General features: G+C 51.1%; 3 protein-coding genes and 1 pseudogene across 6 annotated transcripts; 1 reads left to right on the top strand and 3 right to left on the bottom strand.

Moving 5' to 3' along the window:
* Nucleotides 1-1092: 1092 nt before the first annotated feature.
* Nucleotides 1093-16626, bottom strand: LOC308578308 (U4/U6 small nuclear ribonucleoprotein Prp4-like). 3 transcript variants are annotated; one of them, XM_081178570.1, is made up of 14 exons: nt 16576-16626; nt 14998-15175; nt 9734-9920; nt 9544-9631; nt 9275-9354; nt 8954-9047; nt 8414-8508; nt 7889-7947; nt 6914-7037; nt 4660-4749; nt 3940-4062; nt 2647-2754; nt 2123-2241; nt 1093-1706 (listed from the first exon to the last, which is right to left on the bottom strand). In XM_081178570.1, the coding sequence occupies exons 1-14, from the start codon at nt 16597-16599 to the stop codon at nt 1513-1515; spliced, it is 1563 nt and encodes a 520-aa protein (XP_081034696.1). In that variant the 5' UTR covers nt 16600-16626; the 3' UTR covers nt 1093-1512. The 3 variants fall into 3 exon arrangements, with proteins under 3 accessions (XP_081034696.1, XP_081034695.1, XP_081034697.1); XM_081178569.1 differs by having other exon boundaries at nt 16567-16623; XM_081178571.1 differs by lacking the exon at nt 16576-16626 and adding an exon at nt 16368-16545.
* Nucleotides 16627-16788: 162 nt separating this feature from the next.
* On the top strand, nt 16789-18976 carry LOC308578346 (anaphase-promoting complex subunit CDC26-like). The gene is made up of 2 exons (XM_081178613.1): nt 16789-17028; nt 18545-18976. The coding sequence occupies exons 1-2, from the start codon at nt 16948-16950 to the stop codon at nt 18689-18691; spliced, it is 228 nt and encodes a 75-aa protein (XP_081034739.1). The 5' UTR covers nt 16789-16947; the 3' UTR covers nt 18692-18976.
* Nucleotides 18977-23135: 4159 nt separating this feature from the next.
* On the bottom strand, nt 23136-23898 carry LOC308577998 (barrier-to-autointegration factor pseudogene; annotated as a pseudogene). Its single transcript has one exon. The product of its transcript is annotated as a barrier-to-autointegration factor pseudogene (transcript).
* An 18672-nt stretch (nt 23899-42570) lies between these two features.
* On the bottom strand, nt 42571-49003 carry LOC308578129 (carboxy-terminal kinesin 2-like; the record flags this gene model as incomplete). The annotated part of the gene is made up of 13 exons (XM_081178396.1): nt 42571-42612; nt 42754-42871; nt 43063-43136; nt 43467-43606; nt 43789-43927; nt 45100-45267; nt 45675-45848; nt 46298-46414; nt 47066-47197; nt 47277-47423; nt 48241-48439; nt 48531-48747; nt 48853-49003. Coding segments are annotated over 13 exons (1818 nt in total), but the record flags the coding sequence as incomplete, so codon positions are not given.
* Nucleotides 49004-69960: the final 20957 nt, after the last annotated feature.

Below are 69960 nucleotides of genomic sequence, written 5' to 3' on the forward strand. Positions count from 1 at the left end.
CCACACTTTGAATTGTGCTCAGAAACGTACTGGGAGCCAGTGCAGATCCTCCGGAACCCGTGTTATATGGTCGCAGCGGCTGCTCCCAGTCACCAGTGTAGCTGCCACATTCTGGATTAGTTGTGGTTTCCAAGTCACCTTCAAAGTTAGCTCCATGAACATCATGTGGCAGTAGTGCAAGTGGGAGATAACCAGAACATGTACCACTCTGGCAAGACAGTGCATAGGAAGGTAGGGTTGCAGCTGGTGTACCAAATGGAACTAGTAGACAACTGCTCTGGATACAAAATTGACCTGCATCTCCATGGACAGCTGTGCATCTAAAATGACCCTCAGATTGTGACCTGGTCCTTCAGAGGCACAGTTACTCCATTCAGGACCAGGGAATTTCCCACACCGGCCCTCCTCCGTCCCCCAATACTTCTGTCTTGTCGGGATTCCACCTCAATATATTGACTGCCATCCATCGCCCAATTGTCTCCAGACACCCACACAGGACGTTCACCGCCTTCACTGGTTCTGATTTATATGAGAGGTAGAGCTGGGTATCCTCATACTGATGAACACCCAGCTCCAACCCCCAGATTATCTCTGTCCACGGCTTCATATAAATTATTCTGGGCAACCTTCTGAGCTCCACATGCCAGTGGTAGGTGGGGTGAGGCAAAAATGAGTAGGGCAGCTAATGTAAATGTTACCTCTGTGCAGCAGGCCAGTTTCCATATCCACACACGCCCTTCCATATCCTTCATCTAGGCAAGCAAGAAGTATTATCAGAGTGAAAGAACGCATTCCTGCCAGGCAAAAACTCTCAGGGAGGATGTGAAACATGGTTTGTGGAGGGTTGTGGCCAGGGGAGAGTCCTGAGGGCCAGGCAGGGAAGCCTGGAGGGCCACATCTGGCTTAGGGGGCCTGTGGTTTCACCATTCCTGGGCTAATGATCCTTAAGGTCCCTACCAACTTTATGATTCTATGAATGCAGGAGTGATAATAGGAAAGCTGAGCACTGATGGGTGGGGCAGGGGAGGCACCCCATCACCAGAGGCTGTTTGGCTCAAGAAATGTGTCAAAAACGCAACCCACACAGGCGTCACCATTTTCAAGCAGCCACTCTGCTTTAATGTTAGGGTGTCGTTTTTCAAGAAAAGTCTCTGTCCGAGTGAGAAGAAGCTGTGACCCCACTCCAAAATAACAACCAGAACAACCCACCCTACCATCTCTGTTAGCACCCTGGGTATTCCTAAAGGTTGGTAGTGCTGGATCAATGCAAGCCAATTCCACAGGGAAGGGAGAGGAGAGTACACAACTAAAGCAAAATGCAATAGGAAAGGCATTCTCAAACTCAGCTTGGCCTGACCAGAGGGTGTGTGCATGTGTTAGGAGGAGGCAGTATCCCAGAAGTGCATCAAACCATGCCCTGATCTGCAGCGGAGGCCCAGGGAGTCACAGCAGGCTGCCTTCCTTGGCTGCGGGAGCTGGGCAGGGCCAATCCGGCAGAAATGCTCCTTCCGCCTACTCTGCCATCCAAAGCTTGAAAGTCCTGTCATAAGAGCATGTGGCGATCAGCTGCCCGTCCAGGGAGATGTCCAAGCCCATGACTTTGCCCTCGTGTCCTGCCAAGGTTTTCAGCGGGGATGAGCCTGGGTGCGTCCAGACCTTGGCTGTGTTGTCGTAAGATCCAGTAAGCAGGAAGTTGCCATGATTTGCTGGGTGGCGGAAAGAGAAAAATAACAGGAAGTGGGGAGGAGGACTAAGGAGGTAATATAGAGATTTACCACTTACAGCAGGGGTGAGGAACTACAACTCCCATCGTCCATGACCATTAGCTATGCTGGCTGGGGCTGATGGGAGTCCAACAACTTCCAGAGTGCTACCAGTTTCCCCAAAACCTTACCCAAAAGCCAACCATAAGCAGGGAACGGGGGATGCAGGAAGAGGGAGGGTGAGTGACAGAGCATACAGGCTATTCTCAAGAGCCAGTGTATTTGGGGAGGGTGGGGAGCGGTATATATCCAAGTCTTGGGAATCTATGTTGCACATGGAAACCACAGACAAGGTACTTTTCAACCCATTATATATCCTCAGTTTCTGGGAAAAGGCATTAGCAGCTACAGAGACTTACGTTCAAACTTCACTCTGGTCACCAGGTTCTGATGGGCAGGGATGGTGTAGATGCACTTTCTCTGGCGGAGATCCCACACTTTACAGGTGTTGTCGCCGCTTTCAGTGGCAATGTGGTACCTATGAGAAGTACGGAAGAGGAGGAATTCGGGTTTGCGTGCAAGGGGGTTGTTCCCAGTTTCAGCCCTATTCATAATCCTACATGATTATGAAAAAGCTTTAATAAAATATATTGGAGGAGGGGGGAAGGCTATGTACCCATCATACATTTAAAGCACACGGCTTCTGCCAAAGAATCCTGGGAACTGTAGTTTACTAAGGGCATAGGGAATTATAAGCTCTGTGAGGGGGAAACTAAAATTCCCAGGGTGATTTGGGGTGGGAAATGTGCTTTGAATGTATAGTGTGCATGCAGACCAAATTAGTTCCATTAATTTCAATTAATCTACTCCAAGCAGAAGTTAGTTGTCTGTGTGTCAATATTAAGACCTGCACCCCAAGAGGGGAAGGCAAATTGGTTCTTACCCGTTAGGGGAAAAGTTGATCCCATAGATCTCCTTGAGATGACCCTCCAAAAACATGATACAACGCCCTGTGCGCAGATCCCACACGCGGCCAAATGCATCAAGGCCACTGAAAGGAAGAGAAAAACGTCAAACAATCTCTTTCTCACACAACCCCCTTCCCATGCTTCCACTCTGAATAAGAGGCATCACTTAAAGCCATCTTTGGATCTTCTTTCCTCTTTAGTTGTCACCTAGGCTGGATGCCTCTTAACATCACTAAACAGGAGCCAAAGGAGCTTCTGCGAACCACAGTTGTTAAATTGGAGCAAAGCCTTTCTGCAATGCAGCTCGGATTGCCTCCCATGTTACTACCACCTCCTGTCTGCAGTTCCAAGGTTTTGCAAGCAGGACCCAGATCTGACCTACCTGGCAAATCACATGTAGGAAAGTCTAATTAGCACACTTTGTTTGCATAGATTTAGAATATTTATTATGCACTTAAATCAAAAAGTTATCTAAGAGGAGTACAAAAACTGAACGTGAAACATAGCTAAAATCTACAGAACAATTAAAAAGCAAATATACCTAAAAGCCATTGGCATTATAAACACGCATAAAAATAAGTAGAACTTTAAAAACAAAGTAACTAAATTATGCACTTGGGTAGGCTTTTCAAGCCAAAAAAAAAAAAAAAGGATTCAGCAGGTGCCTAAAACTATATAGCTTGCTTAATGTCAATAGGCAGGGAGTTCCAAAGCATAGTTACATGACAATGAAGGATCGACTCAATTACAAACAAGCTAAAGCAAGAGCTGCCCAGATCAGAATTTGCAAATTAAGAACAATGATGGGGCAAATCTTAATATTGCCCTAAAAAGTTGAAACTTTTATTTTAATGAGCAGTATAAACTCAGGAATACAGTCAAGCTATTAGGAACAAAGGAAGTTTCCTAGAAATGAGTCAGAACATTGGTCCATCTAATTCAGTAGTGTCTACACTGACTGGCAGCTGCTCTCCAGGATTATAGATAGGAAGATAACCATTGGGGATTGAAGCTGTGACTTTCTCCACGCAGAGCAGACGCTCTTATCGAAGCTATGGCCCCTCCCTCATTAGAATTTCCACCCTGTGACTTTTTAGCTCCAGGAGTGAAGACTTGAGTGGGATCTTCTGAAGGTAGAATCCCAACCAGTTCTCTCTCTTTTCTGGCATTTTAGAACTAGCAAGAATGAGCATCATTACTGACTGGCTGATACTTGCTCAGTGACACCCCCAGGGAGGGTTAGGACTTGCACATGCATGTAGATTTACCCAGTGGCAGAAAGGGAGCCGTCAACATGGAAGGTGATGTCGTAAACTCCTTTGCTGTGCCCCTCCTGGTGCAAGATTTCCTCCTGAGCCTCCAGGTCCCACAGGCGCCAAGAGTGGTCATAGCTGCAGGGGGGGAGGTGGAGAAGAGACAAAGACTCAAGTGAATATCTCACAAGGCCCCAACAGGTCCCCCCCCCCCCGAAGTTCAAGCAGGTGGCTGGATTGTCTATCCTGATCTCCACTACAAGCTAAGACCATGGAATTAATCTAATCTGCCCCTGGCCCCCACAAACTTAGACGATCAGCCAACTGATACAGGGATATGTGTAGCATTTAGGACACATAATTCAATTCTCTGCTCAGTATTGGGATCTTCAACTGCAGCTTCCTCCCATTCTGACCTCTCACTTTCCAGTCTTGTGTAATGAGTGCTGGGCTGAGTGGAAAGAAGTAACATATCACAAGGGGATGACAACAACTGTTTTTCTATCGAGGGCAGAATTATTTCGAAGGTAACCCATGGTGGTGGCATTGCCAGTGGTGGTGAGACTACTAACAATGGAAGGAACTCTCTTTTCTTCCTTTTCTTTCTGCTGCTCTCTGCTCTTCCTCTTTCTCCATCACATCATTTCCCTATTTATTCACCTCCTTGCTACCCACAAGAAATTAGACCAGGTGCCATGTGTGGCCCTTTGGGCAGCACCCCCTCCTCTGACTTACCAGGTGGTGCCCAGAAACCTGCCAGAGGGATGCCATGCCACCCGGGCTACTCTCGCTGTGTGTCCCTCGATGTCAGCCACTGGTTCATCACTGAAAGAAACACAACATCTCACGGCAAATTCTTGATGATGCTGACTGTCCCATAAGAGAGACTAAAATAAAGAGGGAGCAATACAGAATAGGAGAAAGGGAAAGGTGCGATGGGTGGATCCAGCTGGCTGGCTGGAGGACAGAGGGGGGGGGGTGTGTACAGAAACTAATCTGCTGTGTGAAGGTAAAATTTACAGTAGTTACTCCACCCACCACTGGTAAGTGACCCCCCTGAAGGGTGCCCAGAAGAGAAAAATGTTTCAGTTGTTATTGAAAGATTCACAGACTAGCTTGGCTTTATCCAATGACTTTATTAACAGCTTAGTCATAGTATACTACTGTATAAGATTTGTACACTGCTTGCTGCCTTTCAAGCCTAAAATATGTTGTGACGGGGCTTTGCAAAACTAGTTCACAAGTAAACAAACAATGCTGTCTCTGACTGGCTGCAAAAATACACAGGCAGCTTGGGATGCTTCATGTAGGCTACTCCCCATTGTTCCCAGGGCTGCAAAGTACAAATATTAAAGTAATCAAAGGGCATTCGAAACAGAAGGGAAAACCCTGCCTGCCCAAGCAGAGCAGTTGTGGCTCAGTGGTAGACACACTCTGCAGGCAAAAGAATCCCAGATTCAATCCCTGGTGTCTCCAAGTACGGCTGGGAAATCCTCCCACCTGAAACTGTGGAGAGCCACTGCCTGTTAGAGCAGACAACAGTGGCCTTGAGAGGCAATTAGTCTGGCTTGCTATAAAGCAGCTTCCTATGGGGTTGTATTCAATTCAGTTCATTTCAGAGTAGACCCAGTGAAATTAATGCATGTCCATGCATTTCAATGGGTCTACAACCCTGTGTTCCAAAAGAAAGCAACTGGATAGTGAACCAGTAACCTCATTGGCAGGAGGAAGTCCTAATACTTCCTCAAGTATAAGAGCTACTAGACCAGCTCCACTTACTGTAGCTGCTCTCTTCAGTTTGATTGAGCCCCCTTGTTGCTGGAATGATCCAGTCCTGTACACGCAACCCTGACTTTCTTAAACAAAAGGTGAAGGAACTCAGGGAACTCCAGAAGGAAGCCTAGCCCAGTGGGGTTTGAATTTGACATCAATATAACAAGCCACAGAATGGCCCCAGAACAACATGTTTTAAAGCTCTTCTACTTGTTCCTTTTGCGGCCGTGTCTTTACCTGCCCCATGTTATACAAGATGTCAGGGGTGGGGCAGGTGTGGCTTGGCAAAAATGGCCCCATGGGCCATATCAGGTTCCCTGCCAGGCCCAGTCAGGCCCATGGGCCACAGGTCCCTTACTGTTGCATAAGAGGGTCTCGAGTTCAACAGGTGGGAAAAAATCTATCACTAAATATGAGTTTGAGCAAAAGATTCCTGCATTGCAGGGGGTTGGATTCAATGACCCTTGTGGTCCCTTCCAACTTGACAATTCTATGATTCTATGATTCTATGACCTCACAGGCACCCAAGACTGAGAGAAGGAGTGCGAATTTACCACCACTGATGCTTCGGCCCACAGCAACAGTATCTGACAGAAATAAACCTCTTCCCTGAGGCCCAATTAAAGAATCTGCTCTCTCTCTGTTTCCTTGGATAACGCACTGACAGAATCAACTGCCTTCCCCAAGAGTCACAGTGCCTTGACTGTTGGAACAAATGCAGCCTATCTGGGGACATAGCAAGACAAGAGGTGTAAAAAGTAAGACAAGTATGACATGGGGGAGAAGTGGGAACCCCCCACCTCACAGTTTGGGCCAGGGGGCACAACCAATAAGCCAAGCAAACTCGTGTCTCTATAAAGGTTTAGAAACAGTAACACAGAAAAGAAGCCTCATTATAAGGAGAGAGGAGCACTGCTGGATCAGGCCCCCAAAAGCACCCACAGCAAAATAACTCTGGGAACTATAGTTCACCCTCACAGGACTATAATTCCCAGCACTTGTAACAAACTACAGCTCCCAGGATTCTTTGGGGGGAGCCATGTGCTTTAAAAGTATGGTGTGGTCATGCCCCTGCCTCAATCACTTGTGTTAGTGTTTTGTTTGTTGCAGAAGGAGGTTAAGCAGGAAGCCATTCTTTAATATTTTTCTCTACCACCCGCAGCAGCCAATAAAATAAGGAAGGGAAGGCAACTGATTTTCCTGGGCCCAGGCGTACCTTTCAAGACTCCAGAGTTTGACAGAGCCATCTGCTGCGCATGAAGCCAGGTTGACGTCCTTCTTGTCCAGGAAGATGGTTGCCTTTGGGTGAAAGACAATGGCTCCAACGTTGGTGTTGTGCCCTTGGGAACAGACGAGACAGACAGACAGTTTGAGAGCCAGCCAATTTTAAGCTTGCTTCCTCTGTCTGAGTCTGGGCCTCTTCCTATTGCTCCGAAGAGACTCTTTGACTGGGAATCACTCCAAATTTAGTTTTTGTGCTAAAGCCGGGGTGGGGAACCTTGGCCCTGTAAGCCAAATGTGGCTCTCAAGGCCTTCCACTTTGGTCCTTGGCACTCTCCCCACACTAATTCACTCTTTCCCCTCAGGCCACACACTTCACTCTCCCTGCTTCACGCCCTTCTTGAGTGTCTTCTGCTGCATGCCAATAGTGGGAGGGGCCAAAAGCAAAAGAAGGTGGAGCAACAAATGCAGCTTTTCCCTTTGTATAGTAGGCTACCTGCCTTCACACTCCCATTTCTAGTCTCCTTCCAGGCCTGATCAGAATTCAAGGCCACATTCCACCCAAGTAAAAACACTAAAGGAGGGTGCCAAGCAGGGTTGGTGCAGTTTGAAGAGAGCCCCAAGGGCCAGAGAGGCTGTGAGGGCCACATGTGGCCCACGGGTCTGACGTTCCCATGCTCTGAATTAGTCAGCAGCTAAGCAGTGGACCTATAGGATATGACTCCCAACACTGATTATTAGAGTCAAGGCTGTCTTCCAGAAAGGAATGCCATCTCACCCAAGCCCAAGGGGGACAAACAAATAAAGGAAGAAGTTTGCACAGCACCACTCTCAAAATTCATAGCCTCCCACCCATGTAGCCTTATGCTCCTAATCAGCCATATACTGTAATTGCTCCAGTCATTTGAGGGAAGATAAGAGAAAAGCAGGCTGCTTTGGCAATGGGTGCGGTGGGAGTCAGATACTATACCTCGCAAAGTGCAGATGAGATTACAATCCGGCACTGACCACAGTTTACAGAGGCCACTCCTGGGAGAGAAAAGGCAGAAGGAAAACTGACTGGCATTTTATTTTATCTTAAAATGTTTTCTATCCCTTGTCTTTCTGTTTTACAAACAAAACCAATCAAACAAAAGCAATCAAGGAAGCTAAGAGAGTAAAAAAAAAACCAAACACATATAAAAACCAAGCAAAATTCAGTTGCAAGATAACAAGTCTAAAAACAAAACAGAAGATAGCAAGTCTAAAAACAACCTTCAACAAAATGATAAAATGCACCCACAGAACTATCACATTCTAAAAACTACTCCCACAATAGCCTTCCAGAACTTGCTAATTACAGGGCGTTGGACAAGATGACTTTCGGGATCCTTTCCAGCTCTACAATTTTATGATTTTATGACTGCTCCCAACAGCTCAGGCAGCCTCTCCTGTGCACTATAGGAGAACTTAGCAGGATTGGGAGGGACATAATGAAAAGCAGAACAAAGTTTACCAGCAAGCTGTAGCCAGGAGCTTGGAGTTGGGGCTGAAGTTGCAATAGGAGATAGGGCGGTCGTCTCCAATTTGGCTGCAGAAATTATTCAAAGACTGAAAGAAAAACAACAAAAAAAGATAATATTTTGCCACCAGAGGAAATGAAGGGCTCAATAAAATGAGATGGCGCTGAGATGGTAAAGAAAAGAGATGACGTTTCCTGCCCAGGCTGCTCCCCCACCTCACCCCCAGTAGTGTTTCCTACTGAGCTGAATTGTGGGACCCATTTAGTGCAATGTTATGTGCTCTGAACTGGCAGCTGAATTCCAAGCAACCAGCAGAGATCTTTCCTTGTCCAGGAGATGGAGATGCCAGGGAGTCAACCTGGGATCATCCACATGCAAAGCATTTGATCTACCATTGAATTATGCTGAGGAGGAGCAGAGGCACAGAAGCCTTCTGCAAGCTCATTTGAACCTCAGCATCTCGGGGGCCTTCTGGGCTGCAGCAGCCCAGTGCCCAGAACTTTTAAGTCATAGCAGAGATGGGTCCCACTTACCCTTAGAGATTTGTGCAGCTCCTGTTTCTGGGAAGTCCGTGTGGCCTCAGGGACCTCCTTGAGCAGCCGGGCTTCCTCCAATCGATTCATTGCCCTGTGAAGGGAACAAAAATTAATGCAACCAGGTCTTGCCCATATTCAACCCTTGCAGAGGCCTACAAGTTGTAATGGTGACAATTCTTCTGCCACGTGCCATCTGTCTTTTGAGGTGGGTTTGAAATCCCCCATTTCTCAACCATCACCACCACTCTAGTTAGGGACAATAGATATACAAGGCCTCATCAATGTTTGCGTTAGCATTTCTCAATCCCAGCCCCTTACCGAGGGAGGGAGTAGTTGGCGATCCACAGTCTGGCCGTCTTCAAGGTATTTGGTCCTTCGTGGTACCAGGTTTGCTGATACTAAGAGAAATGAAACATTAAAGGGGTGGGTATCTCTTGTGAGACTTGGGTACTATAGTGGGCACACATTTATAGCTAAGGGGAAAGGTCGGAGCTCAGTGGGAAAGTGTGAGCTCCCAGGGTTTGTGAAGACTCCCATTTGAAACCCCAGAGCTGCTGTCACTCATAACACACTTTAAAATTTATTACCTCCTCTTTTGATTTCTTGGACTTCTCATCTTCTTTTTGGGTCTTCTTCAATGCGTCTGTGCCAACCACAGACAGAATGTTACGTAGCCTGTTGAGAAATAAAGTGAAGATTAACTTGCCTTTGTTTATATGAGTCACATCAATGAACTGGAAAAGGAAGTGAGAGCAAGTCAATTTCATCCTCTCTCACCTCTCCCTCCTTTCTGCAGGGCCCTCTCCAAAAAGTGTGATGGGCTTCCCGAGGGCTCGTAAGCAGGCCTTGACCTCAGAGTCATCTGTGGAAACATTGATTTGCCTGGCACGCTTCCGGCGCTCAAACTCTGCCAGGACCTCTGCCTGGCGCTCGCTGATGTGCTCTTCCAAGTCAAAAACTTCACCTGATCATAGTAGAAAGCCAAAGGTTATAGGAAATACAACCCCAACAGGACCCTACAAAGCCTCAACACTTGACCCTCACTTCAAAAGTTTGCTTCATTCCAATGAAGCCACATTCAAAGAGCAACAATATGTGGTATATGCTGTGTCACCTCTCTCTGCTCCTTGAGTGTCCAGGTCAAAGCTTATGTTATCAGTGAGGCCTGTGGCTTAAGACTTTGACGGCTGCTGTTGCTGCTTGTGTGAGTGCTGGGAAGACCGCTCCCTCTCCTGCCAACTCCATCTGGCCTAGGGGGCGGGGCCTGCACTACCATTACAGTTTAGAGGACTGAGCAGCTACCGGCAGCAATGGACAAAATAGTTTTAAATGTTTTAATTGCTTTTAATTTGCAGCACCTTAAATGGGGGTTGTTGTTTTTTATAATATTATATTATTTCATTATCTGCAGCAAATGTTAAAGATGTTTATATATATTTTAAGTTGTTTTAAAGGTGTTTTTATTGTTTACTTTGTTGTACCACCGTGAATGGTGGTTTTTATCTATGTATTTTTGTTTGTTCCGTCTTGTTTTGGTTTTGGGGTTGGACATTTGAGTGGGGTGGGGACTGGTTTTGTTTGGGCATAATTGTTTTGGTTGTTTTGTTTTCTATTTTGTAAATGGAGGTTAGTATGAGGCTTGGGATTGCTACCGTGGAGGGGCGAGGGAGGTATGGCGGTGGGGGCAGATGTTATAGGCGAAGGGGATCGAGATACGGATATGCTCGTACCCCTTCCAATCTGCGCCCCATCCCGAGAGACAAGGGTAGGGTGAGCAAGGATTACTCACCTCCTTCACTGGTGTTGTGCAATGCCAGGTCTATAGGCAACAAAACCACTACCCTGCGAGATTTCTTTACCTCGCAGGGAGTCGACCTGGCTTGTGTGACGGAGACCTGGGTGCGCGAAGGGGTAACTGTTACCTTACGAGAGATTGCACCCCCGGGTTTCTCCGTCCTCCACCAGTCACGGACTGTGGGCCGCGGGGGAGGGGTGGCAGTATTAATCCGGGAAGATTGTTCTTTCAGGGCTCTACCACCGCCATCGATCCCCGGCATTGAATGTGTTGGTCTAGTGTGGGGCTCCGAGGAGAGCTTGGCTGTCTGGCTGGTGTACCGGCTACCTAACGCACCAGCAGCCACCCTGTCAGGCCTGCTGGAGGCGGTGGCCGGCTGGGCCTTGGAGTTCCCTAACCTATTGGTATTGGGAGACTTCAACTTCCATGCTGATGCCACTCCCTCCTCACTGGCTCTGGACCTGGTGTCTTCCATGGCGACAGTAGGGCTCTCCCAGTTTGTTTCGGGCCCCACACATCAAGCAGGCCACACGCTGGATTTGATCTTTGGCGCCGGTATAGATGTGATCATGTCTCCTTCGATGAAGGTGCCATGGTCTGATCACTATGCTCTGAAAGCCAGGATTGACTTTCCACCCCCACCCTGCTTAGGTGGCGAGCCGATTTGGGCTCGCCCGCAGAGGCTGATGGACCCGGATAGATTCCGTCAAGCCTTGCGGGACCTTGCTCCCCCGGCGACTCATTGACTGAGCTTGTTGAGGGCTGGAATACCCAGCTCCTGGCAGCCATCAATGAGATCACACCTAAGCGCCCTCTGCGACCCCGCAGAAACCGGGCTCCCTGGTTTACCGAGGAGCTTCGGAAAATGAAGCGGGACCTCAGACGGCTAGAGCGAGTATGGCGGGGTGCCCGTGACGGAGCCTCAAGAACATCTTATAGGGCTTTTATGAAAACCTATGAGATGGCAGTGAAGGCCGCTAAGAAGTCTTACTTCTCGGCCTCCATTGCATCCGCTAGCTCTCGCCCGGCGCAATTATTTAGTATAATTCGGTCTCTTAACGTCCCTTGAAGGACAGCCAAATTTAAATAACAATCTGACACACAGCTGTGAGGCATTTGCGAGCTTTTTTGCGGAGAAGGTCCTGTTGCTCCGCCATGACCTCCCTGCCAATTTGGATACAATAAAGGAACTGGAGGCCCCTCGACTGTGCTCGGGTCCAGTATTGGACCACTTTGACCGGATATCTCCAGCCGATGTGGACAGATTCCTCCAAGCTGGAAAGCCCACCACCTGTCCTCTTGACCCGTGCCCGTCATGGCTGATTAGAGCGTGTCCAGACGAGGTGCGGGGCCCCCTGGGGGATATCATCAATTTGTCCCAGGGGAACAAATTATTCCCAGGGGAACTGAAGGAGGCGGTGGTGCGTCCGCTCTTAAAGAAAACATCATTAGATCCCTCAGATCTATCCAATTACCGCCCAGTCTCGAATCTTCCATTCCTGGGTAAGGTGATTGAGAGAGCGGTTGCTGAACAGCTTGGTAGGTTTCTGGATGAAACATCTGCTCTGGATCCATTCCAGTCCGGCTTCCGGGCTGGTCATGGGACCGAGACGGCTCTGGTCGTCCTAACAGATGATCTCCACAGGCAGCTGGATCGAGGCAGGTCGGGGCTGCTGATTCTTCTAGATCTGTCAGCAGCCTTTGACATGGTCGATCACGAACTCCTGGACCACCGCCTTGCCGACGTGGGGATCCAGGGCACAGTCCTTCAATGGCTGCGCTCGTTTCTCTCTGGTCGGGGACAGAGGGTGGCGCTTGGGGGGGAATTGTCATCACGCCACTCCTTGGTGTGTGGAGTGCCTCAGGGTGCAATTCTCTCCCCGATGCTTTTTAACATCTTTATGCGCCCCCTCGCCCAGCTTGTCCGGAGTTTTGGGCTGGGTTGCCATCAGTATGCTGATGACACCCAACTCTATCTGTTGATGGATGGCCATCCTGACTCGGCCCCAGACACACTGACCAGATGTCTGGAAGCTGTGGCTGGATGGTTACGTGGGAGCCGGTTGAAGTTAAATCCTTCGAAGACAGAGGTCCTCTGGCTGGGGCGGGACGATATGGGATCGAGGGGGCAACTCCCATCTCTTGCGGGGGTGCAATTAGTGCCAGCACCGTCCGTTAAGAGTTTGGGTGTAATCTTCGATACCTCCCTCTCTATGGAGGCGCAGATTACAGCTATAACAAAGGCGGCATTTTTTCATCTCCGCCAAGCTAAGCAGTTGGCACCTTATCTCTCTCGTCCTGACCTAGCCACTGTGATCCATGCGACGGTCACCTCCAGACTGGATTATTGTAACTCGCTCTACGTGGGGCTGCCCTTGAGACTGACCCAGAAACTCCAGCGGGTGCAGAATGCCGCGGCGAGACTCCTTATGGGGTCTTCGCTGCGAGAGCACATTCATCCGGTACTATACCAGCTGCACTGGCTCCCGGTGGAGTACAGGATCAGGTTTAAGGTGCTGGTTTTAACCTTTAAAGCCCTATACGGCCTAGGACCCTCGTACCTACGGGACCGCCTCTCCTGGTATGCCCCACAGAGAAACCTACGGTCTGCAAATAATAACATCCTCAAGGTCCCAGGCCTCAGAGAGGTTAGGCTGGCCTCAACTAGAGCCAGGGCCTTCTCGGCTGCGGCTCCAAACTGGTGGAACGCTCTGTCCCAAGAGACTAGGGCCCTGCGGGACCTGACATCTTTCCGCAGGGCCTGCAAGACAGAGTTGTTCCGCCAGGCCTTTGGTCAGGGCACAGCCTGACTCCCTCCTCTGGCAACCTGCACAGAATTTTGCTTAATTGGTTGCCATCAATTCGATTTAATTAATTTTCATAATGAAATATTTTTAGATTGTGTGACTATTTGACTGATTATTTGATTGTTGTTAGCCGCCCTGAGACCGGCTTCGGCTGGGGAGGGTGGGATATAAATAAAATTTATTATTATTATTATCCCTCTTTTCAGCCAAAACTGGCTCCCCAAATGGCTTAAAATCAACATTCATACAAAGGCAAAATGTAATTAATGTTTTGCTGGGGGGGGGGGGTAAGAGAGCACAATCTCTTATGGCCACTGGAAGTACACATTTTTATATCCAGAGGGAACAAATAGGATCTGCAGATGCGCAGGAGCTAGCCAACAAGCATTTGTTCCCCTGAAACGAAACCTACCCACATTGATCTGCTGCCACCTGTGACACTCCTTCTCATCTAGTGTTTTGCTTTTTGCTACCCCTATCTAGATTTAAATTATAAAGACCTCAGGGCAGGGATTTGTCTCTTGCTTGCTTTCTCCTGTAAAGAACTACAGTGGTACCTCATGTTGCGAACCGTCCCCCTTACAAATTCTTCGGGTTACGCGCTCCACTAACCCGAAAGTAGATGCCCCTCATTGTGAACTTTGTCCCGGGATGCGAGCAGAAACCACGCTCCGGTGGTGCGGCAGCAGCGGGAGGTGCCATTAGCGGAAGCGCACTTCATGTTACGAGCGGTTTCCGGTTACGAACGGACCTCTGGAACGGGTTAGGTTTGTAACTGGAGGTACCACTGTATGTATAACTGATAGCATCCCTGGGATAAAGATAGCCTGGTCACATTTATCCATGGGCTGATTACTATAACGCACTGTACTTGGGGCTGCCTTTGAAGATTGCTTGGAAACTACAGTTAAAGCAAATAAATGGGACTGGTCATATGGAACCTATTTTGCCTGTCCTAAAGAGATACACTGGATTAAAGTTCATTGCCAAGCTCAAGCCAAAGTGCAGATTTTGACCTACAAAGCCCCAAATGGGTTGGGGCCAGGCTAGTTGAAAGATTACCTGTTCCCACATGAACCCACCCAAACATTAAGATATATTCTAGGTCCTACCACCCTTGGAAGTATGGTGGACAATGACACAGGCTTCTTAGTTGTGGCATTCTGTCAGCACCAAGTGAATGTCTTCTTTGTTTGCATGTGGTTTTATGTCAGCATCTCGTTTAATCTCATTATGCTGTGTAATGCTTTAGTGTGATTTGTTTTAAAGGACTTCCTGATTTAATTGTAATTTTAGTATTGAACTGAGAACTTCTCTGAGAGCATTTGCTGAAAATGGCCTGCTTGCAAGCATTCTAAACAAATTATCAGCCCCACTAAGCAGTTCTTCCCTCCATCCTTTTCCTTCCATCTCCCAGTCAGCTCACTACCATCTCTTACCACTGGTGATATTGATGTTGCCAGCCTCAATAGCTGCTTTGACTGCATCCTTGCCCATCAACCCAGACTCCCCTTTGAGGAGACGCTCTTGCTCTTTCTCCTCTAAGCTCCCATAGAAAATTGGGGCTTTCTTGGCTGGAGGAGCATCCCCTTGATCTGAAGCCTTTGTTTTTGAACCCTGCAAGAAGGAAACTCAGCAGTAGCCTACATGGAGAAGGAAGAGAGCAAATTTGGATTTTCCCCCACCTGCTGTCATGGGCTGGCTTGATGCAGAGAACTGGGGAAGAAGGCTCAGAGCCAGGGGGGCAGCGATGCATGGTCAGAGGGAGAAGAGGCAACAGGCTTTAGTGAGCAGGAAGAGACATGGGGCAGAGAGCAGTCCAGACTGAGGCAGAAGAGGAGGCTGGAGAGGAATGGAGCCAAAAGGCAGTAACCAGCTCCCCTCCCCCTATACTCCTGACTCATGACATCTGCGCACATCTGACAGCCCCCACCCCATCAAACAGTACATGAGACAATTTTGTTTTGAATCCCAGCATACTGTTAATCATTAAGGCTAAAACCCTAAGCCCACCTCTGTGGGAGTCAGCACTACTGAACTCAATAGGACTTTCTTGTGAGTTGACATTGTTAAGGATTATACTGTTTGGTAATATATTTATTACAGTGACTAACATAAAATATTCCACAGGAACAGTCCTGTTAGTCCATGAGTATCATGGTACAGTGGTACCTCAGGTTACAGACGCTTCAGGTTACAGACGCTTCAGGTTACAGACTCCGCTAACCCAGACCTAGTACCTCGGGTTAAGAACTTTGCTTCAGGGTGAGAACAGAAATCACACGGCGGGAGCAGGAGGCCCTATTAGCTAAAGTGGTACCTCAGGTTAAGAACAGTTTCAGGTTAAGAACGGACCTCCAGAACGAATTAAGTTCTTAACCCAAGGTACCACTGTACTTTAAAAGCAAAGGAAATCCATGTCTTGCTCTGAGTAGGCCCAATAAAACTAATGGGCTTGAATTGGTTATGTTTATTCATTTCAGTGGGTCTGCTCCGTGTAGAGATAGCACTGGATACAATCCTAACATATATATATATATATTTATTCTGGCATAAACTTTCATGGACTACAAGTCCACTCTAATAGGTGGTTTTGAAACAACAACGTTTGTTAGTCTTTAAGGTGGCAAAGAATGCCTTGTTGTTTTAATGCAGCAGAAATATTAGAACTCTTAAAGCATAACATTTTGCCTTTTGTGGCAGAAGCTGAAGCGTTGAGTTGCACCCAACTCAGCTCAACTGAAAGAGGAGAGCCACTGAAATTAACAGCCGCAAGCGAGTCATATTCATTAATTCAAATGAGTCCAACCTTGAATTGAGCTTTAGTTGGATACAATCCGTTACGCTCTAAAAACTTTTACTACCGACGTGAGGTTACGTTAGTCACTGCAGTAAATAAGTAGACACTGGTGTCTTTCAAACAGATTTTTCATTTTATCATTTCTATGAAAAGATACACGTTTTTTAAACAAAGAAACCACATTCTATCCCAGTTTCAAACCCCCTGCCTTATTCACCGCGGCGATCCGCGACGCAGCCATGGCGCTTTCCCGACCCCTGCTCTCAGACCGGGGCTCTGTAGTGGGGGAATCACACGCAACGGGCTCCCCACAAACACTTCCGGCACAGCGGCTTCCCCCGCCCTTGCAGAGCGCCACAGCCAATGATGCCTTTCCATTCCATCCCGGAGAGTGGGCCGCTCTAGCTTCCCTGGAGCTCCATGGTTATGCGGAGCGAGAGCTTCCGGGTTGCTGGCTGGCGACGTGGGGCGTGGTGGGATCGAGCCTCTGGCGTCGGCGTCTGAACTAGAGGTGCAGGTGAAGAAAAGAGCGGGGAGCTGCTGCGCACGTGCGAGAGAGCCGCAGTGTGGGGAAAGGTCTGCTTGCAAGATGCTGCGGCGGAAACCGACGCGGCTTGAGTTGAAGCTGGACGACATCGAGGAGTTCGACGGCGCCCGCAAGGAACTCGAGGTGGGTGAGTCAGCGGCGTAGCGTGAGTTGTCAGCACCCGGGGCAAGGCACGTAATTTGCGCCCCCCTAACCCCTAACCTGCGAGTTGCTGCTGGCGCTGCTGCCCAAACGACGCCGCTTGCCCGGAGGAGGAGGGGGGCAGAGAGGCGAGGAAAATGCAACGGTCCAGCAGCGGCAGCAGCACCGGCGGAGGCGGGGCTGTGAGGAGGGGCTGCCTGGCGCGTCCTCCGCGGCGAGCACTGAGAGCCGCTGCCTGCCGGGCGCCTTCAGCCCGGGCGCGCGCACAGCTCGTCGGTTCCGCGAGACATGCGGCTCCGCTACAGCCTGCGCCCGAGGCTCTTCGGCGACTCCGGAGGCAGCGAGCGCGCCCCCCCCAGATGTTGCGCCCGGTGCGGCCTGCCCCCCTTGCACCCCCCACGCTATGCCACTGGGGTGAGTGGTTGGTTGGTTGGTTGGTTGCGGGACGGCAAGGCGCTCCTTGCCCACCTTTCTTCGGTGTTGGTGTTGTTGTTTGCGCACTCTGCACATGCTTAGAGATTCTCTTGGCCTTGCTTTCTCTTTTCTTTTTTAAAAACCTGTTTCTCCTCACAAGGGGAGTAGCCATCCTGTTTGTTATTGAGCTGCAAGGCCCGGTCTTCTCTCTCCCACTCAGGAGGGTACCGAGTATAGTAAACAGGCGGTGAGGTAGAGCCACCCGCTGGAGTTGGGCGCAGTCCCCCCCCCACTGTTCTTACTTGGGTGGAACATGCACAAACAAGCTTATAAAATTATGCACAGTACGGAGAAAGAACACTGGCTCCTCAGGGCTGCCATTTGCTTGTTTTAATAAAAGGTTGTTGGCTGGGGAAAAGGTCGCAGCTCAGTGTCAAAGGGTTTTCTTTGCATTGAGAAGGTCCCAGGTTCAATTGTGAGTATCCCCAAGTAAGTTTGGAAGAGGCTTCCTGCCTGAAACCGTGGAGAAGTGCTGCCAAACAGGGTGGACAATACTGAGCTAAGTGGATCCAATGGTCTGACTCTGTAAAAGGCAGCTTCCTGTGTTTTGTTCCATGACCATAAGCTCAGCTGTAAAGCATTTCCTTTGCATGCAGAAGCTCCCAAGTTCAGTCTCCCAGGTAGGGCTGGGAGACTCCCTGCCTGAAATCCTGCAATATTGTTGTTAGTTAGAGTAGACAATACTGAACAAGATGAAACAATGGTCCAATTTGGTATAAAATGGCTATTTGTATTCCTGTGCAAGAAGGTGTGTTTGTGCGTACACAGTAGCAGATCTAAATGCCAAATTATGCTTGAGGTTGCCTCCATGTTAGCCCCCTGCACTCACGAGTAAAGGTGTTTGGCCCCTTTCTGTGGCAGAATTTTTTGACAGCTTGCAATGTCTTAAATCTGAAAGCAAAGAATCAGATTCATTACAGCTATATTTGAAAAAGAAAACATGTCATGGCATGGGCGGAGGAGGTACATATGTGATTGTCCTGGAGAAGTTTTCTTTAATTATGCTTTAATTATGTTTCCACAGAGTCGTAGGAAGCGCGAGGAGGTGGACATGGTGGGAGCCAGCGATGCTGAGTGTGCGCTGGGACTCAGCACTGATCATAAGAGCCGGGAGCAGATGATACATGACCGGATTGGCTACAAACCCCAGCCCAAACCAAACAATTGTTAATCTCAGTTTGGGAACTTTGAGTTCTAGAGCCCAAAGGGTGGACAGTGGGAGTGCCTGGTACCTGTGAGCTTTGGAAGAAAGCAGGAATTTGTTTCAAGAGCCCAACAAACTCTGTTTAGAAATAGCAGAAGAGACTGAGCTGCTCTCCTCTAGGTTTTAAATGGAGTTCCTCCTCCAAGCAGAGCAAGTCTTGCTTTCCCTACAAAGATGGGATCTTCCTTACTTGATGGTTTCTTTTGTGCAACCTTGCTAGGCTGCTGTGCTTAATAAAATATTTGTTTTTAACTTTGCATGCTTCATTGTATAAACATAGATGGACATTTTTACTTGTGAAAGAGACCTTGAGCCTTGCTGATGGGTGCAGCAACAGAAGTGAAATTGAGCATTTTTTACTTTTTACTTTGAGGTGGTTGTAGAGTGGGTTTATTTACAACTGAGAGGCCCTAGATTATTAGTGGAAGAGCAGAGACTGGATATGCAGAAGGTCCCAGGCTGAACTGCTGACATCACCAGTTAAAAATGCTTCTGAGTTGCCAGCCTGGGAAATGACCATTTGCTGCCTGTATCCCTGGAGTAGACAAGGAGTGCGGAAGCTGTGGCCCTCCAGACAGTGCTGAATCATAGCTCTCATCCTCCCTGACCACTGAAATAGGGTGGCTGAGGTTGATAGGAATTAGGAGTTCACCATTGTCTGGTGGACAGTGGCAGAATTTCGCCTACTTTAGAGTGGACTGTACTGAGTTAAGTGGACGAAAAGTCTGACTTCGAAGCAAAATGGATTTGGGGGGCAACCACACTATATTCCTCATCTTTCTCACACGAAGATGAGTTGACCACGGTTATGATCAATATGGTTTTATTTTCGGGGTGAAACAAGGTACCAAGATCTACTTGTTACAGAGATGCTCCAAAGGTGCAGGAGATGTTACTTAGTGTTTGAGGATTCCCCCTCCCCTTTTGTCTTGGGAAGAAGGCATTCTGTCTAAAGCTGCTGCATACTGACAAATTAATCTTCCTGCAAAACAGTATGCCACAAGAGGCTGCCTTACAAGTCCATGGGTTGCAATAAAACATCTGCTCCTGCCTTTTGTGCTTGAATTCTGTGTGATCCATTCATAAGCAATGGGCTGTAGCCAATGCTAGTCCTACTCAGAGTAGATACACTGAAATTAATGAACGAGACTAACTTGGGTCCATTACTTTATTTGGGTTTACTGATTAGAACAAGCGTTAGCTGGTAATGGTTTTCTGCAAAGAATTCTGGGAGCTGCCGTTTGTTAAGGGTGCTGAGAGGAGTCGTTTTAGTTAACACAGCTGATTTTTGGTTCTTGCCAATAAACTGAGTAGCATAAAAATTATAGCGGGGATCAAATACTGGAGAGAACTCACAAAAATACAGTGGTGCCTCGCAAGACGAAATTAATTCGTTCCGCGAGTTTTTTCGTCTAGCGAATTTTTCGTCTTGCGAAGCACGAACTCCCATAGGAATGCATTGAAATTCAATTAATGCGTTCCTATGGTCAAAAAAAGTCCAAACAAAGCCAAATTTGGTACAACAAGAGTTTATTAAGTGCTCTTTAAAGTCACACATACTGTAAAGAGCATTTCAAAAATTGAAGGAACAAGTAAGTTTCTAAACATGACAGAAAAACATTTAAAAATCAACAAAGTGTACAGTACATTTTCTAAGACTCTGGGGGACCACTCGAAGAAGGTTCCTCTTCCACTCTTTGCTTCTTGCTGAAGAACCTGCCCATGGTCTGCTGCTTCATCCGCCTTTTCAGCACCTCCCTGAAAGGCGACATGACCCTCGTATCAAAAGTGTTCGCGAGGTCATGTGCCACGTGCTTGTCAGGGTGGTGCCGCTGTGCAAAAGCCTGCACATCCTTCCACTTCAGGCAAATGTCCCTCAGTTCTTTGGAGGACGGCCATTCCTCAGTTGCTTCCTCCTCTTCCAGCGAGGCCTGCTCCTGCGCAGCCTCTGCCTGCAGTTCGACCAGCTCCTGGGTGGTCAGCTCGTGGTCGTGCTCCTCCACCAGCTCGCTGATGTCCTCCTCTGTGACCTCCAGGGCCCATGGTCCTCCCCAAGGCAACAATGTCCTGCACCACTGTTGACTCTGGTGCATCAGAGTCACTTGGTGCCACGCAGTCCGGCCACAGGCTGCGCCAAGCGCAATTCAAATTTCTCTGGCTGATCCCATTCCAGGCCGTGGTGATCATCTTCAAGCAGGTGACGATGTCAAAGTGGTCCTTCCAGAATTCCCGCAGGGTGATGGTGGTGCAATCAGTCACCTCGAAGCATCGCCTGAAAAGCTCCTTGGTGTAGAGTTTTTTGAAATTGGCGATGACCTGCTGATCCATCAGCTGGAGCAGTGGCGTGGTGTTAGGCGGCAGGAACATGATGCTGATGAAGCTGAACTCCTCCAACAAGTCCTCCTCAAGGCCTTTAGGATGAGCAGGAGCATTGTCCATCAGAAGCAAAGCCTTCAGCAGCAGGTCGTTGTCCAGCAGGTACTGTTTGACAGCAGGGCCAAAAGCAAGATTGACCCAGTCCACAAACAGCACACGTGTGACCCAAGCCTTACTGTTGGATCGCCACATGACACTCAGCTGCTCCTTGTCGACCTTGTGTTTCTTGAAGGCCCGTGGGTTCTCCGAGTGGTACACCAGCAGGGGCTTGATCTTCAGGTCGCTGCTTGCGTTGGCACAGAAGAGCAGGGTCAGACGGTCCTTCATGGGCTTGTGGCCAGGCAACGTGGCCTCCTCCTGTGTGATGAAAGTCCTTTTGGGCATCCTCTTCCAAAACAGCCCGGTCTCGTCACAGTTGAAGACCTGCTGTGGAACGTAGCCCTCCGTCGTCACAACCTCCAGGAACTCCGCTGCAAAGTCTTCAGCCGCAGAAACATCAGAACTTGCAGCCTCTCCATGCCTGACCACGCTGTGGATTCCAGATCTTGTCTTGAACCGGTCAAACCAGCCTCTGCTTGCCTTGAAGACTTCTGGCTCGCCTGAGGTTCCTGGCTGTTCCCGGACGAGGTCTGCGTGCAAGGCCTTGGCCTTCTCACAAATGATGGCCTCAGTCACTGTGTCCCCTACACGCTGCTTCTCTTCTAACCAGATGAGCAGCAACTTCTCCACCTCCTCCAGAACAGCTGGGCGGTTCTTCACGATCCTGGTGACTCCCTTGGCTGCATCAGTCGCAAGGATCTTCTCCCTCACCTTCAGGATGGTCCCGATGGTCGATGGATTCCTCCCGTACTCCCTGGCGAGGTCTGTCACACGCATTCCACCGCCGTGCTTCCGGATGATCTCCTTCTTCATTTCCAGCGTAACCTTCGCCTTCTTCCCCTCGCCGGCCTCTGCAGCAGCAGTCTTCTTGGGTCCCATGGCAGCACAGCTCCTACCTTCGCAAACCCCCAAAAATAAATAAATCAGTGCTTCAATTCCAAAAAATTCAAAAGCACCCAGCCACCCACCACACAGAAATTCAAACCCAGAACCAGGTCCTTGAATTCCAAACACCCCAACCCAAAATCCAACCCCCCCCCCCAAGTTTTAAAACTTTAACTTACCGATTGGCTGCAAAAGAAGTTTTGGAAAAGCTTCAAAAATCACCAAAGTCTTCAAAAACCTCAACTGTTCCCCCAGCCCCTCCCCAACTGTTGCAACCCCCTCCCCAACTGTTGCAACCCCCTCCCCAACTGTTGCAACCCCCTCCCCAACTGTTCCCCCAGGCCCTCCCCAACTGTTGCAAACCCCTCCCCAACTGTTCCTCCAGCCACCCACCACACAGAAATTCAAACCCAGAATTTTTTTTTAAAAAAACACAGCAGAGTGGCCCAATGGTCACAGAAAATCATAAAAATGCAGAAAAAACCACACAAGCTTCCAAATTATTGCAAACCCCTCCTCAACTGTTCCCCCAGCCACCCACCACACAGAAATTCAAACCCAGTTTTTTTTAAAAAAAAAACCAGCAGAGTGGCCCAATGGTCACAAAAAATGCAGGAAAAAAACACACAAGCTTCCAGATTCTTACAAACCCCTCCCCAACACCAAGTCCTTGATTTCCAAACACCCCAACCCAAAATCCAAAACCCCCCAAAAAAGTTTTAAAAGTTTAACTTACCAAATGGCTGCAAAAGAAGTTTTGGGAAAGCTTCAAAAAGCAGCAAAGTCTTCAAAAACTTCAAAAAATACTACCACACCACGTGCTATGAGTTGCTCCTCGAAGTCAAGTCGCAACTGCACCTCTTCAAGCAATGCACCCTGGGTATTAACGGTTTTAAGAAAAAGGAAACAAACTTGCAATACGTTTTCGTCTTGTGAAGCAAGCCCATAGAGAAATTCGTCTTGCGAAGCAGCTCAAAAACCGCAAAACCCTTTCGTCTAGCGAGTTTTTCGTCTTGCGAGGCATTCGTCTTGCGGGGCACCACTGTAATAATCCTAATAACATCTTTTGTCTTCAGAATTGACGGGTAAATCTCAGTCTAACTGGAGCTCAAACAAAGGTAGTAGGGGAACTTCCATTATTGTTAGCAGGCAGGTCTGGTTCTGGAGTTGGGTGGCCTAACAGTGAGGGGGGGGTGCTATTAAAGCCACGTAAAAAACAACGACCTACTTGATGTTTAGAACATTTGATGTTTCTCAATCCTCTCCCTGGAGGAAAAAAGATTCAGTTACATTAAAAGGCAGCCGTGGCTTCCCCCCACCCTGCCCCAGTGTTGGGAGCAATAGCCCTCAGCAGCTTGTGTAGATGTTGGAAGGTTTATAAGAAGTAGGTGCTGAGAGAGATGGGGAGAAACAATCTCTATTCAACTACAAAAGCCCTCACAGCATCCACCAGGCTTTGGCCAACAATCACAAGAAAGCATCACACCATTCCTTCAGGCAGCCATAACAGTCTCTGGATTGCTTGGCGTTGGCACCGCATGTGTCCTTCAGCCACTCGCGGAAGAGGTCCTTCAGCACTAAGAACTGTCCCAGAACCACGTACGCCTTGTCAAAGCCTTTGTCTTCCAGCTTCCTGCCAAGTACATCTCCAATGCCAGCTAAAGTACCAAGAGACTTGTCCCCCATGGGCTCAGCCATGAAGTCCTGATGCTTCTGACTGGTGGTCATGTTGCCTGCAGCTCTGCCTGCTCTCTCGCCTCAACCACTGCTCCCATCAAAGGGTGCTGAGAGTTGTTAGAAGACCCACTAGTCTCTTCACAGAGCTACAATTCCCAGAGTTCCCTGTGAAGAGGGATTGATAAACTGCTCTGGGAGCAGAAAAGGGGTTCTCAGCTGTAATGGGTATGGGGTTGCTCATGCGTAAGTTGCTGCCTCTCCTGGTTATGTTGCCTTGTTAAACTTTTCTGTCTGCATAGCCCTTCAATTCGTGGCTGCCTCAGTCGCTAGCAGAATCCGTCAGTGGGCGTTTCTTAAATCTTTTCCAACATAAAAGTTGTTTGACACCCAGTCTCCTCCTACTCTCTCTGCGCGGAAGTCTTCTGTGCAGGGTGGGCGTGGGTAGCGGAGGACCCGTGCTCTCCCCGCTGGTGTCCGGTGAAGAGTCCTGGAGCCCTCTCGCCGATTCCCCCATCAGCCCCTCTATATCCCTGGTGTTGCGCTGATTTGCTTCCCCATCTGCGGAGCTGCATCTCTCCCTGCTGGGCCCTTCTCCAGCATCATTTAAGAGCCTTCCCTCCGCCTCTAGCTCCGATGTCAGTTCCCTGACATCAGCCCTCTTAGCAAATCAGTTCCCAGGATTCTTTGAGGGAAGCCATGACTATTTAAAACAATAGTGTTTTAAGTGTGTTTTGTGAATGTGGCCAGTATACAGGTGAAACTCGGAAAATTAGAATATTGTGGAGAAGTTCATTTATTTCAGGAATTCAGCTTAAAAGGTGAGAGCTGGACCATAAAGAAGGCTGATCGCTGAAGAATGGATGCTTTTGAATTCTGGTGCTGGAGGAGACTCTTGAGAGTCCCATGGACTGCAAGAGGATCCAACCTCTCCATTCTGAAGGAAATCAGCCCTGAGTGCTCACTGGAAGGACAGATCCTGAAGCTGAGGCTCCAATACTTTGGCCACCTCATGAGAAGAGAGGACTCCCTGGAAAAGACCCTGATGTTGGGAAAGATGGAGAGCACAAGGAGAAGGGGACGACAGAGAACGAGATGGTTGGACAGTGTTCTCGAAGCTACCAGCATGAGTTTGACCAAACTGCGGGAGGCAGTGGAGGACAGAAGTGCCTGGCGTGCTCTGGTCCAGGGGGTCACGAAGAGTCGGACACGACTAAATGACTAAACAACAACAATATATGAGATAGACTCATGACATGCAAAGCAAGATATGTCAAGCCTTTATTAGTTATCATTGTGATGATTAGAATATTAAATGAAATCAGCAAAATAAGGACTGCAAATAGAGCAAATCTCTTTTCTGATAAGAACAGCTTTTGCATCTCATTTGGAAACCAAGGACCCAGAGTCTGGAGGAAGAACGGGGAGGGACACAATGCCAGATGCTTGAAGTCCAGTGTGAAGTTTCCACAGTCTGTGTTGATTTGGGGAGCCATGTCATCAGCTGGTGTTGGTCCACTGTGCTTCATTAAGTCCAGGGTCAATGCAGCCGTCTACCAGGAGATTTTGGAGCACTTCATTCTTCATGGGGATGCTGACTTCATTTTCCAGCAGGAATTGGCACCTGCCCACACTGCCAAAAATACCAAAACCTGGTTCAATGCCCATGGGATTACTGTGCTTGATTGGCCAGCTAATTCGCCTGACCTGAACCCCATAGAGAATCTATGGGGCACTGCCAAGAGACAGATGAGAGACATAAGACCGAGCAATGCAGAAGAGCTGAAGGCTGCTATTGAAGCATCCTGGTCTTTCATAACACCTCAGCAGTGCCACAGGCTGATAGGCAGTAATTGATGCAAAAGGGGCCCAAACCAAGTACTAAGTACATATGCATGCTTCTACTTCTCAGAGGTCCAATATGGCTCTATTTGCAGTCCTTGTTTTTCTGATTTTATTTAATATTCTAATTTCCTGAGATTGTTAATTTGGGGTTTTCATCAGCTGTACGCCATGATCATCACAATTATAACAAATAAAGGCTTGACATATCTCGCTTTGCATGTCATGAGTCTATCTCATATATTAGTTTCACCTTTTAAGTTGAATTACTGAAATAAATGAACTTTCCCACGATATTCTAATTTCCGAGTTTCACCTGTATATAAGGAGGCAGCATCAAAATCTGTCTCCTGCATGTGGTTCTGAAAAATGTTTTGACACCGAAATGCATGAAAGATGCTGGCCTAAAAAAAAAAAAGAAGACACTAGCTTCATGGTACTGTTAGGTGCCATGCAGGGTGCTTTGAAACATTTCACACACATCCACAATTTCTATAAAATACATTCTGCTTTATTAGTTACATACACAGACTGTTCATCTGTACTTATATAATGTTATCAGATGCGCAATCTCAAACTGGATTTAATGAACATCTGCCATAGAATACTTTGCTAGAAGAGAGAGACAAGTCTGAAAATATATTGAAAGGCACCATTGTTTATTGGGCACAGTGGGGTATACAGCACCAGCAACACAATTCTTTAGCAAGTAAAATGAGGCCCCAACTGCACCATGTGTTTAAAGCAATATCACATTGCTTTAAGCAGTCATGATTTCCCCAAAGAATTTTGGGAACTTCAATTTGTTATGGGTGCCGCAGTTGTTAGGAAACCCCTAGTCCTCTGATAGCTACAATTCCCTGAGTGGTTTAACAGTCAATCCTTTTACCATGGGAACTTTGGGAATTGTAACTCTGTGAGGGGAAAAGGGAGTTTCCTAGCAATTCTCAGTACTCTTAACTGAGGTTCACAGGATTCTTTGAGAAGCCATGACTGTTCAAAGGGGGCAACTGGCAAGTTGAAGGCTCAGAGGTGGGAGGAAGCTGGAGGCCTCAAGTACACCCAGACCTTTATTGCAACTTCTCATGAGAACATTGTGGATCTTCACTCTCAAGAGGTACCACACTTCCACCAAAGGCACCCCACTCACAGAACATGCCAAGCAGTACTTGCCTGGGCAAACATGGGTTTGTGGGCTGATGGGAGGGAAGCAAGCAGAGAAACAGAAGCAGGCAGAAGAAAAAGGCTGGAATGTGGCTGCCGCCAAGCATGTATTGCTGAAAACACATGTTAAATGCACATAAGATGCAAATTGCCTGTTTTGCTTTGCTTCCGGTTATACATAAGATAATAATAATAATAATAATAATAAATTTTATTTATATCCTGCCCTCCCCAGCTGAAGCCGGGCTCAGGGCGGCTAACAACACTAAAATAGTGCAACATTATCAAAAACATCATAAGAATTAATTAAAATCAAAAATGATGGCAACCATAAACTAAAGTATTGTAAAGATTGCCAAAGGAGGGAGTCAGGCTGTGCCCTGGCCAAAGGCCTGGTGGAACAGCTCTGTCTTGCAGGCCCTGCGGAAAGATGTCAAGTCCTGCAGGGCCCTTGTCTCTTGTGACAGAGCGTTCCACCAGGTTGGAGCCGCAGCCGAAAAAGCCCTGGCTCTAGTTGAGGCCAGCCTAACCTCTCTGTGGCCTGGGACCTTCAAGATGTTTTTATTTGAGGACCGTAAGTTCCTCTGTGGGGCATACCAGGAGAGGCGGTCCCGTAGATACGAGGGTCCTAGGCCGTGTAGGGCTTTGAAGGTTAAAACCAGCACCTTAAACCTGATCCTGTACTCCACCGGGAGCCAGTGCAGCTGGTATAGCACCGGATGAATGTGATCCCGCAGCGAAGACCCCGTAAGGAGTCTCGCCGCGGCATTCTGCACCCGCTGGAGTTTCTGGGTCAGTCTCAGGGGCAGCCCCACGTAGAGCGAGTTACAATAATCCAGTCTGGAGGTGACCGTCGCGTGGATCACAGTGGCTAGGTCAGGGCGAGAGAGGTAAGGAGCCAACTGCTTAGCTTGGCGGAGATGAAAAAATGCCGCCTTTGTTATAGCTGCAATCTGAGCCTCCATGGAGAGGGAGGTATCGAAGATTACACCCAAACTCTTAACGGACGGTGCTGGCACTAATTGCACCCCCGCAAGAGATGGGAGTTGCCCCCTCAATCCCATATCGTCCCGTCCCAGCCAGAGGACCTCTGTCTTCGAAGGATTTAACTTCAACCGGCTCCCACGTAACCATCCAGCCACAGCTTCCAAGCATCTGATCAGTGTGTCTGGGGCCGAGTCAGGATGGCCATCCATCAACAGATAGAGTTGGGTGTCGTCAGCATACTGATGGCAGCCCAGCCCAAAACTCCGGACAAGCTGGGCGAGGGGGCGCATAAAGATGTTAAAAAGCATCGGGGAGAGAATTGCACCCTGAGGCACTCCACACACCAAGGAGTGGCGGGATGACAGTTCCCCCCCAAGCGCCACCCTCTGTCCCCGACCAGAGAGAAACGAGCGCAGCCATTGAAGGACTGTGCCCTGGATCCCCACATCGGCGAGGCGGTGGTCCAGAAGTTCGTGATCGACCATGTCGAAAGCTGCTGACAGATCTAGAAGAATCAGCAGCCCCGACCAGCCTCGATCCAGCTGTCTACGAAGATCATCTGTTAGGGCGACCAGAGCCGTCTCGGTCCCATGACCAGCGCGGAAGCCGGACTGGAATGGATCCAGAGCCGATGTTTCATCCAGAAACCTACCAAGCTGTTCAGCAACCGCTCTCTCAATCACCTTACCCAGGAATGGAAGATTCGAAACTGGGCGGTAATTGGATAGATCTAAGGGATCTAATGATGTTTTCTTTAAGAGCGGACGCACCACTGCCTCCTTCAGTTCCCCTGGGAATGTCCCGGTGCCAAGGGACAAATTGATGATATCCCCCAGGGGGGCCCGCACCTCGTCTGGACACGCTCTAATCAGCCAAGACGGCCACGGGTCGAGAGGACAAGTGGTGGGCTTTCCAGCTCGGAGGAGTCTGTCCACATCGGCTGGGGATATCCGGTCAAAGTGGTCCAATACTGGACCCGAGGACAGTCGAGGGGCCTCCAGTTCCTTTATTGTATCCAAATTGGCAGGGAGGTCATGGCGGAGCGACAGGACCTTCTCCGCAAAAAAGCTCGCAAATGCCTCACAGCTGTGTGTCGAATTGTTATTTAAATTTGGCTGTCCTTTGAGGGACGTTAAAGACCGAATTATACTAAATAATTGTGCCGGGCGAGAGCTAGCGGATGCAATGGAGGCCGAGAAGTAAGACTTCTTAGCGGCCTTCACTGCCATCTCGTAGGTTTTCATAAAAATCCTATAAGATGTTCTTGAGGCTCCGTCACGGGCACCCCGCCATACTCTAGCCGTCTGAGGTCCCGCTTCATTTTCTGGAGCTCCTCAGTAAACCAGGGAGCCCGGTTTCTGCGGGGTCGCAGAGGGCGCTTAGGTGCGATCTCATTGATGGCTGCCAGGAGCTGGGTATTCCAGCCCTCAACAAGCTCAGTCAATGAGTCGCCAGGGGGAGAAAGGTCCCGCAAGGCTTGACGGAATCTATCCGGGTCCATCAGCCTCCACGGGCGAGCCCAAATCGGCGCACCACCTAAGCAGGGTGGGGGTGGAACGTCAATCCTGGCTTTCAGAGCGTAGTGATCAGACCATGGCACCTTCATCGAAGGAAACATGATCACATCTATACCGACGCCAAAGATCAGATCCAGCGTGTGGCCTGCTTGATGTGTGGGGCCCGAAACAAACTGGGAGAGCCCTAGTGTCGCCATGGAAGACACCAGGTCCAGAGCCTGTGAGGAGGGAGTGGCATCGGCATGGATGTTGAAGTCCCCCAATACCAATAGGTTGGGGAACTCCAAGGTCCAGCCGGCCACCGCCTCCAGCAGGCCTGACAGGGTGGCTGCTGGTGCGCTAGGTGGCCGGTACACCAGCCAGACAGCCAAGCTCACCTTGGAGCCCCACACTAGGCCAACACATTCAATGCCGGGGATCGATGGCGGTGGTAGAGCCCTGAAAGAACAATCTTCCCGGATTAATAGTGCCACCCCTCCCCCGCGGCCCACAGTCCGTGACTGGTGGAGGACGGAGAAACCCGGGGGCGCCATCTCTCGTAAGGTAACAGTATCCCCTTCGCGCACCCAGGTCTCCGTCACACAAGCCAGGTCGACCCCCTGCGAGATGATGAAATCTCGTGGTTTTGTTGCCTATAGACCTGGCATTGCACAACACCAGTGACGGAGGTGAGTAATCCTTGCTCACCCTACCCTCGTCTCTCGGGATGGGGCGCAGATTGGAAGGGGTACGAGCATATCCGTATCTCGATCCCCTTCGCCTATGACATCTGCCCCCACCGCCATACCTCCCTCGCCCCTCCACGGTAGCAATCCCAGGCCTCATACTCTAAGCCAAGATCTAAGCCAAGATTAGCCACACTAGAAGAGACTGGTTTCCTCCCATCTATATAAAATGAAAGTTTAAGTCTCCTAAAGCTGAGAGCACACCGATACTAGTTAGGGCAGAGGTGGGGAAATCTGTGGCCTTGCAGATGTTGGGACTCCAGCTCCCATCAGTCCTAAGCACCACGGCCCCTGGTCAGAAATGATGGGAACTTTTGTGCAGCAGTACCTGGTGGGCCCAAAGGTTCCCCATCCCTGTACTCTAGTATGAGCATCTTGCCTGTAAAGGGATGATTCAGAGGTTGGAAGCTGCTTGCACCTAGCTCAGTTACCTGCCATCTACTATAGACTTTCACCTTTTCAAGTGACTTAGTGTATAGTGAAATGTTAAAAACACATAAAACACAACAACATAGACCTGGGGAAGCCATTTGACTGTGACATTTAAACTATGACACAGTTTGTTTGCTTCATGCTAAAGACAGACTGCATGCGGAAATTCTGTAATAACCTTGCATCTCACTTTATAAAGTTACTAACTTTACTTGCACAGTATTATTCATTTGGGGCATGTAGTGATCTTGGATGAAAAGAATCACCCACACTCAAAGCAATTTACAAAAAAAAGACAACTTGAAGGAAATGGCTATCTAAATTCTACTCTTTTGTTGCCTCCAAAGTCAATTTTTGCAGAAGTCTAAAGCAGAAAAGTGGGTATGATTTTTATATGCAGGGACTGAAAGCCAAGCCTGCTCAAGAAGGGTTGCACATGCCTTTTAAAGAAATTATGCCAAAGAAGTCAATCCAGAATATTTCCATTACTGGTAATGGAGGTATAGACCTTCAGTCTTAAGTGTTTTATTTCAATTAGGACTCAATGAATGCGGTTGCAGGGAAGAGCTTAGGCAAATTATTTTTAAAAAGCCTCTCTTACTATATGCTAAGCAACATAACAACATATTAAATGACCAACAGTTAAATGATACACTGCTTTCATTTTTAGCTTCCAATAAACTTGCCCAAAGGGCTACTGTAGATGGGGGTAGCCAATTGGAGACCCTCTCCGGATGTTGTGAACTCCCAACTCCCATCAGCCCTAGCCAAAATTCACATGAGGCTTGAACAGCAAAACTCTGGGAGGAGTGCCAATAATAATAATTCTCCTCTGTCCACCCCTTGGCCCAGGTCGTTTGATTCACAAAAGAACTTTTTACACAGTGTTCATAAGAACCAATCAGATTTCCTCTGAGCATTTCAAAACCCCAACGTGGGACAAAGTCAGATCAGAAGAAATTCTTTTAACGACAAAGAAACTATTTCCTACTTGAGCATGCATATGTAGTTCAGAGTAAATAAAATAGGAATAAAAGGAGGAATGCATTCAGCAAAACCCTAGAGGTCGTAAACAGGAGAGGCAGGATGGCAGTATTTACTATCTTCTCGTGAACTCTCTTCCTGGCCCTTAAGATCTATCTAAAAATTAAACTACATCAAAGCTACCTTCTATCTTTATGACCCAGGATGCCTGATGAACAACTGGCCTGTGTATTTAGAATGTTTATACGTGCCTGTCAGGCGTAGAGAAAGCAAATGGCAGAGGTGGAGAGGCTTGTGGGATTCGATCAGAAATTATTGTCAATGAATCAACCCCCGTCAACGCGATGCTTTCATCGCAGACACAAATGGCTTGCTCCATATTTCATAATTCCTCATAGCAATCCCACCTGACCCCCACACTCTGGATATTTGCACCCCTACATCTCACCGCTTTTTATTTTTAAATTTTTTTATTTGTTTTTGTTTTTTGTAAGAAGAGCTTAAGATAGTAGAGGTTAAGGTAATAGATGTACTGTGTTCTCTTCATGTTCATGTATGTGTTCTTGTATCACATAACGATGTCTAGCAGACATTCCTAAAGGAGTGCTCGACAACCTCTGCCTATTCTTTTCTAAAATTGAGTGACTAGGCAAGACCAAAGTCAGTCTGCTGCGGCAGCACTGAGCATCAGATAAATTGGCGGGAATGTAGTTATAACTTCTTTGATTACACGTGAAAAACCAATCATCTGGCAAGCTAACATGAGCATAATTAAAAATAATCTGCTGAACATGTGAGCAATTCCAAGTTGGCCATCCTGCGTCCAGACAGCAAGTTGCTTTCTTACTGCAATTCCCAATCTGAACACAAGAGGTGTCTGGTGGTGCTGCAACTCTAGGTGTGTATAATGCTATCGCATCCAGAGGTAACTTTTGTGTCACCTTTTCCCAGTCATGGAGATTGGTATAACCAATGATACCTTCAGGAATCCATTTAGAAAACCACTTTCCCATGTGTGTGGCATGTGCCATATGAAAGGGTTGTGTACAAACAGGGAGTATACAATTTCCTAAGGTAGTGTGCATATCATATGCTTCACTCAGACAAAAATGAGAGACGTTAGCCACTTTAGCGAAACGCATCCACAAATTATAGTTATGACTAGAAGAAGTGCCAGGGGGAAGATAGATACACTGAGTACTTGGTATCAAGAAAACAAATAATACACATGTTAAAATCAGCATAGAGTTCATATTTAGCTGAGTAATCAAGGCTACTAAAAAAGTCCCTGATGCTTCTGGAACATCATGATGCTGAAGTTGTGAAAAGATAAAGTGCGAGACTGGCTTCATTACTATCAGATAATGGAGGCATATAATTTGGATAAGAAAATTGGCTTCCAGGTGGAAAAATCAAAATTAGAAACAGAACTGTTAAAACCCAAAACTAAGATTTTGTCAAAGATGTATAACTTGCTGTTGAAATGGAATACTCAGGATGAAACGGTGAAATCTGCTATGATTAAATGGGCACAAGATGTTGGACATAACATTATGTTTCCTGACTGGGAACAGTTATGGACCACAGGTATGAAGTTTACGGCATGTAATGCTTTAAGAGAGAATATTACGAAAATGATATACAGGTGGTACATGACACCAGTCAAGCTTGCAAAAATCTATCATTTGCCTGACAATAAATGTTGGAAATGTAAAGAAACTGAGGGTACATTCTTTCACCTTTGGTGGACGTGCCCAAGGATTAAGGCTTTCTGGGAGATGATCTATAACGAAATGAAAAAGGTATTTAAATATACCTTCCTGAAGAAACCAGAGGCCTTTCTCCTGGGCATCGTCAGCCAATTGGTACCAAAGAAGGATAGAACTTTTTTTATGTATGCCACAACAGCAGCAAGAATACTCATTGCAAAGTATTGGAAGACACAAGATCTACCCACCCTGGAAGAATGGCAAATGAAGGTGATGGACTATATGGAACTGGCGGAAATGACTGGCAGAATCCGAGACCAGGGAAAAGAGTCGGTGGAAGAAGATTGGAAGAAATTTAAAGACTATTTACAGAAATATTGTAAAATTAATGAATGTTAGAATGATGTTGGATAGAAATTAAGGGGTTTTCAGCTGTAATATTATAAAGGAATATGAAAAATGGATTATTAATAGGTAAAAATTTAATGTTACAATAGCTTAAGATTAAAGACTAGGATAAACAAAGAGGGTAAGGATTTGCTGAACCAACAAACTGAACTGGAATACAAAAAAGGGAGGTGTGAGAGGTCCGGGAAATAAGCTAATGAAAAATAAGTAATGGAAAGAATGAGTTGTTTTTAACTATTTTTATTTTGTATTTTCTTACTTTTTATTTTTATTTTGTAATACTTTGAAAATCTTAATAAATATCTGTCAGGGGTTCAGAAGCAGAGACGCAGAGAAGGGAGGAGACAGAGAGCGAGGGGGAGGAATACGAAGGAAAGATGAGTGGGGATGACGAACCGAGATCACCGAGCTTATCCAGTGAGTCCGAGGATTCCCAGAAGGGAGCGCCAGCGGTCAGAGCAAGGGGGGAAAGCAGGGGGACACCCCAGGAAGAAGGGTCCAGAGAGGAATCAGAGAGCAGCAGTTGGAGATCGGGACCCACGTACCCAGCCGGGAGCAGCGGGGAGAAAGGGGACCAGATATCGGGTTCCGGAGGCTTTCAGAAGGAGGGAGGGCATGAGTCAGGAGTAGTCACGCCCACCTCGGGGAGCGACGAAACGATCAAGAGGAAGGTTGAGAGTTGGGCGCGCGCGCCAAGTTCAAATGTAGCGGAAGCTGGCGCAGTAAGCAGCCCAGAGAGTGAACCAGGTCCCAAAGCCCGCCGCAAGGAGGCGGAAGGGTCAGGGGGGTCCGCGTCAGAAGAGAGTAGGAAAAAGGAGACCCCGGGGGGCAGAAGGACCCAGAGACGGAGGGAAAGGCGCAGGAGGTGGAGCAAGGCTAGGGTATTAAGCTGGTGTGCTAGAGGCGGAGACTCAGACGGGTCTTCGCCGGTCTGACCTAGAAGAAGTAGGGCTGCATATTGCAGTTTGGAAATGGAAGCTGTAATCCAATAAAGACTCTTTTAACCTGAACGCTGGCTAACGTGGTCCTATGTGAGCTGGGACTGAGTGGCAGCCCTGACAGTAAGACCCGTCTCATTTAAGCTTCGGACACCTGATACCTCGCAGCGGAGGCAGAAGCAGCGAGAGGAGGAGATTGGTGTTTGGGAGCGAGCTCACAACGGTTGGCAGAGATGACGGAAGCAGAGAAAATTTCAGCGCTGCAACAGGCAGTGACCCAATTGAACGCGGAGGTACAGGCATCCAAGAAAAGGGAGGAGGATGCGGCAGCCGCCTACAGAGATCTCCACGCCAGGTTTGAAGCATTGGTTAAGCATGGGCAGCCAGGACCCAGACCGGAGGGGGTTGGGTTGGCACGGAGAGCAGGAGGGCTTGTGGCTCACTTCGATGGGAATTTACAACAGTACCCCAATTTTCGAGCAGACGTAATGTGCGCACTGCAACTGCTGGCAAAAGACTTTAGAGATGAGGAAGAGAAAGTGGGGTTTATACTATCCCATTTGCATGGGGATGCTAAAGCGTGGCTACGCAATTTGTGGAGGGATAAAGATCCGGCGCTTCAGAGTGCAGATGCCTTTATCAAAGCGATGGATGCGTGCTTTTTATCTACCATTGACGTGGATCTTGCCCGACGGGAGATTCATGGACTGGAACAAGGGAGGGCGAGCGTACGGCAGTATCACGCCCGCTTTTTTGCGCTGGTCAGTGCCTTAGAATGGGACCGGGATTCGCCCCCAGTCAGAGACCTATTCTGGGAGGGTCTGAGCAGTGCTGTTAAAGACGAAATTGCGAGGGGGGAGAGGCCCCGGAGCACGCAGGAGGTGGTCCAAAGGGCGCTGACTGTGGGGGTGAGGCTGGAAGAACGTCCATGGTGCAGAGACGAAGGACGTGGAGGGCGCGAAGCAGCGAGAAGTTTCTCTTTCGTTCCCAGGGAAGCTGCGCGTGCGCAATCCACACCTCCGCCAGGAGGGGGAGTGGAACCTATGGAGGTGGGAGGCGCCAGGGCTCAGTCAGCTACCAGAGCCCCTGCACCGGCGGCAGTCAAGACTAAACCTCCTAGAGGGACCCGGAAGTGTTACATATGCGACAGCTCTCAACACTTGGCGAAAGAGTGTCCCCAGAGGAGCTCCAAGCACACTGCAGCCTCCGCAACGGTGAAAGCGGCCACGCAACACAGCGAACCCCAGCAGGGAAACGATGATGTCTGGCTGGAGACAGAGGCACTGGGGCCCAGCCAGACGCATCACTGAAGCAGTCCCCAGCGATCTTGCAACCCACGGACCCCCTCCCACCCAAACCAGTAGTGCAGCTCACAGCATCTCTCCAGCTACCCGATGGCGTCACTATCGAAGTGCCGCTTTCTGTGGATTCTGGAAGCAACGCAGACTTTATAGCGCAGGATTTTGTGGAGCAGCACGCTATACAGCTATTACCTGCCACTCTGCCCCTGCAAGTCGTCACAGTGGATGGCAGAGAGTTGCTGGGGGGGCAGGTGGTGAAGCAGACGCCGCCAATGGTGATGCGCCTTGGTAACCACAGGGAAGTCATCAGTTTTAATGTCACCCGACTGTCGGACACACCCATTGTGTTGGGCATGAGTTGGCTGGACAGGCACAGTCCGACACTGGCTTGGTACCAGCGACAGCTGATCTTCGGCTCCTCTTACTGCGCAGAACACTGCATCCTGCCCAGACAGGAGGGAGAGGAGGAGGAATCACAACTGCAGTTGGGAACGTTGCAAGCAGTCCCCCACAAATACGCAGACTTTCTGGAGGTCTTCTGCGAGAAGGAGGCAGACAAGCTACCACCGCACAGGCAATATGACTGCAAGATTGACCTCCTACCAGGGGCGACGCTACCGAAAGGGAAGCTGTATTCCATGTCTGAGGACGAACTACAGGAACTCAAACAGTTCATAGATCACAATTTGGAGCGCGGTTTCATCCGGGAGTCCAGGGCAGTAGGGGGCAGTCCTGTTTTCTTCGTGAAGAAGAAGGACACGCCCCAAAAAAGACTGGTGGTGGATTTTCGCCTCTTGAACAAGATGACCAAGCCCTCTGATTTCCCCATGCCCAGGATTGACGACCTACTGGCGACGGTGCACAAGGGACGCGTGTTCACCAAGTTGGACCTGCGAGTGGCGTACAATCTCATCCGCATGAGGGAGGGCGATGAGTGGAAGACAGCCATGTTCACGCCTCTGGGCACCTACGAATACAGAGTGATGCCGTTTGGATTGCAAAACGGTTCTCACTGTTTTCAAGCTTTCATGCATCATGTGTTGGCGGGACTCCTCTACAAGAAGTGCGTCTGCTTTCTGGATGACATCCTGATATTCTCCGAATCGCAGCAAGCGCATGACCAAGACGTTCGGGAGGTGCTGGAGAGGTTGCAGCAGCATAGACTGTACGCCAAACTGGAGAAGTGCCAGTTCGACACGAAGGAGGTGGATTTCTTGGGTTACAAGTTGTCGGACAAGGGGCTAGCCATGGACAGCGCCAAGGTTCGCGCGGTGTTGGATTGGAAGAGCCCGCGCAACCGGAAGGAGGTCCAGCGGTTTGTCGGCTTCGCCAACTTCTATCGCAAGTTTATCAAGGGGTTCGCGATGCAGACGGCGGCTATTACGGACACGCTAAGCTCCAAGAAAAAGAAATTCATCTGGACGGAGCAGGCGGAGCAGTCCTTTCAGGCACTCAAGCGTCTCTTCGCGTCGGAAGAGCAACTGCTGCATATCGACCCCAGCAGACCGATGCGGGTAGAGACAGACGCGTCCGATAGAGCAGTGGGAGCTGTCCTGCTGCAGAGGGACCCACAGGGGGTCTGGAGGCCGGGAGCGTTCTACTCCAGAAAGCTCAGCAAGTCGGAGCAGAACTACACCATCTGGGACAGGGAGTTGCTTGCCATTCATGCAGCTTTCAAGGCGTGGAGACACTTCCTGATCGGCGCCAAGCACACGGTGCAGGTCTGCACGGACCACAAGAATCTGGAGCACTGGCGCACGGCGAAGTTCCTGAACCAGAGGCAGATACGTTGGGCGGAGTTCTTTGCTGACTTCGATTTCCGAATAGAGTACGTCCCAGGCGACACCAACATCATGGCGGATGCACTGTCCCGAAAACCGCAATACCTCGAAGAGGCGACGCCAGCGGCAGCCATGCACATCTTCGCGCCAACAGCGTGGGCGTGCGCTTCAGCCACAGTAGACCTGGATGCGGTGCGGCGGGCGTTGCAGGACGACTCATTCGCGCAGGCGAAGATGGCCGAGGTGCACAAGGGCACGGCGAAGAGCGACGAGTTCCAGATACGAGACGGCTTGCTCTTACGTAAAGGGGCCATCTACGTGCCGGGAGACGAACTTCGCGCCAAGGTACTGCAGCAGTTGCACGACGCACCCACGGCCGGGCACTTTGGCACAGAAAAAACGGTGGAATTAGTCGCAAGGGACTTTTGGTGGCCCAGACTGAGAGGGGAAGTCGCGGACTACGTCGCGAGGTGCGACACCTGCCAGAGGGCCAAACCGGTGCACAAACCACCGGCGGGACTGCTGGAACCGCTGCAAACGCCGTTTGAACCGTGGGAGAGGGTGGCCCTGGACTTTGTCACGGATCTACCCAGCTCGAGAGGCAAGACAGCTGTACTAGTGGTGGTGGACTTGTTCACCAAGATGGCACATTTCATACCGTGTGCGAAGGTGGCCACGGCAGAACAAACAGCCAAACTGTTCATAGATCACGTGTTCAAAGTGCACGGGCTGCCGCGGTCTATACTGTCCGACCGCGGCCGCCAGTTCATCTCGAATTTCTGGCAGAAGCTGATGGGCTTCCTGAACGTCAAGATCAACCTGACATCAGCGAGACACCCGCAGACCAACGGGCAAGCGGAGAGGGTCAATGCCATCATGCAGCAGTACCTGAGATGCTATGCCAATCAACAGCCTGCGACGTGGGTGGATTACCTGCCGCTCGCCGAGTTCGCCTACAACAACACGAAGCACGTGTCCACAGGGGTGACGCCGTTCTTCGCCAACAATGGGAGGAATCCCAGAACCTTCCCGGGACTGGACAGAGTGGGGGAAGGGGAACCGCAGACGGCGGACGCTTTCGCGTCTGAGTTGCAGGAGGTCCACGATCAACTCCGACGGCAGCTGGAGCTAGCGAAGCACGCATACAAGGTGCAAGCTGACAAGCACAGGCGGGTTGGCGAAGAGATACGAGTGGGAGACTGGGTCTGGTTGGCAGCCCACGCAGTGCCGACCAGATCGTTAGCCAAGAAGAAGTTGGGGCACAAGCAACTCGGTCCATACCAAGTCGAAGCGCAGATCAACCCAGTAGCTTTCAGGCTGGTGCTACCGGAGGGTTCCAGGATGCATCCGGTGTTCCACAGGTCGGTGCTCACTCCCTACAGGACACCTCACAGGTTCCAGGAACCAGGAACGGCACCGAGTCCGTCTCAGGAGCGGACGGAGGCGGGGAGATTGCCACAGCAGGACCCCATCAACGAAGTCACGGAGATTTTGGACTCCAGATGGGGGGAAGACGGAGTAGAATACCTCCTAGCCAGAGAGGGCACCCGGGCCAGTGCTAATAGCTGGGTGCCAGACTACGCTTTGGAGGAACCCCTGCTCAAGGACGAGTTTCATGCCCTTTTCCCACACAGACCCATGCCACAGGTGCCACAGGGTTCTGTCTTGGGCCCGGTCTTATTCAACATCTTTATCGACGACTTGGATGATGGACTCAAGGGCATCCTGATCAAATTTGCAGATGACCCCAAACTGGGAGGGGTGGCTAACACCCCAGAGGACAGGATCACACTTCAAAACGACCTTGACAGATTAGAGAACTGGGCAAAAACAAACAAGATGAATTTTAACAGGGAGAAATGTAAAGTATTGCACTTGGGCAAAAAAAATGAGAGGCACAAATACAAGATGGGGGACACCTGGCTTGAGAGCAGTACATGTGAAAAGGATCTAGGAGTCTTGGTGGACCACAAACTTGACATGAGCCAACAGTGTGACGCGGCAGCTAAAAAAGCCAATGCAATTCTGGGCCGCATCAATAGGAGTATAGCATCTAGATCAAGGGAAGTAATAGTGCCACTGTATTCTGCTCTGGTCAGACCTCACCTGGAGTACTGTGTCCAGTTCTGGGCACCACAATTCAAGAAGGACACTGACAAACTGGAACGTGTCCAGAGGAGGGCAACCAAAATGGTCAAAGGCCTGGAAACGATGCCTTATGAGGAACGGCTAAGGGAGCTGGGCATGTTTAGCCTGGAGAAGAGGAGGTTAAGGGGTGATATGATAGCCATGTTCCAATATATCAAAGGATGTCACATAGAGGAGGGAGAAAGGTTGTTTTCTGCTGCTCCAGAGAAGCGGACACGGAGCAATGGATCCAAACTACAAGAAAGAAGATTCCACCTCAACATTAGGAAGAACTTCCTGACAGTAAGAGCTGTTCGACAGTGGAATTTGCTGCCAAGGAGTGTGGTGGAGTCTCCTTCTTTGGAGGTCTTTAAGCAGAGGCTTGACAACCATATGTCAGGAGTGCTCTGATGGTGTTTCCTGCTTGGCAGGGGGTTGGACTCGATGGCCCTTGTGGTCTCTTCCAACTCTTCTATGATTCTATGCCCTCCCAAGAGGATGGTACGGGGTCTGTTTTCCAGCCTACTTAATACCCCCCCATGTGGATTCCTGACCAGATTGCCTCTGCACTCCCTAGAAGGAGGCGTTTCGACTGACCTGGCAACAATTGCAGGTGGGAGTTCCCAGAATTGGGGCAAAAATCAGTGGCCTCCAGAAAGGATACTGGCCCATTATTCTCCAGCCTCATGGAATCGGGGAGAGAAAATCTCTGGGGCAAGGGGGCTGATCTAGAACTTGAACCGCGTAATCAGACTCCAGGCAGTGGTAGAGATTGTTGCTAACACAACAGCCACGGCCCTTAGGTTAATTGCCACGCAATTGGATGAGACACGCGTTTCTCTCAGTCCGCTTAGCGTTGGACTTTCTCCTGGCGCAATATGGCGGCTTTTGTGCAGCGTTAAATCTCACGGGTGGGGCCTGTTGCTTTAACATCTCTGATCATGGTGAAGCCATTCGCAATTTGGCAGCAGGACTTGAAACAGTGGCCCATATTCCTACCGAAACCTGGGAGGGATGGGACATGTCATGGCTTGACTGGTTGCCAAACCTAGGATGGGTAAAAGGCCTGGTTTTGCTGCTGCTTGGCCCACTGTTCATCTTGCTAATTTTTTGCTTTTCTGTACCTTGCCTGCTGCAATGCTTGCATACAATGACACGCAATATGATTTCACGCATGCTTCGCCCCCTTTCGCTTCCCAGATCCAAGATAACCTTGTCCTGGTACATTGACTTGCAACATACTTCCGGGAACAGAGTCAGAGAACGAAAAGCAACATTTCTATGTAAGAATCTGTGAAGGGGGAGAGGGAAGGAGGGGCTTTGGAGAACAGGATAAAAACCTGATGTAAAATACTTTTTGCTGCGGCCTGTCTTTTGTGAACTGAATCACACAGGTGCCTCTGCCCCCCCCCCCATGGCAGAATAAAACACTCTTTCTCTGGATTAACCCCTTGGTGTCGTTTGGCTCCTTTTGTCTCTGCTCGGGTGCAACAATTTTTCCTACCCATGGATTAAAAAGGCTACATACCAAGGAGAGCCTAATCCCATCCCCAAACTTGCCAAGGGGCCAGACATGCAAAGGAAGTTCTGTTTTACTTTGGGTGGTGGGACTTCAGAAGTGTTTGCCTATGCTAATCTAACACCTGGGTCTTGCCCTGACATGTCTGCTTATGCTGATGTTGTACCAAGGACTTGTCTGGACATGTTTGCCAAGGTTAACCCCTCCCCTTTGAACTGTATTCTGGGATATGGTGGGAAAGTTTTAAAAAGTCGCCACCCCATCCTCGGGGTTCCAAATTCCTCTTTGACCCTGTTGCAGAATAAACTTTGGTCTACAGCTATTTGCTCCGGTTGGTGGCTGGACTCCTCCTTTATTCTGGCTCTGCCCGACCGGTTGGGGGACTGAGCAGCCTCCCACCTAGATTCTTCCGTAACAGTATGTTGTTTGTTACTATGGTGTGTATTTTTGCTTGGATGAACCCCCCAACTCACAAACAAGCCCTGACACAACCAGCATGTTTTTCTCCTCTGAAACACAGCTAAACTTTTATCTCTTCGTACATAAGAACATAATAGCCTGTTCAGGAGTCTCTGGCGAGGTGCTGTGGCTGCTTTTTGCAGGAAGGAGTTCAACAGGAGTAGCCCATCTTTCCTGGCGGGCCATTTCTGCATGTTTTGGCCTTGCTAGCAAAGCCACATCATGCAAGAGTTGGTTGCTGAGAGCCCTTGAAGCCTCCTCAGACCACAAGGGTCTTACGGTTACCTACAAGGCTTTCCTGCCTCAGCCACAGTTAAAGTCCTCCCGTTGCCACAGGATCCTTTCCAGAAGGGCCAAACTCAAGCTCAAGCCACCTATTTCCCTTACCCCTGAAGAAGAAGAAGAAGAAGAGGGGGAGGAAGAGGAGGAGTTTGGATTTGATATCCTGCTTTATCACTACCAGAAGGAGTCTCAAAGTGGCTAACAATCTCCTTTCCCTTCCTCCCCCACCAGAAACCCTCTGTGAGGTGAGTGGGGCTGAGAGACTTCAGAGAAGGGTGACTGGCCCAAGGTCACCCAGCAGCTGCATGTGGAGGAGCGGAGACACGAACCCGGTTCCCCAGATTACGAGTCCACTGCTCTTAACCACTACACCACACAGGCCACTGCACTGCTGCCAACGAAAGGGCAGGGAGGCTTGAGAGGGAGGAGACGCCCTGAAGTGGAGCCTGGGCACGCAGCTCACCGGAGGAAGACAGCAGAAAAAGCCAAATTCAGCAGTGGAAGAAGAAAATTTCAGAATATAAATGCAGAAATATAAACATTTATTACAAAAAAAGTATCATGACTTTAGAAGACAAAAGAGTAAGAATGGGAGTCGCTATCCGAGACGCAGAAAGACCAGCCGCCTCCGCCGCCCTCACTTCCTCTTTGTCGCTGTGCCAATGACACAGTCATTCACCTGCAAGGCAAGACCGGGCAGATTTGGGGGGCCAGAAACTGGTCCCCACAGCTGCTGCTGCCGCCACCTCCTCCATCCAGCTGCGGTCAGGATGCCCCTTCCGCAGAGGAGATTCTGCAAGCAGCCCAGAGAAAGGGACACCCCCGCCCCCCCCCCCCCCAGCCGGATGCTGCAGCCACTTACCTTTCTGGCAAAGCGAAGGGAATTGAGGGACTCGGCAAAGTTCTCCTCCGAGGGCGAGATGTTAACAAACATCAGCCTGGGGGGAAAGGCCAGAGGAGAGGGTGAGGAGAAACAGAGGCTGCCTCAAGGGGGGTGCATGGCCCCCCTGTCAGAGACCTCTGGGTTGAAAGGGGTCATCTAGCCCAACCCCCTGCGTTCCTGGCAGGACAGCGCAGACCAGGCCTCAAAGGGGAGGGGGAGCCATCAACTCCCTCCTTGCCGACTCACATCTTGGAATTGCCGCCTAAGGAGTTCTGGAGGAGGTAGGTCAGCTTGCTGTTCCGGTAGGGCACATGGGCCTCCTGCAAGGGGGCAAAGGAAGCGGACAAGGATGGGTGCAGGAGGGGGAAATGTGTGGGGACCCTCCTCCCCACTTAGGGCAGGCCGGTTCCGCCAGCATCATGAGGCTGTCCCATTCCCGATTGAATTGTAGAGTTGGAAGGAATCACAGCTCTAGAGCCCCCGATAGGTGGGCACCCCACACGTGAGACAGTGCTGGACGCCACATCCTCACCCTCGCAGAAGACCAGCGCACTGCGGGAGGCGGGCTGTGGGGCTGCAAAGGGCTGCCCCATGGCTGGCCAGGACTCCCCCCCCCCCGGAGGCACACGCGACCCCCCTCTCCCGCCTACCTTGTTGCTGAGGGCGGTGATGACCAGGCCCAGGTTGGAGAGGCTGCTGTTGATGGCCTGGGTCTCCTTGAGGCGGTCGCCGGTGGAGAGGGACCTGTCCAGGCGCTCGCTGCCAGCCAGGTCCACCAAGCTCAGCACGGCTGCGGGGGGGGGGGGGACGACAAAGGAGGGGTGAGGGTGGAGGGAGAAGGGGGGGGTGCTGGGGACCAGGGACCCACAGAGGGCCTGGCCTAGAAGAGGAGGGAGAGCAAGGGAGCGCCTCTGGGCCAGGGCAGGGACAGAGGCCTCCGGCGAAGGGGGTCGTGGGGCCGGCCACACTCACAGGAGGTGTGCAGCTCCCGGTTGGGGTTGTGGCCCTCGATGCGCAACTGGAAGAGGCTGTGGCTGCGGGACGAGCGCTCGTTGAGATTGGTCTTGGCCACCGAGCGGTTGGCTTTGGCTCTCTGGAGCAGCTTCAGGACCTGAAGGGGCAAGCGGGGGGCAGGAGGCGGAGAATGGCGGTCGGAAGGGACCCCAGAGATCCTCTGGCCCTAGCCAGCCCCAGGCAAACAGCGTGAAGAGGCTAGCCGGGCACATTCCCCCCCCCCGGCTATTGGCTACTTGCGACCAGACTGAGATGCCCGGGCGCCCGATGGCGTTGGACATCACCGCCTGGAGGGGAAGCCTGGGAATCCTCGGAGCAAGACTCTTTCCACACACGAGGACCTCGTCCTATAGAATTCTATCCGTTACACAATCAGAATGAGTATCAGGAACCAAAACGGTTTCTCTCAGCAGCCTGAGCAGGAGCAGTGAACAATGGCAGCTCCTTGTTCTCACCTGACTTCACTCCCCCGCTGCCCCCACTGCCCCACGCTCAGCTGCAAAGAATATTCTTATATTCTGAATGTACAGTTAAGAAAGAGAAGTTGGAATAGGCCAAGATATGTGGACTGCCCCAATCCCAGCTCAAGGTGGTCATCTGAACTGGCCAGATGTTTAACTGAGAATCAGTCAGTCAGTCAGGCCATCATTTGAAAAATAAGACTTTAGAACGCCTGGCCCCAAAATGGCAACGAGACATCCCATTTGGGTGAGTTTAAGCTTGGTTTAAGGAGCCGCTTGGTGCCTAGCCTCTACACTGGAGTTTCTACCATTGCCTGCAAATAGAAAGGGAAGCATGGGGGGGGGGGGAGTTCTTCCTCTGGGAACTCTAGGGCAGGCAGAAGCCCCATAAGGAGCCGAGGGGCCAAGACCCAGGTGATCTGAGCTCTCCAGACAGGCAGGATGGCTCAGGCCTTCATGCAGAAGCCTCTCAGAGAACGGCACAGTCGGAGGGGAGCCCCCAGGGTCATCTAGCCCAACCCCAGATTCCTCCCTCTGCTCCTCCCCTCAGAGGCTTTGGATGCAGACACACTCTGGCTGCCTTGTCCCCAGACCAAGGCCCTAAAACGGGTCACAATGGGGCTGGTTCTCTGGCTTCTGCCTCTCCTCCACCCCTTGCAAGCAGGCTGGTGGCCGGACACAGTGCAGAGAGCGGGAGAAGAGTAGTGTTGGAAGGGGACCCCCAAGGGTCATCTACCCGACCCCCTGCACCGCTGGAACCCCCCAGGAAAATCCCAGACAGACAGCTGCCCCCCCCCCACCGCGGTACCTCTTGCTCCGAAGCAACGGGGACGTAGCAGAGGTTGGGAACGTGCAGCTCCTCCGTGCATTGGCTCACTCGCCGGATCTCCAGCTCAGAGCCCTGCTCAGGGCGCAACACCAGCAGGTCCCGCAGAGACTCATTGTAGATCTCCAGGAAGTTGGCAGTGAAATGGTACTGGGAGGAGACAGGCAGAGGGGCAGGATCAGACCAGGGAAGGCGGCTGGGGTGGCGTGTGCCCAGCCAGCACATCGCTCCCAGCTCAGACTCGGGGACCAACTGGCATGGCTATTCCAAGAGGAGGCTTCCAAAGGTGAGGCCCAGGAGTTCAGACAGGCCAGCCCTCGGGTGTTCAGGGGATCTTGTGAGGCTGAACGGAAGGCCCTGCAGAAAAACACTGGCGGTCTCACCATCCTGTGGGGTGGGTGAGGGTGAAGGAGGCAGCCCTCTCTCACCAGCGCCCTCTCTGGGAGCTCCCAAGCCCAGTGCGAAACCCCCCTGGCAATTGCAGCATGGCGAGTGAATGCAGCGGGGGTCTCCACCCCCTTTGGACACCTGCATCCGCTTTCCCTCTCTGCCCCCACCTTCCAGCCTTTGGCCTCCATCTCCCGGGCTTTCCTGAAGATCTGCTGCACTGCGCGGGGGATCATGCCGGCCGTGGAAGGGTCCTGGCAGTCGGGGCCCTCCATGGTGTACGTCTTGCCGCTCCCCGTCTGCCCGTAGGCAAAGATGCAGACGTGGTAGCCGTCCAAGGCCGACTGCGGGGAGGAAGGGAAGCCGTCAGGCTGGCGTCCACCAGACCCCACCTGCCCCCGGAGGGGGAGAGCCGCCCTATGTGGAATTTCCAGACCATCCTTCAGCCACGACTCACAGGACAAACCAGCCAAATCAGCCGGGAAATCATCCTCACGATCATCATCATCATACAGTGGCACCTTGGTTGTCGAACCGAGTCCGTTCAAAAACTAAGGCTGCCAAAGAATGTTGGGGAGTTGGAACACTTACTTCCAGGTTTTCAGCGTTCAGGGGCCAAAGTGTACGAGTACCAAGGTGTTTGAGGGCCAAGATACGACTGTACCATGCTCAACATAATAACAAACTAGAAGAACTGGGCCGCTTCCCCCCTTAATGTATTTATTCTATATATTTATTTGATTGATTTATGTGCTCTTCAGGGTGGTTGACAGAATAATATGCTTTTCCTTACCTGCACAAGCAGAGAGATCTCCTCAAAGACCTCCTCCTGGGAGCTGGACGGAGGGAAGACCTGGTCAAAGTTGAACTCATAGACAATGTCCTCTTTTCGCTCCCGGCCAACGTGGGACTGGCAGAGAATCAAAGAATTGCAGAGTTGGAAGACCCACGAGGCTCATCTAGTCCACCCCCAAGCAAGACTTGAACCCACAACTCTGAGATTATGAGCCTCTACCGACTAAGTGGTGACAGGGGCCGCGTTCCCCCTTGGCCAGCTCTCCCGGGGCCACAATGCTCTCTCTCGCACACACACACATATCCTCCAGCTGGCATTGGGTCTGTTGGCCTTGGGCCGGCCATCAACATTTGGGTTTCTCCTGCTCCTGCAAAGGTCATTGCAGGAACAACACTGGCTTATTTGAAGAAGAAGAAGAGTTTGGATTTGATATCCCGCTTTATCATTACCCAAAGGAGTCTCAAAGTGGCTAACGTTCTCCTTTCCCTTCCTCCCCCACAACAAACACTCTATGAGGTGAGTGGGGCTGAGAGACTTCAAGAAGTGCGACTGGCCCAAGGTCACCCAGCAGCTGCATGTGGAGGAGCGGAGATGCGAACCCGGTTCCCCAGATTACGAGGCCACCGCTCTTAAGCACTACCCCACACTGGCTCTCGGCAGGCTTTGCGGCAGGTGGAGACTTCCTGACGTCCCCTGGCAACTGTGACAGCCCAAGATGCCACCAAGACTTCGACAACCGCCTTGTCCCCCCACCCCCAGACTGACCTCCTCCGCCTTGGATAAGACCAGGCTCTTGCTGTTGTCTGGCGGGAAGCGGAGGTGGCTCACCCCCTGTTTCTGGGCCTCCTTCTCGCTGCTCAGCAGGGGGCGCACGCGGCAGAAGACACGGATGTTGCCCTGGAGGGAGCGGGGAGTCGTCAGCACCCAGCCCCACAAAGGGTCCCCCAGTGCCAGCCCCCCACCACCACCGGCCCACCTTCAGCTCCTGGACGGCGTTGTGCAGGGAGCGCCGCTCCATCTCCGACTCGTGCTGCTTCTGCTCCAGCTGGGCCTTGTGTGCTGCCAGCGCCTCATTCTCCTGCGCCCGCCGGGCCAGGCTCTCCTGCGCCAGGCGCAGTTCCGCCTGCGTCAGAGAAACCCCAGGGCCAGTGAGGGACGGGCCACCTCAAACCCAGAGCCGCCCACCCGCCCTCTCAGCCAGGCAACAATTCAGGGAGGAGGCGGCAAATGCAGGCTTCCTCAGCTGGGAAAGGAAAAGCACCAGCAGGAACAGACACAGCAGAGGTTAGCACTTCCCCCAGACAGATATCTAGGGCCCTCTTGCGATGGATAGAAAAGGGACTTGTGTGAGAAACAGGGTGTGAGGCTGAGGAGAAGGGAAGCGCTTCCCGCGAGAGCCGAGAGGGATACACTTCTCTGTATGGGGGGGATTGAAGATTAAGATATAATTATGATAGAGGGCTAGACACATAAAATTTTGTGTTTTATTGCGATTATTACTATTACTGTTGTGATTTTTATTTATTTTCTTTCTTTTTCTCCTTATCTTCCCACCTTTTATTGCTTTTTTCTGTATTTCTTATTATCTTTTATTAAAAAATTCTTGTTTTCCAAAAGTGTTTGCAACATCTTTCTCTCATCTTATTATCTTTTTTAAAACTAGTTTGGTTTGTATTATATGTTGAAAATATTTAATAATTTTTTTAAAAAAACATTTTTTAAGGTATCTAGCTCTCTTTTCTGGGGCTGAGGACCCTTAACTGTGATCTTGAGTCTGGCATTGTGGAATCAGAAGGGTACCTACGGGACATCTAGTCCAACCCGCTGGAATGCAGGCGTCACAAGCGGATGTTGGCTAGTCCCAAGGATTCCTCGCCTCACCTTGGGATTCCAAGCACCATTCAAGGGCGGGTGGAAGGGTCCCCAGCCCCCCCCCTCACCTCTCTGGCCTCCAGCTGGGCAGCCAAATCCTCCTTGTCCTCCCTGGCTTTGCGGCCAGCGGTTTCCAGCTCCTGGATCGTCTGGCTCTGGCTCTTGACGGTCTCCTCCAGCTGCTGCTCCTGCTTCACCAGCTGCTCCACCCTCTGCCGGCTCTCTGTGGCCTGCGCTTGGCAGGTCTGCAGCTCCAAGGCCAGGGCACTGCCAAGAGAGGGTAGGGCAGAGGTCAGGTCCTGCTGCAGGAGGAGCAGACGGAGCCCGCCATGCCCTTCTCAGGCTGCTGCTCGCTCACCTGTTCTGCCCCTCCAGCTGCTGGTTGCGGGCCGTCGCCTGCTTCAGCTCCCCCTCCAGCTGGCTCAGCTGATGCCTCAGGGCCTCATTCTCCCCGGCCAGCCCCTGGGCCTTCTCCTTGTAGGTCCCCCCTTTGGCCCGCAAGTCGCTCACTTGCCCCTTCAAGTCCCAGGGGGCCCGCTTCTTCTCACCCCCGCCAGCAGCGGCAGGAGCAGCGGCTGCCAAGGGGAGAGGGAGAGAGAGAGAGGACAGTGTGAGGGACCCGGTGGCGGCTCAAGGATGGCACGGGGGGGGGGCACCTCCCTCCCTTCTCTAGGCCTTACCTGGCTTAGGGGCTGCCGCAGCCACCGTCCGACGGGATCCTGCTGGGAAACAAGGAACGAGACATGAAGCAGTGAAAGGATTCCCAAGGGGACCCTGTCTCCCCTCCGTTGCTTCATGAAATATCTCCAAACAATAGTAATACTTCAAAACATAAAATCAGCAAGGAACTCAAGACAGATTAAAGCAACATATGTGGGGGTTCCCTTCCACGGATTGCGCCTAAAGTCAAAATCACGTATAGCTGAAATATGCTGGATTTAATGGTGGGCAGGATTGCCAGAGCATTTTCCCCAGCCCCTCTCCAAACTTTTAATATTGTTTCCTACACTGAATGCACACAAGTTAAAGGGGCACCAGATGCAGGATTACGGGGAACCCACATTCTACACATCTGAATCAGCTTGGAAAAACTAAAATGGCTTCAGCAGGTGCCAAAAAGAGTCCAGCAAAGATAGCTGCCTGGTGTTGTAAGAACATAACTGGATCAGGCCCAAGGGGGCCTGTCTAGCCCAGCATCCTGTTCTCAGTGGCCAAACAGTTTCCTGTGGGAAACCAGAGAGCAGGATTCAAGTCCAAGAGCCCTCTCCCCCTTTGTGGCTTCCAGCAACAGGTATCCAGAAGAATTTCTGCCTCCAGCCATAGAAGCAGAGCACAGACATCACGGCTAGTAGCCACTGATTGCCCTCTCGGATGTGCATCTGTTTAATCCTCTTGTAAAGCCATCCAAGTTAGTAGCTATCACTACCTCCTGTGGGAGGAAGTTCCATAGGTTAGCTATGCAATGCCATTGTTTTTTATACAGAGGTGGCTTGGTTCTCAAACTTCATCCGTTCCTGGAGTCCAAGACTCCAGAAACCATTCGCAAACCAAGGGACGGCTTCCGACTGGCTGCAGGAGCATCCTGCACTCATTCGGAAGCTGTGTCGGATGTTCAGCTTCTAAAAAACGTTCGCAAACTGGAAAGCTTACTTCCAAGTTTCCAGCGTTCAGGAGCCAATTTGTTCAACAACTAAGCCGTTTGAGAAGCAAGGTACCACTGTAATGGAAATCAATACAACAATATTTATAATATTTTTGAAAAATAACACGATGGGTGCTGCTCCTCTAAATGATCAATTCCTTACAGGTACGATATGGCACCCTTAACAGGGACGCTTCTGCAGCCCGCTGCCTACCTGTGGTGGACGGCCCTGCCACACCCGCAGTCGCCTGGGTCCGAGTGCTCGAGCGGCGGCGCCCCCCTGCCAAGAAAGCGGTGTTACAGCAAAGTCCAGAAGGGCTCCCCAGGTTCTGCCCCGCCCCCCCCCCCCGACCTGAGCTTACCGGCCTGGCGGTGGCCTCGGAGCGCAGGGGCCGCTGGCGGAGGCTTCGGAACGGAGGGGGCTGCTGTCACAGGTCCTCCCTGCTTGGTAGGCTCCAGGGGAGCCCGAGCCCGTTTCTGGGAGGAAGGAAAGGGCAGCCGCTTGTTATTCTCCAGGGCCAGGCTGGATGCCCCCTCACCGGTCCTATTCCACGTCCCTCTCTGCTGGAAATGGCAACGCCCCATTCGCACCCCCCCCCCATGCTGCAGAAGGGAGGGGCTTGGGAACTCACCCTGGGGGGCTCATTCTCATCGCTGGCCGGGCGCTTGAGGTGCAGCGCAGACACAGGGAGCCGGGAGGGGCCTTTCGGCAGCAGAAAACTTTTCCCCTCAGAGTTCATCGTGGGGAGAGAAAGAGAAGGCCGCTGAGTTCATTTAATGAAGCATCTCAGAAGCAGGGTGGAGGGGGGGGGGGAGTCGAAGGCCGAGGCAGGCAAGAGAGAGGCGCCCCCCCCGGCCCCCGAAAGGGACTCACGGGAGGTGGACCATCCATCAGCTCCAGGCAAGGCCTTCGGGGAGAAGCCAGTGGGAGGCCAGTAAGGAAATGAAGCCCAGCCTGCAAGGTCAAAGGAGGCCCGGCTAGTCCAAATGGCCCCCAGCACCGAGATAGGCTGCCTCTGGGCCGGGAGGCAGCAACCCTTTCCCGCAGGGGGCCGGTCCGCTGTCCCGCAGGCCCTGGGGGGGCCGGACTACACGGGGAGGGGGGGGAAGAGAGCGAATTCCTCGGCCCCGCAAAGAAGCCAGAGATGCCTTTTCAAGGAAAGGACACCTTCTGCGCATGTCCAAGGGCGCCGATTGCCGGGCCCTCCGCGGGCCGGAGGGAGAAGGCGACGGGGGCCGGATCCGACCGCGGGCCTCAGGCCGCCTCCCCCCGATCTGCTGGGGCTTGGCTGGTCCCCCCTCCCTCCCGCCCGAGGAAGGGGCCCCTCTGCCCTCTGCCCGCGCCCCGAGGCCTCACCGGCGCCCCTCCGGCTCCTCCGCCTCGCCCTCCGTCTCCCTCTCCGACCCAAACGCCGTCGATTTAAACGGACAGCTCCCGTCCTCCTCCGCGGCGCCGCCCGGCAGCCAATGGCCAGGCGGCGAGAGGAGGAGACCAATCCGCGCCGCCCGTCGCGCGGGCCGGACCCGCCCTCTTCGTCTTACGCCCACGGCTCCGCCCCTAAGTCCCTCCTCGGCGCACGCACTGCGCACGCGCGCCGCCCAAGAAGGCGCCCGAGCCCGCCTCCGCCGGAAGGAGCGTCGGCGGGAGGGCGAGCGTGAGTGCGCGCGCGCGCGTGCCGCAGGCGGCCCCGCCCCTCCCTGGCAACGGCCGCGGCGCGCAGGGAGCGGGCGGGGGGGCGGGCGGGGGCGGGGCCTGCGCCGGAGGGGCGGGGCCAGGGAGATCTAGGGGGAGAGAGATCAATGTCTAGGGAGATCAATAAACAAACGGGAGGGGCCCCCCGGGGGAGGCCGGCGGAGCGCGCCTTGGCCACCGGGGCAGCAGCTTCCCCCGTTGAACACCCGCCTGCCCCTCTGCGCAGGTGGGGCGGGGCCTGGAGGGGGGGGACCCCGAGTGACCCTGGCCCCTTTCCCCTCCCCCCCATGAAGGGGGATCGGGGGAGGGGCCTGAGGCAGGGGGGGCACACAGGGACGCTGCAGCGGGGCGATCCCCTTGGAGGGGGGCGGGGGGTCCTGGCATTGGGGGGACCCCCGGGCGCTGCCACGGTCTTTCCCCCGCTGCCCCCCCCAGCCCGGCGGGGGCGTGGCGGGCCCGGGTGGGGGCGCTGGGGGGGGGCTGGGCCGCCCGGCCCTTGGCATCCCCCCTGGCGGCCCCCCGCTCCGGCTGCTGCGTCACTGGCGCTCGGCGGGAGGCTGGAGCCGCCGAGGGTCCCGCTCCGCCGCCCCTGAGACCCCCCCCGCCCCCCCCCCGCGGCGAGAGGGACCCCCAGAGCGGAGCCGGCAAGGGGGCGCCCCCCGCCCCTCCCCCGCCTCGGCCCGCCTGACCCGGACCAGCGCCCGCCTGACCTCTGACCCTTCCGCCTCCTTGCGGCGGGCTTTGGGACCTGGCTCACTCTCTGGGCTGCTTACTGCGCCAGCTTCCGCTACATTTGAACTTGGCGCGCGCGCCCAACTCTCTACCTTCCTCTTGATCGTTTCGTCGCTCCCCGAGGTGGGCGTGACTACTCCTGACTCATGCCCTCCCTCCTTCTGAAAGCCTCCGGAACCCGATATCTGGTCCCCTTTCTCCCCGCTGCTCCCGGCTGGGTACGTGGGTCCCGATCTCCAACTGCTGCTCTCTGATCCCTCTCTGGACCCTTCTTCCTGGGGTGTCCCCCTGCCTTTCCCCCCTTGCTCTGACCGCTGGCGCTCCCTTCTGGGAATCCTCGGACTCACTGGACAGGCTCGGTGATCTCGGGTCGTCATCCCCACTCATCTTTCCTTCGTATTCCTCCCCCTCGCTCTCTGTCTCCTCCCTTCTCTGCGTCTCTGCTCCTGAACCCCTGACATCCATCCCCCCCTCGAAGCCCCCCCTTCCCCCCTCCCCGCTTTCAAGGGTGGTTGCTGGGTGCTCCATCATCACAGGAGTGAATGCCGGATACAGTTCGCTCCTCGTCGCTGGCCGCCAACTGAAGACCTCCGAGTCTTCCTCCTCGCGTTCGTCAACGGTGAGCTGCTCCGCCTCCATTTCAGTGCCGCCGTGCTCGAAACCGAGATCCTCCCCGCACACGTCCATGTCAGTCTCTGCGTCGGTCGCTTGACCTGGCATCTCCAGCCACCTCCGGCGCCACTGCTCCTCTGGCCGATCGTCCCACCAATACGAGGTGTCGGACGCCGAACCCTCCGGTGACCCCTCTGGGGAACGTGTGCCCTGTGCGGGCTCCCCGTCCGAGTCGAAGCCATGGAACGTGCTGGAGGAAAGTGTGGGCGTGAACAACCAGTCGTCGAAGAAGCCTGCCGGCATGGGTCTGTGTGGGAAAAGGGCATGAAACTCGTCCTTGAGCAGGGGTTCCTCCAAAGCGTAGTCTGGCACCCAGCTATTAGCACTGGCCCGGGTGCCCTCTCTGGCTAGGAGGTATTCTACTCCGTCTTCCCCCCATCTGGAGTCCAAAATCTCCGTGACTTCGTTGATGGGGTCCTGCTGTGGCAATCTCCCCGCCTCCGTCCGCTCCTGAGACGGACTCGGTGCCGTTCCTGGTTCCTGGAACCTGTGAGGTGCCCTGTAGGGAGTGAGCACCGACCTGTGGAACACCGGATGCATCCTGGAACCCTCCGGTAGCACCAGCCTGAAAGCTACTGGGTTGATCTGCGCTTCGACTTGGTATGGACCGAGTTGCTTGTGCCCCAACTTCTTCTTGGCTAACGATCTGGTCGGCACTGCGTGGGCTGCCAACCAGACCCAGTCTCCCACTCGTATCTCTTCGCCAACCCGCCTGTGCTTGTCAGCTTGCACCTTGTATGCGTGCTTCGCTAGCTCCAGCTGCCGTCGGAGTTGATCGTGGACCTCCTGCAACTCAGACGCGAAAGCGTCCGCCGTCTGCGGTTCCCCTTCCCCCACTCTGTCCAGTCCCGGGAAGGTTCTGGGATTCCTCCCATTGTTGGCGAAGAACGGCGTCACCCCTGTGGACACGTGCTTCGTGTTGTTGTAGGCGAACTCGGCGAGCGGCAGGTAATCCACCCACGTCGCAGGCTGTTGATTGGCATAGCATCTCAGGTACTGCTGCATGATGGCATTGACCCTCTCCGCTTGCCCGTTGGTCTGCGGGTGTCTCGCTGATGTCAGGTTGATCTTGACGTTCAGGAAGCCCATCAGCTTCTGCCAGAAATTCGAGATGAACTGGCGGCCGCGGTCGGACAGTATAGACCGCGGCAGCCCGTGCACTTTGAACACGTGATCTATGAACAGTTTGGCTGTTTGTTCTGCCGTGGCCACCTTCGCACACGGTATGAAATGTGCCATCTTGGTGAACAAGTCCACCACCACTAGTACAGCTGTCTTGCCTCTCGAGCTGGGTAGATCCGTGACAAAGTCCAGGGCCACCCTCTCCCACGGTTCAAACGGCGTTTGCAGCGGTTCCAGCAGTCCCGCCGGTGGTTTGTGCACCGGTTTGGCCCTCTGGCAGGTGTCGCACCTCGCGACGTAGTCCGCGACTTCCCCTCTCAGTCTGGGCCACCAAAAGTCCCTTGCGACTAATTCCACCGTTTTTTCTGTGCCAAAGTGCCCGGCCGTGGGTGCGTCGTGCAACTGCTGCAGTACCTTGGCGCGAAGTTCGTCTCCCGGCACGTAGATGGCCCCTTTACGTAAGAGCAAGCCGTCTCGTATCTGGAACTCGTCGCTCTTCGCCGTGCCCTTGTGCACCTCGGCCATCTTCGCCTGCGCGAATGAGTCGTCCTGCAACGCCCGCCGCACCGCATCCAGGTCTACTGTGGCTGAAGCGCACGCCCACGCTGTTGGCGCGAAGATGTGCATGGCTGCCGCTGGCGTCGCCTCTTCGAGGTATTGCGGTTTTCGGGACAGTGCATCCGCCATGATGTTGGTGTCGCCTGGGACGTACTCTATTCGGAAATCGAAGTCAGCAAAGAACTCCGCCCAACGTATCTGCCTCTGGTTCAGGAACTTCGCCGTGCGCCAGTGCTCCAGATTCTTGTGGTCCGTGCAGACCTGCACCGTGTGCTTGGCGCCGATCAGGAAGTGTCTCCACGCCTTGAAAGCTGCATGAATGGCAAGCAACTCCCTGTCCCAGATGGTGTAGTTCTGCTCCGACTTGCTGAGCTTTCTGGAGTAGAACGCTCCCGGCCTCCAGACCCCCTGTGGGTCCCTCTGCAGCAGGACAGCTCCCACTGCTCTATCGGACGCGTCTGTCTCTACCCGCATCGGTCTGCTGGGGTCGATATGCAGCAGTTGCTCTTCCGACGCGAAGAGACGCTTGAGTGCCTGAAAGGACTGCTCCGCCTGCTCCGTCCAGATGAATTTCTTTTTCTTGGAGCTTAGCGTGTCCGTAATAGCCGCCGTCTGCATCGCGAACCCCTTGATAAACTTGCGATAGAAGTTGGCGAAGCCGACAAACCGCTGGACCTCCTTCCGGTTGCGCGGGCTCTTCCAATCCAACACCGCGCGAACCTTGGCGCTGTCCATGGCTAGCCCCTTGTCCGACAACTTGTAACCCAAGAAATCCACCTCCTTCGTGTCGAACTGGCACTTCTCCAGTTTGGCGTACAGTCTATGCTGCTGCAACCTCTCCAGCACCTCCCGAACGTCTTGGTCATGCGCTTGCTGCGATTCGGAGAATATCAGGATGTCATCCAGAAAGCAGACGCACTTCTTGTAGAGGAGTCCCGCCAACACATGATGCATGAAAGCTTGAAAACAGTGAGAACCGTTTTGCAATCCAAACGGCATCACTCTGTATTCGTAGGTGCCCAGAGGCGTGAACATGGCTGTCTTCCACTCATCGCCCTCCCTCATGCGGATGAGATTGTACGCCCCTCGCAGGTCCAACTTGGTGAACACGCGTCCCTTGTGCACCGTCGCCAGTAGGTCGTCAATCCTGGGCATGGGGAAATCAGAGGGCTTGGTCATCTTGTTCAAGAGGCGAAAATCCACCACCAGTCTTTTTTGGGGCGTGTCCTTCTTCTTCACGAAGAAAACAGGACTGCCCCCTACTGCCCTGGACTCCCGGATGAAACCGCGCTCCAAATTGTGATCTATGAACTGTTTGAGTTCCTGTAGTTCGTCCTCAGACATGGAATACAGCTTCCCTTTCGGTAGCGTCGCCCCTGGTAGGAGGTCAATCTTGCAGTCATATTGCCTGTGCGGTGGTAGCTTGTCTGCCTCCTTCTCGCAGAAGACCTCCAGAAAGTCTGCGTATTTGTGGGGGACTGCTTGCAACGTTCCCAACTGCAGTTGTGATTCCTCCTCCTCTCCCTCCTGTCTGGGCAGGATGCAGTGTTCTGCGCAGTAAGAGGAGCCGAAGATCAGCTGTCGCTGGTACCAAGCCAGTGTCGGACTGTGCCTGTCCAGCCAACTCATGCCCAACACAATGGGTGTGTCCGACAGTCGGGTGACATTAAAACTGATGACTTCCCTGTGGTTACCAAGGCGCATCACCATTGGCGGCGTCTGCTTCACCACCTGCCCCCCCAGCAGCTCTCTGCCATCCACTGTGACGACTTGCAGGGGCAGAGTGGCAGGTAATAGCTGTATAGCGTGCTGCTCCACAAAATCCTGCGCTATAAAGTCTGCGTTGCTTCCAGAATCCACAGAAAGCAGCACTTCGATAGTGACGCCATCGGGTAGCTGGAGAGATGCTGTGAGCTGCACTACTGGTTTGGGTGGGAGGGGGTCCGTGGGTTGCAAGATCGCTGGGGACTGCTTCAGTGATGCGTCTGGCTGGGCCCCAGTGCCTCTGTCTCCAGCCAGACATCATCGTTTCCCTGCTGGGGTTCGCTGTGTTGCGTGGCCGCTTTCACCGTTGCGGAGGCTGCAGTGTGCTTGGAGCTCCTCTGGGGACACTCTTTCGCCAAGTGTTGAGAGCTGTCGCATATGTAACACTTCCGGGTCCCTCTAGGAGGTTTAGTCTTGACTGCCGCCGGTGCAGGGGCTCTGGTAGCTGACTGAGCCCTGGCGCCTCCCACCTCCATAGGTTCCACTCCCCCTCCTGGCGGAGGTGTGGATTGCGCACGCGCAGCTTCCCTGGGAACGAAAGAGAAACTTCTCGCTGCTTCGCGCCCTCCACGTCCTTCGTCTCTGCACCATGGACGTTCTTCCAGCCTCACCCCCACAGTCAGCGCCCTTTGGACCACCTCCTGCGTGCTCCGGGGCCTCTCCCCCCTCGCAATTTCGTCTTTAACAGCACTGCTCAGACCCTCCCAGAATAGGTCTCTGACTGGGGGCGAATCCCGGTCCCATTCCAAGGCACTGACCAGCGCAAAAAAGCGGGCGTGGTACTGCCGTACGCTCGCCCTCCCTTGTTCCAGTCCATGAATCTCCCGTCGGGCAAGATCCACGTCAATGGTAGATAAAAAGCACGCATCCATCGCTTTGATAAAGGCATCTGCACTCTGAAGCGCCGGATCTTTATCCCTCCACAAATTGCGTAGCCACGCTTTAGCATCCCCATGCAAATGGGATAGTATAAACCCCACTTTCTCTTCCTCATCTCTAAAGTCTTTTGCCAGCAGTTGCAGTGCGCACATTACGTCTGCTCGAAAATTGGGGTACTGTTGTAAATTCCCATCGAAGTGAGCCACAAGCCCTCCTGCTCTCCGTGCCAACCCAACCCCCTCCGGTCTGGGTCCTGGCTGCCCATGCTTAACCAATGCTTCAAACCTGGCGTGGAGATCTCTGTAGGCGGCTGCCGCATCCTCCTCCCTTTTCTTGGATGCCTGTACCTCCGCGTTCAATTGGGTCACTGCCTGTTGCAGCGCTGAAATTTTCTCTGCTTCCGTCATCTCTGCCAACCGTTGTGAGCTTGCTCCCAAACACCAATTTCCTCCTCTCGCTGCTTCTGCCTCCGCTGCGAGGTATCAGGTGTCCGAAGCTAATGGAGACGGGTCTTACTGTCAGGGCTGCCACTCAGTCCCAGCTCACATAGGACCACGTTAGCCAGCGTTCCGGTTAAAAGAGTCTTTATTGGATTACAGGTTCCATTTCCAAACTGCAATGTGCAGCCCTACTTCTTCTAGGTCAGACCGGCGAAGACCTGTCTGAGTCTCCGCCTCTAGCACACCAGCTTAATACCCTAGCCTTGCTCCACCTCCTGCGCCTTTCCTTCCGTCTCTGGGTCCTTCTGCCCCCCGGGGTCTCTTCTTTCCTACTCTCTTCTGACGCGGATCCCCCTGACCCTTCCGCCTCCTTGCGGCGGGCTTTGGGACCTGGCTCACTCTCTGGGCTGCTTACTGCGCCAGCTTCCGCTACATTTGAACTTGGCGCGCGCGCCCAACTCTCTACCTTCCTCTTGATCGTTTCGTCGCTCCCCGAGGTGGGCGTGACTACTCCTGACTCATGCCCTCCCTCCTTCTGAAAGCCTCCGGAACCCGATATCTGGTCCCCTTTCTCCCCGCTGCTCCCGGCTGGGTACGTGGGTCCCGATCTCCAACTGCTGCTCTCTGATCCCTCTCTGGACCCTTCTTCCTGGGGTGTCCCCCTGCTTTCCCCCCTTGCTCTGACCGCTGGCGCTCCCTTCTGGGAATCCTCGGACTCACTGGACAGGCTCGGTGATCTCGGGTCGTCATCCCCACTCATCTTTCCTTCGTATTCCTCCCCCTCGCTCTCTGTCTCCTCCCTTCTCTGCGTCTCTGCTCCTGAACCCCTGACACTATCTGTTGATGGATGGCCATCCTGACTCGGCCCCAGACACACTGACCAGATGTCTGGAAGCTGTGGCTGGATGGCTACGTGGGAGCCGGTTGAAGTTAAATCCTTCGAAGACAGAGGTCCTCTGGCTGGGGCGGGACGATATGGGATCGAGGGGGCAACTCCCATCTCTTGCGAGGGTGCAATTAGTGCCAGCACCGTCCGTTAAGAGTTTGGGTGTAATCTTCGATACCTCCCTCTCTATGGAGGCGCAGATTACAGCTATAACAAAGGCGGCATTTTTCCATCTCCGCCAAGCTAAGCAGTTGGCCCCTTATCTCTCTCGCCCTGACCTAGCCACTGTGATCCATGCGACGGTCACCTCCAGACTGGATTATTGTAACTCGCTCTACGTGGGGCTGCCCTTGAGACTGACCCAGAAACTCCAGCGGGTGCAGAATGCCGCGGCGAGACTCCTTATGGGGTCTTCGCTGCGAGATCACATTCATCTGGTACTATACCAGCTGCACTGGCTCCCGGTGGAGTACAGGATCAGGTTTAAGGTGCTGGTTTTAACCTTCAAAGCCCTACACGGCCTAGGACCCTCGTACCTACGGGACCGCCTCTCCCGGTATGCCCCACAGAGGAACCTACGGTCTGCAAATAATAACATCCTCAAGGTCCCAGGCCTCAGAGAGGTTAGGCTGGCTCAACTAGAGCCAGGGCCTTCTCGGCTGCGGCTCCAATCTGGTGGAATGCTCTGCCTCATGAGACCAGGGCCCTGCGGGACCTGACATCTTTCCGCAGGGCCTGCAAGACAGAGTTGTTCCGCCAGGCCTTTGGTCAGGGTGCAGCCTGACTCCCTCCTCTGGCAACCTGCACAGAATTTTGTTTAATCGGTTGCCATCAATTTGATTTTAACTAATTTTTATAATGAAATATTTTTAGAATGTGTTATTATTTGATTGTTTATTTGATTGTTGTTAGCCGCCCTGAGCCCGGCTTGGCTGGGGAGGGCAGGATATAAATAAAATTTATTATTATTATTATTATTATTATTATCTAAACTAGCCAAGTATTCTTGTACTATCTCCTTAGTTATTCTGGGCTGTGTTTCCTTTGCTGAATCATTTGCTCCAAATTCTTCAGGTTGGGCATTCTTTTCTTTATCGGAGAAGACTGAGGCAAAGAAGGCATTGAGGAGTTCAGCCCTTTCTGTGTCCCCTGTTTGCATTTCACCATCTTCTCCTCTGAGTGACCCCACTGTTTCTTTGTTCTTCCTTTTGCTACGAACATACCCTACAAACATACCCATAGTCCTAGTATGCTTGGCTGCTCCTTTCCGCTGTATAGTAAACTTCAGAAGAGCATGATCACTCGCGCCTAATGATCCTTCCACTTCTACCCCACTAACCAGGTCATCAACATTGGTTAGGACCAGATCTAAAATGGCTGTTCCTCTTGTTGTTCCTCCCACTTTCTGGACAATGAAGTTGTCTGCAAGGCCAGTGAGGAATCTGTTTGACCTTATGCTCTTGGCTGAGTTTGACATCCAACAAATATCCGGGTAATTGAAGTCCCCCATTACTACTATCTCCCTTCCTTTTGCATGCTTGGCCATCTGTCCCAGGAAGGCATCATCTATGTCCTCCGTTTGGCTTGGGGATCTATAGTAAACTCCCACAATGAGGTCTCTGTTATTCTTCTCTCCCTTAATTTTGACCCAAATGCTCTCACTTTGGCTTTGAGGTTCTAAATCTTGGATCTCTTCACAGGTATACAGATCCCTGACATATAACGCCACTCCTCCTCCTTTCTTGTCTGGTCTGTTGCTCTGAAATAGATTGTATCCCCCCATTATTACATTCCAATCGTGGGACTTATCCCACCAGGTTTCAGTGATGCCTATTATGTCATATTTAGTTTGCTGTACCAAGAGCTCAAGCTCATCTTGTTTATTTCCCATGCTTTGCGCATTAGTGTACAGACATTGAAGTCCATTAATCATTCCCCCGTGTCTCTTATTTAAGGATTTTTTCCTCCCACCACTAGGTCTGCGTGCTGTTTGCTCCATTTGGTCTATGACATTTGGATGATCATTTTCATTAATTGATAGACTCCTACCTTCAGGAGCACTGTCTCCCTCCCCCACATTAGTCAGTTTAAAGCCCTCCTGATGAGGTTTCTGAGATTTTTGGCAAAAACATTTCTCCCAACCATTGTGAGGTGCAGCCCATCGCTTGCCAGAAGTCCATCTTCAAGAAACTGCAGTCCGTGATCTAAGAATCCAAACCGTTCCTGTTTACACCATTTGCGAAGCCAGCTGTTCACTTCCACTATTTTTCCCTCTCTCCCTGGGCCACGTCGTTCAACTGGGAGGACAGATGAGATGACTACTGTGGGCAAGAAACCCATAAAAGAAATGGAGTGGCCCTCATAGTCAAAAAAAGAGTGGCGAAAGCTGTACTGGGATGCAATCTCAAAAATGATAGAATGATCTCGATACGAATCCAAGGCAGACCTTTTAACATCACAGTAATCCAAGTTTATGCACCAACCACTGAACTGAAATTGACCAATTCTATGAAGACTTACAACACCTTATAGAAATGACACCAAAGAAGGATGTTCTTCTCATTATAGGGGATTGGAATGCTAAAGTAGGGAGTCAAGAGATAAAAGGAACAACTGGCAAGTTTGGCCTTGGAGTTCAAAACAAAGCAGGGCAAAGGCTAATAGAGTTCTGCCAAGAGAACAAGCTGGTCACCACAAACACTCTTTCCCAACACACAAGAGACGACTCTACACATGGACATCACCAGATGGGCAGCATCGAAATCAGATTGATTATATTCTCTGCAGCCAAAGATGGAGAAGCTCTATACAGTCAGCAAAAACAAGACCTGGAGCTGACTGTGGCTCAGATCATCAGCTTCTTATAGCAAAATTCAAGCTTAAACTGAAGAAAGTAGGAAAAACCACTGGGCCGGTAAGATGCAATCTAAATCAAATCCCTTATGAATACACAGTGGAAGTGAGGAACAGGTTTAAGGATTTAGATTTGGTGGACAGAGTGCCTGAAGAACTATGGATGGAGGCTCGTAACATTATACAGGAGGCAGCAACGAAAACCATCCCAATGAAAAGGAAATGCAAGAAAGCAAAGTGGCTGTCCAACAAGGCCTTACAAATAGCGGGGGAGAGAAGGCAAGCAAAATGTGAGGGAGATAGTGAAAGATACAGGAAATTGAATGCAGATTTCAAAAAAAAATAGCAAGGAGAGACAAGAAGGCCTTCTTAAACGAGCAATGCAAAGAAATACAGTGGTGCCCCACAAGACGAATGCCTCGCAAGACGGAAAACTCGCTAGACGAAAGAGTTTTCCGTTTTGGAGGTGCTTCGCAAAACGAATCTCCTATGGGCTTGCTTCGCAAGACGACAATGTCTTGCGAGTTCCTGCTGGTTTTTTTCTCCCCCCCCCTTTTTCTAAGCCGCTAAGCCGCTTATCAGCTGATCCGATCACCAGATAAGCCGCTAAAAGCCTCTAAAAGCCTCTAATAGCGCTAATAGCGCTAATCCGCTAATCCTTCAATGGGCTTGTTTCGCAAGACGAAAAAAACTGCTAGACGAAGAGAATCACAGAACGGATTCTTTTCATCTTGCGAGGCACCACTGTATAGGAAAACGACAGAATGGGAAGAACCAGAGATCTGTTCAAGAAAATTGGAGATATGAAAGGAACATTTTGTACAAAGATTACCATAATAAAAGACAAAAGTGGAAAGGACCTAACAGAAGCAGAAGACATCAAGAAGAGGTGGCAAGAATACACAGAGGAATTATACCAGAAAGATATGGATGTCTTGTACACCCCAGGTAGTGTGGTTGCTGACCTTGAGCCAGACAGCCTATGGCAAGTTCTTAAAGAACTGGGAGTGCCTCATCTGTCTCCTGAGAAATCTCTATGTGGGACAAGAAGCTACAGTTAGAACTGGATATGGAACAACTGATTGGTTCAAAATTGGGAAAGGAGTACGACAAGGCTATACATGGTCTCCCTGCTTATTTAACTTATATCCATAATTCATCATGCGAAAGGCTGGGCTGGATGAGATTGCCAGAAGAAATATAGAATCATAGAATCATAGAGTTGGAAGAGACCACAAGGGCCATCGAGTCCAACCCCCTGCCAAGCAGGAAACACCATCAGAGCACTCCTGACATATGGTTGTCAAGCCTCTGCTTAAAGACCTCCAAAGTAGGAGACTCCACCACACTCCTTGGCAGCAAATTCCACTGTCAAACAGCTCTTACTGTCAGGAAGTTCTTCCTAATGTTTAGGTGGAATCTTCTTTCTTGTAGTTTGGATCCATTGCTCCGTGTCCGCTTCTCTGGAGCAGCAGAAAACAACCTTTCTCCCTCCTCTATGTGACATCCTTTTATATATTTGAACATGGCTATCATATCACCCCTTAACCTCCTCTTCTCCAGGCTAAACATGCCCAGCTCCCTTAGCCGTTCCTCATAAGGCATCGTTTCCAGGCCTTTGACCATTTTGGTTGCCCTCCTCTGGACACGTTCCAGTTTGTCAGTGTCCTTCTTGAACTGTGGTCCCAGAACTGGACACAGTACTGCAGGTGAGGTCTGACCAGAGCAGAATACAGTGGCACTATTACTTCCCTTGATCTAGATGCTATACTCCTATTGATGCAGCCCAGAATTGCATTGGCTTTTTTAGCTGCCGCGTCACACTGTTAGCTCATGTCAAGTTTGTGGTCAACCAAGACTCCTAGATCCTTTTCACATGTACTGCTCTCAAGCCAGGTGTCACCCATCTTCTATTTGTGCCTCTCATTTTTTTTGCCCAAGTGCAATACTTTACATTTCTCCCTGTTAAAATTCATCTTGTTTGTTTTTGCCCAGTTCTCTAATCTGTCAAGGTTGTTTTGAAGTGTGATCCTGTCCTCTGGGGTGTTAGCCACCCCTCCCAGTTTGGTGTCATCTGCAAATTTGATCAGGATGCCCTTGAGTCCATCATCCAAGTCGTTGATAAAGATGTTGAATAAGACCGGGCCCAAGACAGAACCCTGTGGCACCCCACTAGTCACTCTTCTCCAGGATGAAGAGGAACTATTGATGAGCACCCTTTGGGTTCGGTCAGTCAGCCAATTACAAATCCACTGAGTGGTAGCATAGTCAAGACCACATTTTACCAGCTTCTTTACAAGAATATCATGGGCACCTTGTCAAATGCCTTGCTGAAATCAAGGTAGGCTACATCCACTGCGTACCCTTCATCTACCAGGCTTGTAATTCTGTCAAAAAACGAGATCAGGTTAGTCTGACATGACTTATTTTTCAGAAATCCATGCTGACTATTGGTGATCACAGCAATTGAAGTCCCCCATTACTACTATCTCCCTTCCTTTTGCATGCTTGGCCATCTGTTCCAGGAAGGTATCATCTATGTCCTCTATTTGGCTTGGGGATCTATAGTAAACTCCCACAATGAGGTCACTGTTATTCTTCTCTCCCTTAATTTTGACCCAAATGCTCTCACTTTGGCTTTGAGGTTCTAAATCTTGGATCTCTTCACAGGTATACACATCCCTGACATATAACGCTACTCCTCCTCCTTTCTTGTCTGGTCTGTTTCTCTGAAATAGATTGTATCCCCCCATTATTACATTCCAATCGTGGGACTTATCCCACCAGGTTTCAGTGATGCCTATTATGTCATATTTAGTTTGCTGTACCAAGAGCTCAAGCTCATCTTGTTTATTTCCCATGCTTTGCGCATTAGTGTACAGACATTGAAGTCCATTAATCATTCCCCCGTGTCTCTTATTTAAGGATTTTTTCCTCCCACCACTAGGTCTGCGTGCTGTTTGCTCCATTTGGTCTATGACATTTGGATGATCATCTTCATCAATTGATAGACTCCTACCTTCAGGAGCACTGTCTCCCTCCCCCACATTAGTCAGTTTAAAGCCCTCCTGATGAGGTTTCTGAGATTCTTGGCAAAAACATTTCTCCCAACCGTTGTGAGGTGCAGCCCATCACTTGCCAGAAGTCCATCTTCAAGAAACTGCAGTCCGTGATCTAAGAATCCAAACCGTTCCTGTTTACACCATTTGCGAAGCCAGCTGTTCACTTCCACTATTTTTCCAGCACGCTTCCCGAGACATCTTGTCAGGCCCACAGATCACTGCTTCTGTTCCCCTCAGTAGGGAATCCCCTATCACCACTACACGCCTCCTCTTAGGTTTGGTCGGGGTTCTTCCGTGAGCTGTCCGTTCCAAGGTTGCCTGCACATTCCCTGAGGACTGACTTTGCTGCTCGTCTTCATATACCTGATTGACTGTAATGAGGGAGAGATCCTCAAATGGAGTCTGCTCTTTGTCTTCCATGCTAGGGGAGAGGACCTCAAAGCGATTGTGTATTTCTAAACAATCAGAGCGAACCCTGGTCCTCCTACTTCTTTGAGTCACGTTTCTCCATATATCTGGCTCCTGTGTTGGTGAACTAGCCTCCTTCTCAGGGGAGTCCCATGTCTCCTCCTTGGTGGAGACGGTGTGCTCTGTTGCTTCCAAGAAGAGCTCCAGCTCTCTAATTCTTTGGAGCGTAGCTACATGTTCCTCCAGTTGCTGGACTTTGTCTTTTAAGAGGGCAATCAACATGCAATTGCTGCAGGTAAAGCTGCCTGCAACCTTTGGCAAGATGGCAAACATTGCGCAGAAACCGCAGGCGACTGCAGCTGTTCCCTCCCCCTCCATCTTGAGAACGTGTCTTTGGGGGTGGCTACAGCGGTCCTCCATCATAAAAAGCGTGAAGACAGGACAAATAACTCCCCCCACAAAAAAACCTAGGTCTCCTCCAACAAACGTTTGAGACTAGCTCCCCTAAATCTAATAGATGGATCAAACTACCCTGCAAGCTCTGATAAGCTCCTCCAACAGCTAATCACCTGCCTCAACAGAAATCCTGCCCCCTCTGACCTTTGCACAGGGAGAACAGCTAATCAGCCACAAAGAAACACACACACACACACACACACACAAAAAAAAAAACCCACACCCCTTTTTGCTCCTTCTTCAACTGCTGCCCTGCAAGCTCAACTGCTGCCCTCAACAACCTCAGATATCAGGTTACATACGCTTCAGGTCACTGACTCCGCTAACCCAGAAATAGTGCTTCAGGTTAAGAACTTTGCTTCAGGATGAGAACAGAAATTGTGCTTCGGCAGTGCGGCGGCAGCAGGAGGCCCCATTAGCTAAAGTGGTGCTTCAGGTTAAGACCAGTTTCAGGTTAAGAACAGACCTCTGGAACGGATTAAGTACTTAACCCGAGGTACCACTATACAAGGCTGAGATGCTTCCTTTCTCCCAACAGCTTCACGGGCCCAGAGTGTTCCTGATAAGCATCACCAGTCTCCTCCTCAAAATACCCAAACAGAGAGACAGTCTTTAGACAGTCAGGGATTTGAGGTTAGAGTAGGAAAAGGTTTTTGGTTGCTGCACTTCTGCATTGTTACTTGATTTAACTTTTGGCCCAGTATTTAGTTCTGGTTTTTCTGGTATACTGCTGCATTATTTCCTCCTTCTAGTCCCAGCTTTTGCCTTCTCTTTGAGAGAAGATAGAATTTAATGATTTCAAACACCCATCCCTTCATTATTTTGTTGCTCAGTCTAACTTTTGAGCTGCCATCCTGTGTTGGGGATTGGCTTAGGAACAGTTGTATTTCATTTTTTTCCAGTCTCTCTTTTCTCATTACAGAAGTCAGGTTAATTTTGTTTTTTGATTTCATTTTGTTTCCTTTGTTCTCTGGTGATGCTCAGACAAAACTATTTTCACTTTTAAAGCTATTTTTTACTCTAATGTATTAACTGGATTAATTTTCCCTGGGCTTCCTTTGCTGGATTGATTTAAACTTCTGCTTTGAATAGTTAGCTGTTTTTCTTTTTCTCCCTTTGGAAACCTAATATACTTTTAGGGGGGGGGGTGGAGGAGGAAGGCCAGGAGCAGAATTGTCTCAGCAATAACTAATTTTGCCTGCTCTAATCAATGCATGTCACCATATGCTTTAATACAGTTTTATTTCACATTTAATTCACAGGCTAATTATTGTACTCTTCTTTTCTGTGAAGATGCTGTTCCTAAATTTTTCTTACCCCTAAATTTCATTGGGCTGTAGCCAATGTTAGTCCCACTCAGAGTAAACCAATTGAACTTTATGAACATGACTGGTGTACATTAATTTAAATGTGTCTACTCTGAGTAGAGTGAGGTCAAGTGGGCCTTAGAAAGCACTGCAAATAACAAGGCCAGTGGAAGTGATGGTATTCCAGCTGAACTATTTAAAATGTTAAATGATGATGCTGTTACGGTGCTACACTCAATATGCCAGCAAGTTTGGAAAACTCATAAGTGACCAGAGGATTGGAGAAGATCAGTCTACATCTGAATCCCAAAGAAGGGCAGTGCCAAAGAATAATAATAATAATAATATAATAATTTATTATTTATACCCCGCCCATCTGGCTGAGTTTCCCCAGCCACTCTGGGCAGCTCCCAATCAGTGTTAAAAACAGTACAGCGTTACATATTAAAAACTTCCCTGAACAGGGCTGCCTTAAGATGTCTTCTGAATGTCAGGTAATTATTTATCTCTTTGATATCTGATGGGATGCCGTTCCACAGGGCGGGCGCCAGTACCGAGAAGGTCCTCTGTCTGGTTCCCTGTAGCCTCACTTCTCACAATGAGGGAACCGCCAGAAGGCCCTCGGCGCTGGATCTCAGTGTCCAGGCTGAACAATGGGGGTGGAGACGCTCCTTCAGGTATACAGGACCGAGGCCGTTTAGGGCTTTAAAGGTCAGCACCAACACTTTGAATCGTGCTCGGAAATGGACTGGGAGCCAATGTAGGTCTTTCAAGTTCTGTGGTCTGGGCGGCCGCTCCCAGTCACCAGTCTAGCTGCCGCATTCTGGATTAATTGCAGTTTCTGGGTCACCTTCAAAGGTAGCCCCACGTAGAGCGCGTTGCAGTAGTCCAAGCAGGAGATAACTAGAGCATGCACCACTCTGGCGAGACAGTTCGCGGGCAGGTAGGGTCTCAGCCTGCGTACCAGGTGGACACAGAATTAACCTGCGCCTCCATGGACAGCTGTGAGTCCAAAATGACTCCCAGGCTGCGCCCCTGGTCCTTCAGGGGCACAGTTACCCCATTCAGGACCAGGGAGTCCCCCACACCCGCCCGCCCCCCCAAAGACCGTACTTCTTTCTTGTCAGGATTCAACCTCAATCCGTTAGCCGCCATCCATCCTCCAACCGCCTCCAGGCACTCACACAGGACCTTCACCGCCTTCACTGGTTCTGATTTGGAAGAGAGGTAGAGCTCAGTATCAGTAGAGCTGGGTACTATTTCTGGGTTAGCGGAGTCTGTAACCTGAAGCTTCTGTAACCCGAGGTACCACTGTATTGGGCAAACCAAGTCCTGCCTATTTAAACAGACAGGAATAGCTTCCCTAAGCAGGTCACCATTTGGAGTTTCACCATTTGTCTAGAGGAAAGTAACTCAGTTATAGCGGTTCTGCCAGTCTCTGCTTCCTCTTCCTCCATTTGTAATCTAAGGGGTAGCAAGGTTGGTCTGCAATACAGGGGTATAAGAAGTGCTGGAAAAAATGATAATAATAATAATAATAACTTTTATTTATATCCCGCCCTCCCCAGCTGAGCCGGGCTCAGGGCGGCTAACAACAATCAAATAAACAATCAAATAATAACACATTCTAAAAATATTTCAATATAAAAATTAGTTAAAATCAAATTGATGGCAACCGATTAAACAAAATTCTGTGCAGGTTGCCAGAGGAGGGAGTCAGGCTGCGCCCTGACCAAAGGCCTGGCGGAACAACTCTGTCTTGCAGGCCCTGCGGAAAGATGTCAGGTCCCGCAGGGCCCTAGTCTCTTGTGACAGAGCATTCCACCAGGTTGGAGCTGCAGCCGAGAAGGCCCTGGCTCTAGTTGAGGCCAGCCTAACCTCTCTGAGGCCTGGGACCTTGAGGGTGTTATTATTTGTAGACCGTAGGTTTCTCTGTGGGGCATACCAGGAGAGGCGGTCCCGTAGGTACGAGGGTCCTAGGCCGTATAGGGCTTTAAAGGTTAAAACCAGCACCTTAAACCTGATCCTGTACTCCACCGGGAGCCAGTGCAGCTGGTATAGCACCGGATGAATGTGATCCCACAGCGAAGACCCCGTAAGGAGTCTCGCTGCGGCATTCTGCACCCGCTGGAGTTTCTGGGTCAGTCTCAAGGGCAGCCCCACGTAGAGCGAGTTACAATAATCCAGTGTGGAGGTGACCGTCGCATGGATCACAGTGGCTAGGTCAGGGCGAGAGAGATAAGGGGCCAACTGCTTAGCTTGGCGGAGATGGAAAAATGCCGCCTTTGTTATAGCTGTAATCTGCGCCTCCATAGAGAGGGAGGTATCGAAGATTACACCCAAACTCTTAACGGACGGTGCTGGCACTAATTGCACCCCCGCAAGAGATGGGAGTTGCCCCCTCGATCCCATATCGTCCCGCCCCAGCCAGAGGACCTCTGTCTTCGAAGGATTTAACTTCAACCGGCTCCCACGTAGCCATCCAGCCACAGCTTCCAGACATCTGGTCAGTGTGTCTGGGGCCGAGTTAGGATGGCCATCCATCAACAGATAGAGTTGGGTGTCATCAGCATACTGATGGCAACCCAGCCCAAAACTCCGGACAAGCTGGGCGAGGGGGCGCATAAAGATGTTAAAAAGCATCGGGGAGAGAATCGCACCCTGAGGCACTCCACACACCAAGGAGTGGCGCGATGACAATTCCCCCCCAAGCGCCACCCTCTGTCCCCGATCAGAGAGAAACGAGCGCAGCCATTGAAGGACTGTGCCCTGGATCCCCACGTCGGCAAGGCGGTGGTCCAGGAGTTCGTGATCGACCATGTCAAAGGCTGCTGACAGATCTAGAAGAATCAGCAGCCCCGACCCGCCTCGATCCAGCTGCCTGCGGAGATCATCTGTTAGGGCGACCAGAGCCGTCTCGGTCCCATGACCAGCACGGAAGCCGGACTGGAATGGATCCAAAGCAGATGTTTCATCCAGAAACCTACCAAGCTGTTCAGCAACCACTCTCTCAATCACCTTACCCAGGAATGGAAGATTCGAGACCGGGCGGTAATTGGATAGATCTAAGGGATCTAACGATGTTTTCTTTAAGAGCGGACGCACCACCGCCTCCTTCAGTTCCCCTGGGAATATCCCGGTGCCAAGGGACAAATTGATGATATCCCCCAGAGGGGCCCGCACCTCGTCTGGACACGCTCTAATCAGCCATGACGGGCACGGGTCAAGAGGACAAGTGGTGGGCTTTCCAGCTTGGAGGAATCTGTCCACATCGGCTGGAGATATCCGGTCAAAGTGGTCCAATACTGGACCTG

The sequence above is a fragment of the Podarcis bocagei genome (genome assembly GCF_964188305.1).
Source record: "Podarcis bocagei genome assembly, chromosome: W".
NCBI lineage: Eukaryota > Metazoa > Chordata > Lepidosauria > Squamata > Lacertidae > Podarcis > Podarcis bocagei.

Coding starts and splice junctions, on each gene's coding strand:
- LOC308578308 (XM_081178569.1), bottom strand. CDS start 16,599: ATGGCTGCGTCGCGGATCGCCGCGGTGAATAAG. Junction 15,176..16,566: donor GGATCGCCGCGGTGAATAAG/GCAGGGGGTTTG, acceptor TCCTTCTTGCAG/GGTTCAAAAACAAAGGCTTC. Junction 9,048..9,274: donor GCCAACTACTCCCTCCCTCG/GTAAGGGGCTGG, acceptor TTCCCTTCACAG/GGCAATGAATCGATTGGAGG.
- LOC308578346 (XM_081178613.1), top strand. CDS start 16,948: ATGCTGCGGCGGAAACCGACGCGGCTTGAGTTGAAGCTGGACGACATC. Junction 17,029..18,544: donor GCGCCCGCAAGGAACTCGAG/GTGGGTGAGTCA, acceptor ATGTTTCCACAG/AGTCGTAGGAAGCGCGAGGA.